Source organism: Aulonocara stuartgranti (assembly GCF_965226115.1).
Source record: "Aulonocara stuartgranti genome assembly, chromosome: 4".
Classification (NCBI taxonomy): Eukaryota; Metazoa; Chordata; class Actinopteri; order Cichliformes; family Cichlidae; genus Aulonocara; species Aulonocara stuartgranti.
The window spans coordinates 10400720-10461667 of record NC_138942.1 but is presented as its reverse complement, the minus strand read 5'-3'; the positions used below and the strand labels follow the sequence as shown (position 1 = coordinate 10461667).

Here is a 60948-nt window from a genome sequence, read left to right as displayed (position 1 = left end):
CCCATCTCCTTCAAGGTTCAAAAATGTGCATTTCTAGATGTATTGAGTTGCTGCCATGTGATTGGCTTATTAGATATTTGGGTAGCACTTTCTATCACAGCACAGTAATAAAGTGGTAATAGTAGATTAACAAGGAAGAAACACAATTTGATAATGTGGTATATTCTAAATTGTTACCATGCATTTATCAAAGTAGTAACCAAGTAATATCATGGTAACAGTGGTTACAGTTGATTTTATGTAATTGGATAATGAGGGCCCAAGAACTGGGGGTTATAATGTGGAAATACAGCTCGGTAATAAAGTGGTAATAGTAGGGTAACAAGGCCGAAACAATATTGTAATAATGTGGTAATTTCGAAGTTATTGCCACTCAATTAACTGTGGTAGTTTCTGTGTAATAAGCAGGAAACAGACCAGCAAAATGCAGACCTGCCTGTTTCTATTTAATAACATACTAATAACCTAGCAAACTGTAAATGTGTGTGATTATTACCTGGAAGCACAGGCATTCCTGATAAAGTAGCTGGTGAATGTAAATTCAGCACTGAACTAGTACCTATATGCATTTTTGTCTTATTTTTCCAGTAAAAATATCATCCAGAAGAACACTTCTGCAATGCTGTTGGCTGGAATGCAGTAGAGGTAGTTTCTTTTTGGTTGTTTGTTTTTTTCTCTTTCTTTTTAAGGAACATTTCCTTTCAATGATAAAGCCATTGATGGATAAAAATAAATGACCAAATCTTTTAATCAAATAAGCATTTTGCATTTACATTCTCATACTATCACAATTAAGATAATATATATATATATATACTTGCATTTGTTTTATGGTATTTAATAATAAGTAATGTTTTAATGATTTGCATTAAAAAATGGGAATAGCTGAGTGATTCAGACATTGGTTTTTGGGTTTTTTCTCAATGTTACCATAAAGTTGATTTCTGTCCTGATATATAATAGTAGTGGTCTTTCATATTTCACAAGAGCAGTGTAATGCAAATCCCTTCTGTGCTTGCATTCGAAACAATATATTCGGTAGCCTCGAGGGTGGCTACCGACTGCAGCGGTCTCCTAGGAGCTGGTACGCATCTTCCACCACTACTGCTTAATTAGTTGAGTGTGTGCCTGGAGACCAGTTCTGCACTTGACCTTTCTGAAGGTAAGGCAAGCAGCACATGTTCAACAGACCAGAGGAAATGAGGTGAGGGGAAAGGTTTTTACATTGGTTAGTGGTGTGTGCATGTACATATAGCAGTTGTGCGTGTGTGGCTATGTTACTCCTCTTTCTCCCAAGAATGTGTAGTGCTCTTAATGGGAAGAATTTCATTAGTGCGGCACAAAAATTTGTCAGTCGCATCAACCATGGTGAAATTGCAGAGACATTTGAAACGTCCTCAGAAAATCCTAACATGCATCTGCAGTGGAAATAAATCAGTTTTGTACATCCTTTAATTTAGAGGAAAAGCTTGAAGTACTTGAAGATGCACAGTGATAGAACATATTCTAGGAAATACCTTGGGGAATGATGACATATTCAAACAGCGCATCGATGCAGGTAGAGGTTACCGCGTATGCCATTTTAGTATTTAATGAGATTTCATCTAGAGGGGTTTCTGGCTGCCAAGTTTCAAATCATCTAAAAGAAAGTCTGCTCTTCTCATTGTCCATCGAGAAAAGGGACATCCTCATTATCCTCCATGGCTTTGGCTCATTAAAGGGGACAAGGAGATGTATCCATATAAATACTGTCACACTATACCCCAAATGAAAAAAAAGACTTTTTGGGAGAAATTATACATTCCACCAAGAAACAAGGTGGAGATCAGTTTCCACTGCATGTGGAAATGTCAAGAAATTGAATATAAAACAAGGCACACTAGAGAGAACAAGTCTACAAATATTCTAACATTTTTTAATCATTTTATTGTTATTTATTTATTTATTTTTAGACAGGGTATATGAGCTAGAGAATATAAATAGCTGTTTTTCTTTAGATGTCTTACCTAAAATACAGTGGCACACACGCACAGATGATTGTGAAGTGTGTGAGAAGTTTCGAGGTTGAAATACAAGCTCAATAGACTTTTATAATGGCAGTTTCAAAAGCACTCTGCAGCTTTAGAGTCCACAAGAGGTGACTGTAAAAGACATATTTGAATTCTGCTTCGTTATTTATTTTTATTTAATAAAAAGGAAAATAAATGGACTCCATGGTAATGGATTTCAGTGTGTACGGCCAGACATTTCTGATGAGTAGCAGAGGTGTATTTTACCTGGGAGTCTTTCAAAGTTCATGACATTTACAAGAGCTTCTTTGGTATTTACTTTGAAGGTTAGAAAGGTTAGTCAGACAGCTTGTGAACCTTTGTTTCTTCATAATGAGGAGTTAATACAATATATACATCAATGAACTGTGTGCTTTGATCGCCGCAGCTACATCTGTGACATTGAAGGCGTAGGTTGTCTTAAAAAAAAAAAAAAGAAGCAACAACAACAAAAATATAAATGTGGAAAAGCTATGTGGCCCAGTGCAATTTGTTGCATTTGGTTAAGGAAGCATGAATATTTCCAAAAAAGTTTATTATCTTTTAATAGAAGTCACACGGGGAAAAAAGTCATATTTAGGACTGATAACACATGAGAGTATTCATTGGGTATCATATGGTGGCAATGATGTGGGAGCTTTTCCTCAGCGCCATGTCATCAAGCTCTAAGCATTCTTGGGGAAAAGTTATAATTAACTGAGCAGAGATAAAGTTGAGCTTGTTGCTAAACTGGTGTGTCTGCTGATGGCTCACTAAGTAGCAGGCAGCTGAAGACAGCATTGGCAGGTTAATCAAAAATTAATGGGGAATATCACAAATGACAGTTTAAATACTGCCGTTGGCCGACGGACATGTACTGGTGGAGCACAGTCGGAATGCAAGTGAATATCTAATTTCCTTAATATGGAAGGTCACATTGTCACATTTGCACATTAGTCTAAGTGTGACTAGATAGAACTCCTGAATTTAAAGCCCTGTATCAGGAGATTAAACAATGAAAGTGAAACACCTATAGAAGAATTTATTGCTTTTCATATGCTAAATATGCAAGAACTAGTTTGAAAATTAGTACAGCAAATTGGTTCAGCCAGGATGTTTTCCTTGTATATATATATATATATATATTCTATATTCTATATTCTAATATAGAATATTCTAATATGATCTACACTTTCAAGATGAAGCTATCCCGTGTCATTACTGTGAAACATCACTGAAAATGACACTGTGAGGCATTTTCATTTGTAGTTTCTATTAAGTTTAGCTGATGTCATGAAAAGTGTGTGTAATTTTTATTTGTAAAGTTTTAGATTCAGATATTTTCTGATTACATACAGCTGTGTGATAACACAATGCCCTAATCTTGCCCCTAGGAGTGGACATCCCACCAAATTCAGCCCAGGCCCAGAGTGTGCAGTACTTAGAGAAACTGCAAAAAAACAAACAAACCCAAGAGCTATCTCAGACTCTACAGTCAGACTCTTTAAGCTCATCAGTACTTTTGAAGATTGACTTTTGTTTTCATTCATTTTCTCCTTTTTTTCCTGAGAATTTTGGAGTCATCAGTGGAAATCATTAATGACCACTCTGATTGGCTTCAGAGTGAAATTTATGTGGTTAATGTGGCCCTTGCATGGTATGTACCACCGGCAGATAGAGGAAGAGGCTGACATCCAGAAGTCCCACCAGTGGAACGGCATAACTAAGTGGCCGGCATAGTGTACAGGAACATCTGTGCCGGAGACGCCTCATAGGGTGGTTGAGAATGATCGATCTAAGATCCTGCGGGACTTCCATATACAGACGAACAAAATGGTGGTGGCTAACCAACCAGACGAAGACGGCTGTAGTGATAGATGCAGCGATACTGAATGACAGCAATATCTGGAAGAAGGAACACAAAAAGCTGAAGAAGTACCAAGGGCTCAGAGAAGAGCTCGAGAAGATGTGGAGGGTGAAGATATCAGTGGCCCACTGGTAATCAGAGTACCTGGTATGGTGACTTCCATGCTAGGTGAGTGGCTCCAGCAGATCCCAGGAACAACATCGGAGATCTCTGTCCAGAAGAGTGCAGTCCTGGGAACAGCTAAGATACTGCGCAGGACCATCAAGCTCCCAGGCCTCTGGTAGAGGACCCGAGGTTGAAGGCAATACCACCCGCAGGGGTGAGAGGAGAATTTTTTTAGTTTTTTTTTTATCTCAATAGATAAGATGGTTGTGTATAAGTGATCTTGTGCTTTCTAACTGGGAAAAATGTCTTTATTATATCTCTATTATAAGATTATTCACACCAAGAATTTAAAAAAGATAAAACCTTGAATGCAGTCTTTTATTTTGATGATCACAACAAAAATGTAAACACAGCAAGAGCTGAATGAGTTCAGCAAATTCTAACCTTTATCAGTAATACAGAAGCCATTTTAATAAAGATGATGATTTTTATTCACATTTTATTTTTTTTATTCACACATTCTTAATTTTCCTTGCAAGCTTTTGTCAACAGTAAGGCAATAAAATGCATTGCAGAATAACTGACAGGCTGGTTTTATTATCGGTTTGGCGGTTTGCTGCGACATCATGTTGAGTGCTTTTTGACAGTAAAGACAGTGGTTCAGTTCCAGCAGAAATACTGAATAAATAAGCAATCTTGTTAATGAATATTCAAGCAATTCAATCTTTTTATGTCTGGTGTGACTAAATGACTAAGCCTTCTAATTCATTAAGAAGGTGTTGGCTACTTCTTAATGAATTAGTTAATGGAGAACTATTTGCATGTTAATGAATTCCTAATGCCATGTATGACAAGAAAACCGTGTTTGTATATATTAAGTGTTTTCTTAAAGAAATTTTTGTCCCCAGAATGATCGGGAATGTTGTGAAATCATTTCTATATTTAAGCTTTGAAGTCAGAGTTCTATATCATTTCTTTTAGATCTTTTCTTTAATCTACATATCTCAATAAACTTTTCTTTCAAATATTTTGTTAAAGATACATTTCTCCAGTGGTACAGACATTTTAATAAACAACACTCTCTCAATAAGGTACATTCAATCCCACTTGAAGTCTTGTCCTACAGTTTCATAGAATTTGATGTTAAATGGTCTATAAAACTCCTGCAGCTGTTCTATGACCTCCTCCTCAATCTGTACATGAGTCCTACCCTTGGATTTACCGAGGCATCGTGGCTGGCTGCTGCTCTCTGGTTTCTTCAGGCAGGGGAAACCTTTGGTTCGATTAAAGTAGAAGTGTTTGTCCGTAATAATTCGTTTCAGTCCCAAAAAGTCCTGGACACGTCCCATTTCCCCTGCTGGATCTGTTATCAGTCGCTCACCGCTCACAAAGTGCATTTGCGACAAGCGAAAGTATTGCAGCCAGTTCTCCAGGTGCACAATATACATCCCAATCCGAATGGCATTCCAGGAAGTATCAACAAGACCTAAGCTTCTGTTCTTAAAGGCCAGCTCTTCAAACGTGGGAATGTCAGGCTTCTTGGAAAGCGTCTGTGTGTAGTCAGAAATGGCTCTTGTGACTGGGTTACGCACCACAACGATCAGCTTGGTCTCATGGGACATGCTGGAAATGCGTCTGGGAGCCTCTCTGGTAACAAAGTAGCTGGGAGTCTTCTCTAATGTGATCTGGCTGTCTAGTGTACGTGGCATTAGTCCCCTGGGAAGAAAGACAAAAAATAAAATTCACATGAATGAGTCACCAGGAGTTGTTATTTTCATGTCCAGGAATATTTCCACATGCTTTTATGTTTTATGACTGAACCCCCCCCCTCCCCACACACACACACACACACACACACACACACACACACATCTATCTTAGGTGGAAGTTTAAAGGCTGTCAGTTGGATCACAGAGCTAAAAAAAAAGTGGGTGTTCAAATATTTTTAGGCAAGCAGCAATTCCACAATGAGGAAGATCCAAAATCTTTAGTTAAGCATATTGTCATTAATAACAACCAAAATCAAAAGCACAAATTATGCATAATGGCAAATTGAAATTTAAACTTAGTGTGTCTCTAATTCTTTTTATTATAGTTATAAAGTTATTACTCACAAATATGTCTATTTTGGTCTTGCATTGAAAATATTAATTAATAATATAAGGAAAGAAGAAACAAAAAAAGCATTAATTAAATGTCAATGTCAAATCTTACTGACTTTTGTATAACAGCAAGAGAAAAATACAAAATATTTAAGAGCTAACAAAGAAAGTTGTCCGTCTTTTGCACTGCATTGTTAAAACAAACACCCAAATAAACACGGTGTGGATGTATTTGTTAGGCATTCGGTGCTGACAGGACAGCTTGTACAACCAAAACATGCATCATAATTATCATCATCATGCTGCCAAGATAATGGCTTTGCACATCCACAGGCAAATGATTTTATCCATCCTATTTGTCACAAGAGTTTCCCTTCGCAGTGTAATATGTCATTCTGCTTTGGCACTTTGGTTCAATAAAAGTTGATTAATAACCATCTGGTGTTGGCTGTTGAGACAATGGATCCCCTGTTCACGATTCAGAGATCATCCATACTTCTCTATAGTTATGTCTTTGCTCTACATATTCAAGTGACTGCTGTAGCTTTGGCAAAATAACTCACCAATTTGATAGGAACAGCTCCGAGACAGTTCTTTTAAAATAGCCTTTTATGTTTATTATTACAGATTACAGAGTACCTGAAAACATAACATTAATATTTTGTGTCTGCAATATGTTTGATATTTGGTGGTTAGGACAAATGCTGGGTTGATGGCATGTTAAAAAGAATGCTTAAATGTCTGTACTGTAAATGTCTGTGAAGGGTCTCAGTCATCCAGGTCATCGTAGTCTAAGGAGCTTGGGGAAAAAAAGCGTTTGGGCTTATCTAAGTTTCTTGAAGACATTTCACCTCTCATCTGAGAAGCTTCTTCAGTTCTAAGAGCAATTGGTGGAGAGTCCCAGATGAAAGAAGCCATCTACGTCCACTGTGAACGACCCTGCTTGAACAGAGGGGGTGGCTCACGACACCAACTGTCTGCCATCTATGTGGAGATAAAGTATCGAATTTCAGGGGTGGGACCACGCCTCCAAACATGTTTCTTCCGGTTCTTATCTATATATGTTCCCCCAGTTCTACAAGCTGTTCATTCTCGTTTATGTGCCAATTCTTTAACTTCTTCGCTTCTATTTAGTACATGGGGATCTGCTAGGCCCGGGAGCCACCAGCAGTCCCCTTCGAGGCCTTCCCCAAACCGCTGCTCAATTCACGTCCAAGCCATTCACCTTCATCTACTAAAATGCTGTCTAACCTAAACGGAGGACGTGGGCCCAGCTAGTGAAAATCCAGCTTTGAGATCCCTTCCCAGACACCTTAACAGTCACTCACACATTGGGTCATTTGTTCTCAGTAATTCACATGATAGGGTGGGGCAAGGTCTCACAATCACCTGAAACCTTGGCTGATTGTGACCAACACCCGTTTTTACACCTTGGCTGTGATTAGGCAGAGGGACAACAGGGAGTCCAAGACCCTCTTAGTGACACTCCCAATAGGGCTTAAAATCTGGGACTCGGCACCAATTGCTCTTAGAACTGAAGAAGCTTCTCAGGTGAGAGGTGAAACTTCTTCAAGAAGCTTAAAGAAGTCCAGACACTTTTCTTTCCAGCTCCTTAGACTCTGTACTGTACATGAAATCTCAAAACAACATACACCCAGATATAGTGTATGCTGTAGTAGACTGCACCGGGACACCTAAACCTCCAGGAGCTGCTCGTCTATAGAAACCCATGCTGTGAAGTTCCTGGCATGCATTTTTTTTTAATCACAGATGTTAATGCAAGAGGAGGTTTCAAACTCTGCAGTTGCTGGGCCAACAGAGTACTATGTAACTTTATGCTGTCTCTTACTTTGTTGCTGAGTTACTGTGCTTCCTTACACCTCCCAGTTTGCAATAATACCACTTACAGCTGATTGTGGAACAGCTAGGATGGAGAACATTTGATGGACTCACTGATCACAATGATGGCATCCTATTCCAGTATCACGGTCAAATTCAGTGAGCTCTTTAGAATGATCTATTCCTCCACAGGGCAGACTGCATGGTTACTGGCTTGATTTTTGTACACTTGCTGCAATAGGACTGAAAACACCTGAATTCAAAGATTAGGGATTCTGGCCCAGTACTCTTTTATCCACATAGTTTATCTAAAGTTGGGGTTGACACAAAGTTCACACTGAAACAATGCTGAAACATCAGTAAAAAGTTTAAAGATTGTAAAGTGTCAAACCCCAACTCCCTTGTGTAGCGCTAATTAAAACAAACGACAGGTAGTGAGAGATGTTCAAAAAACACTGACATTAACTTCGGATGTTGGCGTGTCAGATGAGCCTTGAAGCCTTGGAGAATGCTTTCTGTTTGCTAGTCTTCAACATTCATTTGCATGAGTACTTAGAACACACACATAACATACTGATATGCTTCATGACTGGATCATATGCATCTGTGGAAAAAATACTATCTATGGTATTGTGGTTAGTAATTAGCCACATTTAGTGTCCATATAACCTCAGTAATTAGGTTCTGGACATGGCAAAAATAAACATTATACTTTTGATCTGCAAGTCCAGCACAGTGCTGGGTGACTTTAAACCATGTTACATAGCTACATTCTCAGCATGTGAATTGGTTTCTGGATATCAGATACATTACTACACAGTTCTGATGATAAATATCAAACTTTCTTTATTATTACCGGAGGAAGGCTTCGATTAAAACCTAACCTTTCTGAAAGCCTTTTCTTTCAAGGTAGGGGTAGCCATAGGTTACCTCTACAGTCTTGGAATTATTGATCCATTTAGTTTTATTTATGAATCCTTAGTTGTTGGCTCGGGTGCCTCGGGGCCACCAGGGAACTATTAATCTTTTATAAGAACAGCACCTTCCAAGCAAACAGCTTTGCTACACACTGGAAAAATAAATAAATAAAAATAAAAAAAGGCGGTGCAGAACCTAAAGAGATCTTCAGTTGTCTTCTCGAATAAGTGTTTTTGTTATCTGATTTGTCAATTCCTTACGTTTTTACCACCCTCAGAGATGAAGATTGTGTAGTTGCAAAGTAAATTCAATATGCACTGGTTAAAAACTGCAATTTAATATTACACAAAGCTTAACATTAACACATACAGAGAAAGGGCACATAGTGTTTACTGTGCAAGCATATACAACTCTTTTTCTGTAGAGAACATGTTAACACCTTTGCAGTGCAGGGAGAAGAGGCTGGGACTGTGACATTTATGAAAACGATAAGGATGTCAAATTTAGAAGATATTTGACAGGGATTCCTAACTCCCACTGGTAGTGAGCCTGTCTTTTAAGCTTGTTTATTCCCAGTGAGGCGCAGGACTAGACATGGATATTGTATTGACAAGATCTCCTTAAAGAAAAAGAACAAAAAAACCCCACAAATCTCAAATACATTTCTATTTTTAAGTTAAGGGAGGAAAGGATGTTATAAGCTACTGTGTTAATAAAGCCCAGTTGTGAAGCCATCATCATCATCATCATCATCAAAAACATCTTGGTGTTCTGAAGCCCGATGAGGCACGGCTGAGAAACTGAGGCGCACTGTGCTTTAATACCATAGCAACATGTCAATCACAGTCTAAAGCATACCTCCCGTATCTGCTGTTGAATCGTATGTGAGGCTGGACCAGGAAGTTGTTTTTTGTGAAACTGATCAAGTGTGGCTTGGAGTAATTGTCCTGTTTCCATCCTGATGGTATTCTACAAAGCACAATTAAATCATGTTATGTTGAACTTAAAGTTTTCAGTGTCACAAAGTTGGCTCCCTTTGTCCCTGATGCCAAACACATGAAGTCATCTGAAAATGTCACATTGTCTTTTATTTACAGTTTGCTTTGAGTTTCTTCTGAAGGAATACATTTATACACACAATTTTTAAACTGTCTTAAAAACACTACTTGTAATATTACCAAATGAAAACTAAGTTGCAGTATTTTATTTTAATAATTAGTCCTTATGTGCTGCACTAGTGTCTTTTACACAAGTGGAATGGCAGCTCAAAGCACAGAAAATTGATCAGTTATTTTTGTAGGCTATTTATCACTCAGAATACTCAATCAATAACAGTAATTTCACATTGATCTGCCATTTTCTTTATTAGTCAGGAGGGTGTCAGAACTCAATGGTCTAAAAATCTTGCTGTTTTAAAATTATCAGAAAAAAACAAAAAAACAAAAACTCTGATATGTTCTAAATGTTTTAGAGACAGGTGTGGGTTATATATGTGTGTGTGAGTGTGTGTGCTACAGCCTTGCCTTTTTTACGTGTCTGCTTACATCTTCAACACATTCATTGTTATGTGTTCATGGTGGAAAAAGAAACTGTGGCAACAGAACCAAAGCATAGCTATCTGCTGCCAAGGAGAGAGTGTAAATTAAGATTTTTTTAAAAGTGCTATATCATTTAAAGTTTTAAACTTAACACTGATCTATGACTCACTGTCACTAATATGTACGGAGGAGGTCAGGAGAGCAGTGCGTGTCTCCAGCCATGTGTAAAACATCAGAGGCTCTGTCATGGTTTGGGGCTGGATTTCATCCAGTGGAGCTGCGACTCTTGTAGAAATTGAGAGAATTATAAACACAAAAAAACCCTGTCAGATTTTGATCCACCATGCAGTACTTCCTGGATATCATCTGACTGCCAAATGCTTAATTTTTCAGAAGGGTGATGATCCCAACATCCAAAAAAGAGCTTTGAATGTGCTTGAAGAAGCCTGGAGAACTATTCCTGGAGACTACGTAAAAAATTACAAGAAAGCTCGCCTAAGAGAGCTCAGGCTGTGTTGAAGAATAAAATTGGACAGAGCAAATATTGACTGTTAAGCTTGTTAGAATTATACAAACTCTGTTTTCACCTTATATGCCTTATGTCATTCTATTTTTGCAGATGTTTAAGTGTTTTCTGATATTTTTTCATATTTCTCAGACTTTAACAGTGTTGGAAATCAGCCATAGAGCTATACTTATCTACTTATAGCTTGTAGACCAGGTTGACTAAATCCACAAAGAGCGCAGAGTACTGGAGTACAGCATAGGCCAGCTGATCACAGTGTGCTCACAAAGAAAAATCTACTGGAGCTCACAAAACAAATTATCATGTGTCTTATAAGTCATTTTTTTCATATATGCACTGTTACACCCAATCTTAGATGCTCGATTCCACTTTAACCTCTCGTGATGCTCAAAAGAGTGAAATGGTATGTCACATTTTATGCGAACCTGAAGCAGGAAGACCAGGTAACGAGAGAAACATGCTAAATACTTTTTATACTGTCATTACCTCTAAATGGAGTTTGAGGTTTTTGCCAAGAACGCCCAACTACATTAAACCTGCTTTGTAGTACACCGCTATGCTTTTTGTTTCTAATAGGAGTAATCCACCAACCAGATTAAACCACATGGTCTACTGGCTTTTTTCATTTGTGACCTGCTTCTCCTGTTCTGGTCTTTTGTTCAAGACAAAAGGTTTTTACTTGAAAATGCACGTAGTTTTTTAAATAAACATGTCCACAGAGAAAACAATGCAGTCAGCCGCATGTTAAAATCACATTAACATTTGAAAGGTGCTAATGCATGCAGCATACATTTGAAATCAAATGCATCTAAAACACATCTGAAGGTGGTCTGACTCACAGTGATAGGAAGGTGTAAGTGTAATCAGTGTAGGTTTAATAGATTCTTCAGATATCACATCCAACATTATGAAAGAATTAAAGTAATGGATTATTTCCTTCCAGTATTAGAAAGTAATGACCAGTGAGCACAAAATAGCAATGTATGATTTCTTTACGTTACATACACTTGAACAAAATGCATTTTCTGCAAATGCAATCATTGGAAAACTTTGAAATAATGAATACATGTTTAGAATTTTAGGTTTTAATCTATTTAGTCCAGAAAGATTTATAAAATCTAGATTGAGTGGTAATAGTTCTATAAATTTTTCCCATCAATGTGTGCTGGGAGGTGTTCAGTTGGTTTAGTTAATCTCAGACATGGATGCTTTCTACCTCAGCTTTTGTGTACATGTTCTATGAGCCCAAAACCAGGAAAATGAGACGAGGCCATTTAAAATATATCTTCAGGGAACATCTAGAAATCTATTTCAGAATTGAATAGGGCTGATTTCCCAGCCTGTACAGGATATCTCCACCAACTTTTCTCAGGCCTGAGTGGAAAGCATTACACCAGCAGTGAGTGTGATTCCTACTAAAACTATTCAGGTGTTTACAGTAATTGTCATTAATGGATGAATAAATCTTATATGAGTTAATTATTGTTTTCTGAGGGAATTTCTTGAATGAAGCACAATTTGTTACCAATTATGAAACAAATTGTGTTTTTTCTTCATTATCTGTTTACACATAAATTATTTTTACATTTATCTTCGGCTTTGCATCCTCCGACTCTCACGTTCTTTTTATGATTCTTTAAATAATTACCTGATGTTTCATCATATTGTTTAACTAGCTATAACTTCAGCCAGGGAGCAAAAAGTAAAATCCAATAATCAAACAATGATGGTCCTCTTTTATATATTAAAATCATAACCATTTAACAGGGACACTTTTATATTAGTGAGATATTTAGAGAGATGTTAATCGTGAACACTGGAGCAAAGGTTTATGTCCAAGTTTATTTGTCTGGTTATCACACAATTCGGTCGGGTATGGCTGATTTTTAGCTGAAACAGACTGAATATTTTATTTTAATAAAGCATACACCTTTGCTCACTTAAACACACAGTAGTAGCAGCCTCATTTGTGTGTCTCTTCATTACCGAGATAGCAGGAATCAAGCCCGAAGGAGAATATGCAATACCTGAGGCAGGTGTCTGAACCCATCATCAAAAATTGTGCTTTTCAGCGTTTTTGTTTCCCCCCCCCCCTCACCATACCAAGAAACTATCAGCACTGCAGACGGCATCTGAAATAAAAAGATAAAACTGAGGGTTCCTGCAGCAGCAGGTACGCAAAAGCTGCTCACGAACTCTGTGGATAATAATTATTTGTTACAACAAAATATATAGATTTTAATTCCCCTAGACTTGTTTGGGGGGCAGTCACTGTTTCTGAAAGTTTGAATCAAAATGCTTCGAATTAAAATACACTCCCATTTGAACACTTTGCTTTTTGGACCTGCGAACACAAACACATGCACAAAAACCCAGACACACACCTTGATTAACTGACATTTGAGTGAAGTGCCTTGATTGATTACCACCTTCTCACTCAGAATAAGTAGTAAATTCTTTGGGGGTAATTTGCAATCTACTTCACAATTCTTGGTCAAACTTTAAGTCAGGATGCATTACAGTCTTGGCTCTGACATTTTAATCACTTCAAGAAAATGAACTCATGGGTGGAAGATCTGCTCAATACAGTAAATGAGGCCGGCTCCTGGAGAACATGGATGAAAGCTAATTTGTTCTGGATGCTTCAGCACTGCATTTGAATCTGCAATTGCACTTTTTTTTTTAATTAATTAAAACATTCAACAGCTGATTTAATGTAATAATGTCACAGTGACACGTTTTCACTTCTTACCAACACACTTATAATTTTAAAAACACTGACTTAAATGATTGAAGTGGTGACATTTAGAATTTGTGCTGGAGTTAGTCTTAGAATAACTACTCTGACCATTCTGGTAATAATTACAATGTCGGTATGAGCGTCATATAAAAATGAATTTTGAAAACATTACACTGTGGTAGAATATTAATGAGAAAAGGAAGAAAACACAGAAATGAACATCCTTTTGCATCTCTTATCTACAGCTTTGTTGGGGTCAACTGCAGAAAGCACGTCAGTCCTTGCCTCTCATTAATGAAGTGTAGTATGCTGAAAGATAGTCTAAATATTAAAGTGAACCTGAAAAAGCTTGCTGGCTAGTTTGCTCAATGATTTTCTCTGTTGGCAATGTGGAAGCAGGGGGTTTGGACTCCATGCTGAGTTCCCCCCAGATGCTGCTATATCATTACAAAATTAATAACCTACAAATATGAACATCTTCATTTGAAGTACCAAGGATTCCCTATTAAACCCGGGTACAGCATTTTGCTTGTTATTATCTGTTTTATATATATATATATATATATATATATATATATATATATTTATTTATTGGTCAACTGCAGTAGGCCGGTGGTGCAGTATAGGTAAGCACTGCCCTGTGCAATATGCAGCTTTGTTGTTAAAGTTTATTATGTTACAGTTATTAACGTATCTATTAAAAATGTTATTACCCTCAACCTTATGACTATACTATGCACTGATAACATAAAGATTTAAATTAGGTGATGGCGCCGGTGAGGTCGGCTGCCGTCACGACTGCTCCGACCACTTTTTCTTTGTCTTTGTTTTTTAAGTTAGTTTTCAGCGTTTCTAAATCGGCAAAATCACCACCATTGGGTACATTAGGTATGACAGTGACACTCTTGTTTCTATTGGTTTACAATGTACTCACAATTCGAAGTTTTTAACTCCGGATCCGAGCTGGCCGAGTGAGATCTTGAGGGAGAACAAAGGGAAGCGGCGGCGGCCTAGAGGGAAGCGAGCCGGCGTCAGGAACAGGCTGAGAGCTCGTGCACACCGCACACCTCTGCCTAGCATCCTGCTCGCCAACGTCCAGTCACTGGAGAACAAGCTTGACGACCTCAGGGCCAGGGTAAAGTTCCAGAGAGACATTCGGGACTGCAATCTCCTCTGCTTCACCGAGACATGGCTGAACCCAGCGGTGCCGGACCACGCCATCCAGCCGGCCGAGTTCTTCTCGGTTCACCGCATGGACAGGACACGGGACTCGGGGAAGTCAAGGGGAGGCGGCGTGTGTTTAATGGTGAACAACAACTGGTGCAACAGTGCGAACGTTGTTCCTCTCACACGCTCCTGCACACCAAATCTGGAACTACTGTCCATCATGTGTCGTCCTTTTTATCTACCTCGGGAATTTACATCGGTCATTATAAGTGCCGTTTATATTCCACCACAAGCGGACACGGTCACCGCCTTATGCGAGCTGCATGAGGCACTCACACAGCACCAGACACAACACCGGGACGCTGCGCTTATTGTGACGGGGGACTTTAATAGCGCCAACCTCAAACGCGCAGCGCCGAACTTTTATCAACACATCTCCTGCCCCACCAGAGGTGAAAGGACACTGGACCACTGCTACACTACGGTCAAGGACGGCTACAAGGCACAATCCCGCCCTCCTTTTGGCAAATCTGATCACGCCGCCATCTTCCTCATCCCAAAATACAAACAAAGGCTGAAACAGGAAGTTCCGGTTCAGAGGAAGGTCGCGCGCTGGACGGATCAATCGGTGGCCGCGTTACAGGACGCACTCGATGACGCAGACTGGGGCATGTTCAGAAACAGCTCCGATGATGATGTCAACGTGTTTACGGAAGCGGTTGTGGGATTCATCGGGAAACTAGCGGATGATACCGTGGAGACAAAGACTATCACAACGTTTCCCAACCAGAAGCCGTGGGTGGATAAAACCATCCGCGACGCTCTGAGATCCCGCACCCCTGCCTACAACACGGGACTCATGACGGGGGACATGGACCCGTACAAAGCCGCGTCATATAACGTGCGGAGGGCGGTGAAAGAGGCGAAGCAGCGCTACGGGAGGAAACTAGAGTCACAACTCCAACAGAGTGACTCTAGGAGCCTGTGGCGGGGACTAAGGACAATAACGGACTATAAAGCACCAACAACTGGTATGACGAACGCGGCCGTGACTCTGGCAGACGAGCTGAACACTTTCTATGCTCGCTTCGAGGCTGCAGCTAAGGACTCCAACAATGCTAGTGTTAACGGCGCTAACGGCTGCAGACAGGAAGATACTGCCAGCACCGGAAACGTGCTCGTCATCTCCGAGCATGAAGTAAGGAGAGCCTTCAAGAGAGTGAACACCAGGAAAGCAGCAGGACCAGACGGCATCCCAGGTCGTATCCTAAGAGACTGCGCATACCAGCTAGCTCCTGTGTTCACTGAGATATTCAACATCTCTCTATCTCAGTCGGTGATCCCCACATGCTTCAAAGAGTCCATCATTGTTCCTGTCCCGAAGAAACCCCACCCTGCTTCTCTCAATGACTATCGCCCTGTAGCCCTCACCTCAGTAGTGATGAAGTGCTTTGAACGCCTGGTCAGAGACTTCATCATTTCCTCACTACCAGACACACTGGACCCACTACAGTTTGCTTACCGTCCAAATCGTTCCACAGACGATGCCATCTCTCATCTCCTCCACACATCACTCACTCACTTGGACACTAGAAGGGGGAATTATGTTAAAATGCTCTTCATAGACTACAGCTCTGCATTTAACACCATAATTCCCTCCACACTCACCACCAAGCTGGAGCATCTGGGACTCAGCTCATCTATGTGTCTGTGGATCTCCAACTTCCTAACTGGCAGACCACAGGCAGTAAGGATGGGCGGACATGTCTCAGCCTCCACCACTCTCGGCACTGGAGCCCCCCAGGGGTGTGTTCTGAGCCCCCTGCTGTACTCTTTGTACACATATGACTGTGTGGCCACTACCAGCTCCACCACCATCATCAAGTTTGCTGACGACACCGTCGTGGTGGGCCTGATCTCTGATAACAATGAGACGGCCTACCTGAAGGAGATTAGGAATCTGGAGAACTGGTGCCAGAGGAACAACCTCCTTCTAAACGTCAGTAAGACAAAGGAGCTGATAGTGGACTTCAGCACTAAGCAGGAGAGGAACTACCAGACCCCTGTCATCAACGAGTGCCCAGTGGAGAGAGTGGACAGCTTCAAATACCTCGGAGTTCACATCACGCAGGACCTGTCATGGTCCTGTCACATCAACACCGTGGTGAAAAAGGCCCGTCAGTGTCTCTACCACCTCAGACGCTTGAGAGACTTCCAACTGCCCTCCAAGGTGCTCAGGAACTTTTACTCCTGCACCATAGAGAGCATCCTGAAGGGAAACATCTTAACCTGGTTCGGGAACAGCACCATGCAGGACAGACGAGCTCTACAGAGGGTTGTGCGGTCAGCTGAGCGCACCATCCGCTCCGAGCTCCCTGACCTGCACTCAATCTACAGCAGGCGGTGCTGGACCAAGGCCAGGAAGATCGTGAAGGACCTCAGCCATCCCAACAACAGACTGTTCTCTCTGTTGAGGTCAGGAAAGCGATTCCGCTCCCTGAAGACCAACACAGAGAGACTGAGGAGGAGCTTCTTCCCGCAGGCGATACGGTCTCTCAATCACACCACCACACAGTACTGACCCACACATACAGTTCTTACACACACTGGACATTCTGGACATTGTTTTCACTTCATTACTTAAATCACGTTGCTGTTATTGTGTATATATTTATTTGTATTTCTTCATACATTTTTATATAGTTCTATATTGTGTATTTTGTTGTACAGTTATTTTATTTTCAACTTTAATTTATATATTTTATCTTATTCTCCCAGTTAAATTTACCCTTCATTCTAATTTGTGTTGTACAGTTATTTCATTTTTAACCTTAATTTATATTTTATTCCTTCCTAGTTAAATTTACCCTTTTTAATTTTTCATATTTATTTCCTATCTTATTCATAGCCTTTTCCTTTTTTGTTTTCTTTAGGTCACGAGCAGTTGTCCAAGCATTTCACTACATATCGTACTGTGTATGACTGTGTACGTGACAAATAAAATTTGAATTTGAATTTGAATTAGGTTATCCCAGACTGCTTTCTATCAATACTGCATAATTCGGCACCAAACGATTACAAACATAACCTCTCTGAAGTCTTTAATTGGAAGTTCAATTTTTCAACACTACTTGGATTTTGTCCCAGTATTGTAAGTTCTGAATTTTCTTAGTGTTTTTGGTTTCATTATTATTCATAATTTCTGATTAATATAAACATATATAAATATAAACATTTCGATTTCCTGTTGGTCCTCTTTCTCATCTAGTATTTTCAATTTCATTCTTGTTATTTTAGAAATATGTTAAATTGTTATTAAAATATTATATTTCTTTGCTCAGTTTCACTGTGATTCTATGTGCTTTTTTCCCAATTGTGAGCCTTTAGTTCTTGTTGTAGTTGAGTCCCAGTTACTGTTACATGGAGTTTGTTATTTGTGTTTAGTTTCCTCAGTATTCCTTCCTTCCTTCCATTAGTTTTTTCCTGTGTCATTGTCTTGATTGTCTACACCTGTGTTTAGTTTGCCACAGCTGTCGCCACTTCCCTGATTGCCCTTGCGTGTAAACAGGCCTGCCTTTCCTGAGGCTTTGTCACAATATCTGTTGTTATTTCTGTGTGCCACCTGAGGGGTATATATTAAAGATGATTTCATTCTGTTAGCTGCTTTGAGAAAACCGAAGATCCCAGTGAGAGATAATGGGTATAACAACAGTGGTTATCAGCTTTCTCACTTAAACTGTGTTTTCTGTTTCAGGCCCTGAGCATGCTCACACAGAATAGGGGGTTTTCCACATTATTATATGACTCTGACGTTATATGACTCTGGTTTCTATGAGTGCCACCTACTTCAATCAGAGATATTATCACATGATGATAAAATGGTAATAAAATTCTTTAGAGGACACATAAAAAATAACAGTAAAATGCAAAAGTGTTGACAGGAAATTAATGCCGGAGGAAGTCTTTAATCTTGGGCTTTAAAACACAGTGCAATTTAAAAGAAAGGAAAAACAAAAACATGTTAATACTAGATAACCATTTTAATCCTGACTGTTTTCTCTGTGCTGCTGTTTCTTTCTAAAGTTATGCTTGCACATTCAAGCTCTGAAACTATAAACTAGATACTCTTAAACATTAAAGGTGATTGAGTGTGCTCAGCTCTGACTTTGTCCAATAGCATAATAAAGATATGGAAACTGCTTCACTTTTTTTTGACAGATCAAAGTACAATGAATGCTACTGACGGAATAGGAGTTCTTGGTGTGTTTTGTGTTCTAGCAGCTGCAATGTGAGACTTATCACAAGATTAGAATCAAGTATACAAACCTTTACACATTCCCTGCATCGTTGGCTAAATATGTACAAATCTCACTAATAATGTGACACAGTTTTTGCAGGTGTAACTTTACAGGTAGGCTTCATCCCTGATGTTGATGGTTCAGCTTAGCAAATTAACTATATATTAAATCTATATTTCGCTTTAAACACACTGTAAATTAAAAAATTAATGAGAACATGGCGCATCTAGCCACATGTAGTTTTAAACTGAAACCCTGAACACACAATCTCCTCTCGACCATATTATGTGTATAGTATAGGATACCCTAGTCATTTAGCTAGGAAATAAAGAACACATATGAGACAGAAAAGTCACACTAGCAAGCTATATCAAGCTTTAAGCCATTCAGTCTTCCATCTTAGTACCTCCCTCTGCCAAGTCATGTTTCTTTTTTGTATTGTTGTATGTTTTGTACTTTAACCAATACTATCACCAATAATACCTATTCAGATAGTAAAAATTAATTCCAATATTGTCTCCATTTTATCATCATCATCATCATCATCATCATCATCATCATCATCATCATGTAACCTCTCTGATTGGAGCAGGTGACATTAGGGATCATTTTGTGAAGAGTATGAGTCATGTAAAGAAAAACATCCCTTGTGAAGCAGAAAGCCTAGGTTAACAAATGGTTAGATAGCGCTGATAAAATTCAGCAGAATTTAATTTAAAACTGTTAATGAGGAAGCAGGCCTTTATGTGTGATCCTGCATGTGTGCTATACTGTTAATAGGCTACAAAGTGTATAGCTGCAAATTGCTGTGTCACTTCCAGCACAGAAAGACTGAGGCGAAGAAAGAACTGATCTTCTCCAGATGCGCTTTGCTGAACAACTTAAACTTCCAAAGAGCAATGCAGGTTCATCAGGGATGCAGACCATCAGAACAAGTAAAGGTCAGCTTTGAATCATCTCCTTGTGAACAATCAATGAACTCAGAATGTATTACTGTCATTTTACCGTGGCTTGGACTTAAAAAACACTACTGCATTTTGCCAGTTCAACATAAGTTCTCTGTTCATTCTCTCAGTGAAAATAAAAGTGCATCTGTAACTTGTGCATTACTCATATATACCGTAGTCAGCATACCAGATGGGAAATTCAGAAAAATGAAGCCAATGCAGAAGTTTCTTTAGTTTATCTCCGACTTAATTAAGATAGCAATAGTTGTGCTGTACCTACTCAGTCCATATTTCTCTTCTGCTAATGGAGTTGACTTGGATTGTACTTAACAAGCCAACCTTCTTTTCTGGCTAAAAGCACACCCCTTTGAAGTGGGTGGAAGGAGCACTACAGCCACAAAAATCGCAACAATCAGTTGGGCATGACAACCTGGGAAATTGCTGCAATTGCTGCTGTCTTGGATGCAGTTTTCAGTAAAATACAGTTACTTTTGAACCGGTTTGGTTTGGTTGAACTATTCTGTATTCTAGAGTTGACCTTAAAGATTTTTTTTCTTCTTTAAAACTCATACCAAACTGTTGTTCCTGGCTGGCAGCTTCATTTTCAATCCTTTCAATCCCACTGAGTGTGGAGATCTTTGTCCAACATATCCACTACCCCTCCTCTGCACATTTCAAAACCATCTCACTCTTGCCTCTCTAACTCTGTCTCCAAAACACTCAACCCAAGCTATTCCTCTGAAACTCATTTATATTCAAATCTCGTCGCTCCCAGTGCTCCCAGTGCTCCCAGTGAAAACTTTAACATCTTCAACTCTCTCAGCTCCAACTCTGCCTCTTGTCCTTTTGTCACTGACACCATCTCCAAACCACACATCACTTGTAAACCTTCCCTTTCACTCTTGCTGCTATTCTTCTGTAACAAATCACCCTGACACTTGTCTTCATCCAGTCCACCTTGCTTATATTCTCCTCTTCACCTCTCTTGTACACTGTCCATTGCTTTGGATGGTTGACTCAAGGTATTTAAACTCATCTGCCTTCACTGCCTCTACTCATTACAAATTCACTGTTACAGCTCTCTCCCTCACGTATTGCATTCACACATATATTCTGTCATGCTTCTACAGACTTTCATTCCTCTTCCCTCCAGAGCATGCCTCCACCTCTCCGGGTTCTCTTCTACCTGGTATCTTATTACTCTCACTACAGATCACAATATCATCTGTGAACATTATAGTTTGAGAACTTCTGTCTGACCTCAACTGTCAACCTGTTCATCAATATTCCAAATTAAAGGCTCAGAGCTTATCACTGTTGTAATCCAATCCTCACCTTGAGCCCACCTGTCACTCCTACCACACACTTCACCACAGTTTGGTTATTCTTATACAGTACTTGACATACTTCTGTCGTTCTTGACTTCCTCATACAGTACCTGTTACGGCCCTGGGCCTTGGAGAAAGTGAGACCGCCTTTTCCCTTCAAGCAAAGCCAAGAGTGCCAGGACTCTCTGACGATTGGCTAGCTGGAGACTCATGCCAGCCCCTGTGCATGCAGATTGCACTATGGCAACCTACATAGACGATTGGCTGCCTGGGGATCCTGTGGCACTCCGTGAAGCAATCAGTGGCTGATCGTGCTCACCTGCCGCTACAAAACACTGGAAAACCTTCACTCGGGGCATCTGTTTTGGAGAGTGTGCAATTTGCCCTTCCTGCCTCCCTCTGTGAACTGTGCTCGCTCAACTCTATTCAAAGTGGTGAACTTTGTGGGTTAACCCCGGTGTATGGTTGAGCTTAGCCTGTTTAGACTTGTCATTTGTTATTCTCACCTGTGTTTGCCTTATGTGTTAATTGGTTGCCCAGTGGCGTGTTGAACACAGCCCTGTCAGTTTTCTGTTTAAAGTTTGCAATAAACCTTTTTTTTTTAAACTGATTCCCCTCAGGGTGGCCTTGTTTGTGTTCGTCTCCTTAGTTATGTTGCGGCTTTTTATGTTGTGGCAGTTCTTACTTGGCACCCTATCTTACACTTTGTCTAGATCCGCAAAGAAATGATGCTCCATCTGACCATCTGTAGTACTCTTTCTTGACAGGAACTGATCATCAGTTCTCTTCTTAACCTAACTTCAACTCTTTCTCATAGCTTGACATGGCTCATCAACTTTATCCCTCTGCAGTTACCACTGTTCTGCACATCACTCGTCTTCTTGAAAATTTGTACCAGTACACTTCTTCTCCATTTCTCGGGTATCCTCCCCTAGACCCCATCCCTAGACATCTCCATATATGCACAGGTATGTCATCTAGACCACTTCTCTTCCTCTTCGTAGCTACCAACACTGCCTCCTTAAAATCGAAGACTCAATGTGAGATCTTTGCTACATTTCTGTGCTTTGTAGTGTTGCCCTATTAATGTGAGATATGTGCCATGTTTGTGGGGTATTAATGGCTGCTCATTAATGATTTTTGTATCACAGTTGAGCTTATGGAGCGTGAACATTTTGCTTCACTATTTAGATGTACCCATTAAAACAATGATTCCAGTGGGGCTTTTTCTCCTTTTTAAAAAAAATTTAATCTAAATGATCATTATTATATTCCATTAACAACTATTGTTTTCGACCTTATTTTTTATAATTAGCAAGAAAACACATTTGACTGTGAGAGCTAAGGAACTAACCAGTGTTTTCTGCACACCATTCTTCCTATATCTTTTAATCAATCAAGGTGTTGCAACAGAGTATGACTAATAAATCAGTTTAATGAGTTGGCAAATCTGTTTGGGATTTAGCTTAGAAACCATTAATCACATTGTGAAGTGTTTCTGCAGGGGCAAAGAAATTTAGTGAATGTCTTTACCTCCCATCGGACAACCAGTGTTTGCCATTAGAAGGAGTAATAATGAACCCTGCCCATTAAACAATATGCAAGCTCACAGACTGACCGCAGAGACGCCCAAACTAAAGTATCCATTACATGCCGTGTTTATCCAGTCTCAGGAGTAATTTAACAATGAAACAGTTACCCAATAAATTACAAGAAAAAGTCACTTGGGCTCTCATTGCCAGTGTGTTATCAGAATAAGCAGCATGCAGAGTAATGATAGTCATACGCCTTAGCAATGAACAAAAAGTTGGGTGTAAAAGCAAAAACATGGCATTTTCTAGAATGAACTTAAACTTGTATGGCAGTAGTGCATGGAGAAAAATGTTTATTACTGAGTCGAATCATTTACCTAATGTTAAAATCTGTTTAGTGTAAACTCTTATATAATTATGGCTGAACAATGTACTGTTTCAGTGCCCTGTTATATAAGGATTGGTGTAATTTTTTTTAATGTCTTTGGATACAATGTTTTTAAACAGTCTTCATCTACATTACTGTTTAATTTAAGATCCAGCAAGTTAGATATGATGAATTTACTTGCATCATTTAATCACTTTTTAGATTGTGAAGTCCGAGCTAGTTCAGATAAGCAGCTCAAGATGCTGTGTGCCATACATACTTTAAATTCTTCACTTTCCTCATAATGGATTGTATTTATATAGCGCTTTTCGGGGCCCTCAAAGCACTTTACAATTCCACTATTCATTCACTCTCGCATTCACACACTGGTGGAGGCCCTGGGGCAGACTGACAGAAGCAAGGCTGCCATATCGTGCCATCAGCCCCTCTGGCCATCACCAGTAGGCGGTAGGTGAAGTGTCTTGCCCAAGGATACAGCGACCGAGACTGTCCGAGCCGGGGCTCGAACCGTCAACCTTCCGGTTACAAGACGAACTGCCAAGTCTTGAGCCACGATCGCCCTCATGTCATATATTGAATGCAAGTATCCAGTTTCGCAGATTGTTTAAGTTTCTTCTTCATACAACCCCTCCACCACCACGTCATCTACCCATAGGCTACTCTCTTCAGTTTTCTATGCAACATATTTATGGAACATGAACACCAAACTAACAATGTTCTGCTACTGATGTAAATTAATCAGTTCAAACTTGAGTTGTCCAATTGGAAATAATAAAAAAAACAGGTTCCAGTGTTTTCAGATGTTTTTGTTTGCATGATTTCTTTGAACTGTACAAACCATTTGTCCTGAAATGTCCTGAAAAGCCAATACCACAGATGCACAGACCTGCTCCATGGCGTCTAAATCCATTAGCACTTTGTATTATGCAGGTAGACTGTGCAGAGAAAATGTTCTTATGCTGCGTGATTCTCATAATGTCTGTGACAATGCGCTTCCTAAAAATGGCATCTTCCTTTTTCCTGATATGACAGCACAGATCCAGTCTCCACTGGTGAGGCGGCTCTATTATTAAACTATCACTCACTTCGATTACAGCTGTGATGACATCTGATCATTAATCACCAGCAACAGAAGCCTGCCACCTCAAAAGTCTATTAAGAGTTAACAAAGGGCAGTCAAGGCGATTACAGCAAACCTGCGGCCAGCTCCGGCTACGTGAGGCAAAGAGGTGAATAACAATTCAGTGTCCTGAGAATCAAGCATCTACTTCTCTAATTTAATTGGCTGAAAACAGCAGACTAACTGAGTCAGATGTGTTGCAGCAGGGGTTCATTGTGACACCAGGCATGTCGTCAGCTACATTATAAAATCAAAACATATCTAATGCTGTACAATGCAGTACTGCAGCACTGGAAAAAATGCATGAAATTTTTAGCCTTAAACAAAATCCCATTGAACTGCTGTCATTTCAACTCAAGACCCCTGTTTTCCTTGAAATAACAATTATTCATGGTTTGGCCTGCAGAGGGAAATGACTGACACTTGCTCTCCTTGAGCAATAACACGTTCAATTGAACTGAGTTACGAGCTGTCACATTAACATGTGGCAAGGCAAAGTATCCATGGACACTGAAAGACACTGAGACAGACAGGAAAGCCTCTGAAATCCTAAACTGCATATTCTCACCGGAGGATTACAGCTCATTCCATATATTTTTTAAACTCTTTAAAATGAATTTAAAGCAGTTGGGCTGTTGCTGAAGTTCCAGCTGATGAACTGCTATATTCATATTTTTGCGTTATTTGTATATCTGCATTTACATGAAACCCACATTATGACATTGTGAATGTCTTATTCACTGATAAGCAGATTACATTTGTCCCTTCACACTTCCCCTCAGCTTCTCACCCAGTTGTTCATCTTTACAGCACCATCTTAACTGACATGAATCAAGATGCCATGAATTTACATCAACACAGAAGCCCTTAGCAGTTCTCTCTAGCAATGTGACAGTCAAGGATATTTATAAATGACGAGAAGCACATTCCACACCTTTAGAGCTTTTCGATGTTTACTTAGATGATGGGAAACTACAAAAGGAGAGAGCAAAGGCAGAAGAGGAAGCTCAGACAGGATTTGATCCCTGCTCAGCAGGGACACGCTGGGTTAGCCAAGAGGAGAAAGTTAACAAGCTGACAATTACTAAAAGTGAGCTAAAGATTGCTGACAGCAAAATATTTCCACAATCATAATGTCAAATGATAGTAATTTGAATCTTACTATTTAGTAGAGGGATGACTGAAACGAAAAATTAGAATATATATGTATTGTTTTCTATGCATCTAACGGCACAGTCACTGTCAGACATGTGCTGCTTGACAAACAATATATTTACAATATCACTACTTGTTTCTTAGAACAATTAATGGTTTTGCTGAAGTTTATGTTCAAATTGTCTAAAAAAAAGTAGTGTGTACCAGTAAACAACAAGCTTACCTGATTATTGATGGGTAAATGGTGGGTGCACAATATATAGGACGTTGACTCTGGTGACAAGGATTCACATCCAGGGTCATGCCTTCAGATTAAGCCTAAGAAAACTGCTTACATTATCGAAATGACAGCATGAACTATATGAACAACATTGTTCACCATGTTTAGCAAATTTTTTGGCTGGTTTGCTTGACCTGTGTTGAGTCTTCCCTTCCCCTACTGGTTTATCTGTTACTTATGATCATCCCACAGGTGTATCTGGTCTGATGAACTGCAAACCTATAAATGATGAGCAGGAAGTTGTCTTTGTCTCTCTCTCTCTCTCTGGATTAAATTAGAGCGGACACCAAATCCCACAACAATTCTCAGGTTGTTTTGAGTCATTAATTTTGGTCATTTCTTTTGTTTCTTAACAAATGTGGTGATATTTCCAAGAAATCCTAGACTCTTTCTAGTTATGTTAAATTTCGTTTGTAGTGATACATTCTGGAAGCTTCTGCCACAAAGATAGCCAAAGGAAGTTATTAGAATTCTTCTTGAGGATCATGTGAATGAATTTCACAACAGTCTATCTTACAGGAAAGCCGGGGTTTAACTAAAGTTACAATACATTATCTGGGACTGAATCTGCAGAAAATGTCATGGTAACAGATATTTCTGTCTGGACCAAAAGCTAACCGGTCTGGGGCTTGATGTATGACTGAAGTATGTGCACAAAAAATATGCTTTTAATTCTTCCAGTTTCCTCATGAACTAGGAATATTGAAAAATGAAGAATGTGTGGACCTTGGATGTCTAAGACCATGCCCCCCCCCCCATCATTTTCTTTACCTCTGCCAGCATCCTTCGCTCAAAACTTAGAGAACTGATATCCTCCATTATTTTTTTTTTATCCTTCAGTAGTTTTCGTCTGTCAGGGAAGCAGCCTGTTTTAATTGCAGTAACTGTGCAACAAATTATATAGTTATTTGCAAATAGTATAGGAGTTTCTGCAGGCATTTCCGACTAAAGACAGGAGTGAAAATCACCTTTGGGCACTTGTGTAAAATTTCACAACAGCTGATATTATAAAAATTATTATTATTTTATAAAACTGATGACACAAATAACACACATCTGATTCTAACTAGTGAATCTTCACATAGTTTTATGCATCTTGCTGCAGGTTGAACTGATTTACTCGTTACTAATCAATAATTAATAAAGTTGTGGTGGAAAATGTGATTTTTCAGCACAATACCTTGATCTATGCTGAGTTTATGCGTGATCAGATTATATCCTGAACTTTTCTATAAGGATAAAAGTGCACTCTCTTGGTTCAGGCTGTCTACGCAAAAAAAGTAGTTTGGTAATTAATGATAACCACTGCATGTCTCTGAGCTGCGCTACAATAAAGACAGCTTATTAATAATGCAGAGTTAGACTTGACCATCCCTCAGTCTATAATGCGTAGTTTTCTGTGTTAAATGAGAACCATCTAACTTTCTGTCCTCATCAACCTTTCTGATGATACTGTTCCAGAGTTCCCTGCCTCCCCGAGCCAATTAATGTGGACCAGGAGAATATTTGTAGATGCAGCCTCTTGTACAATTTCAACACTTTTCAGAGAAGCAACTGGAAGTGCTTCTGACTCCTGTGAAATCAATAGAGCTGAGATGCCCTTTTAAGTCTTGATGGTGTATGGCAAGGTTTTTTTGTTTGATCTTTATGATTCTGCGAGAATGGAGAAAGTGGTGAGAAACGTGTGAGGAAATTGGTGGCAGAGAAATGTCTGTTTCATCAGGTCCTGTATGGTTATGCGAGTACCCTCACACAAAATAAATGAGGCCATGTGTGTGTTCTGTTCAGGAAGCACAGTAATGAACACTGAACCATTTTTCTTCTGAGCCTAAATGGTCTGTCACACGCTTAATGTAACAAGACAGACTGTGCAAAACAACTGGCCACTCTACTGAAACTTAGGGGAGTTAATTTCGTCTCACATGTTCTATGTTTTTGACTGTTTCTCAGTTATAAGCTGCTGAGAATGAATGTAAATAGAAGAAACAAAAGAAAACGAGCTATGATTTTCTTTTGAAGGATCTTCAAAAAAGGATGTTCCCAATTTTAAAGGCATTTTTACATATACATGTACTGGCTATTTTACTAGGTACACCTCTTTGCTAATTTGTACAACTGCTTATTAATGCAAATAGCTAATCATCCAATTAAAAGCAGCAACTCAACGTCTTTAGACATGTAGACATCGTCAAAATTACCAACTGAAATTCAAACCAAGAATCAGAATTTGGAAGAAAGGTTCAAGTGACTTTGAACATGGCAGAGTTGTTGATGCCAGATGGGCTGAGTATTTCAGAAAATGATCTACTGGGATTTTTCTCATACAACGATCTCTAGGGTTTACAGAGACTGGTCTGAAAAACAGAAAATATCTAGTAAGCAGCAGTTATCTGGGTGAAAATAACTTGTTGATGCCAAAGGTCAGAGCCTGGCCAGATTACTTTAGGCTGAGAGGATGGCGACAATAAATCAAATAGCCACTTGTTAGAACAATGTTATGAAGATGGGGATCACACCAAAAAACAGGAAACTGAGACTAAAATTTGCACTGGCTCACCAAAACTGGAAAATAAAAGGAAAAATGTTGCCCCGTCTGATTAGTGTCAATTTCTGCTGCAACCTTTGGAAGGAAGGATAACACTCAACACATAACAGCTGATCTGTACCAATATCAAACCAAGTTTTTTGTTTTTATTTGGTATTAAAAAAATAAGTGGTTTAAACGCCACAGCATACCTCAGTGTTGTTGCTGAGCATGTCCATCAGTTCATGATTACCGTGTATTTATCTTCTGATGACTGCTACCAGAAGCATCTTTGTCACAAAGCTCAAATCATCTCAAACCGGTTTCTTTAACATGGCAGTGAGTTCACAGCACTCCAGATCACCAGATCAATACTTGGTTGAGATCTTTTAGGATATGGCAGAACGGATTACTCACATCTAGGGCTGCCACGATTAGTCAACTAGTCACGATTACGTCGACTATCAAAATCGTCGACGACTGATTTAATAGTCGACGCGTCGTTTGAAGCTTTGTAAGATCACAAAAGATGCAGGAATGAGTAGTAGGATTTAAGAGTGTAATAACGGACTGAAACAGAAGATGGCAGCACTGCATGTACAAGGATGCCAGCTGCCGTTAAACCCCGAAGAAGAAGAAGCTGTGTCCCAGAATTCATAGCGCAGCCCAGCTCAGTTTCCAACAATGGCGGCAGCTAGTTAGTTTTAATGTTACTCTTATTATTCTTTCTGGGTCACACAATAAACGTTTAACATATTTTCAGGCGAGAATGTAGCTGTGTAAACCTCAAATATCTGCTCAGTTTATCAAGACACCACATATTTTCAAAAGCGCTCTGACGTTTTCGGAGACGTCTGTTACCCACTAGCTCGATAGCTAGCCGGGGGCTAGGCTCACTAGCGCCGTGAGAGCACCGGACTCCCAGCAAATCGTTTTCAAACTCACCGCCGTCTTTCGCTACTCAGGTTAAACATGATATATAAGTCACTTAGATAACTTAAAAATGTTATTGTTTGGCTTTTTTCAGTATTTTATTTGTTCCTGAGTGAATCGGTTTGGCTGAGATTAAAGTTATAGTTTCTACACAACTGAATAAATGTCAAGCAGACAGCTGATTATCAGAAGTGTGAGATGCTCGAGAATTTACTCCGGTGTCCTGTTATATTTTAGATAGCAAGGAGTTTATTAAACTTCACCGAAACAATCTGCAAATTTCATTAAAATTTAATAAACTATCATCTTGTCTTTATTTTTAGTTAGCACAGACCTTAAACACTTAAAGCTGTAAGCTAATGATAGTTATATAAGAGCAGATGCTGCTGGTGCAATAAGCTGTAGTTTTACGTCCAATGGATGATGATCTGATTAGTCGACTAATCGCAAAAATAATCGGTGACTAGTCGACTATCAAAATAATCGTTTGTGGCAGCCCTACTCACATCATAGATGAGTCCAACCGCAACTGTGTGATGCTATCATGTTACATTACGGTCAGGTACAGGTACAGGTACATTACGGTCCCTGACAGGACCATGATGGAAACCTGACCATAATGGGAAACCTGACTGTAATGACGAGGACGACATGAGTAGTAACGCCCCTAAGCAGTATTCTGGAAAAACTGAGGCACATTCATTTACAGGCTTGCTACACGAGCACTACTTGCGCAATAATATGTAGCACATGTGTGTATTTCTGGCAGAAAGATGTGGCGCTTTGTTCTAAACATTTCGATAGATTAATAAGGTCAGTGAAATGCTGCTGTAGGAGAGAACCACAAAACTCTGGCACTCTGCTTACGAGTCCCACATTAGTGGTCACAGTCCTGCCTGCATAGTCAAGTTGTCTGTTTCTTAACATATCACTTTGGTGATTTAGTTTAATACTCTACTCCAAACATTTTGCGCTGTGAAAGAGACACTCCAAATGCAACAATGGGTACATGTCCTGCCAATAAGTGTCCAACCTGCAGTCATTAATTATTTTTTTAGCTAGTTAGTTTTAAGTGAAATCTTCATGTGCTGAAAGGTAGGAGAGCAATAACAGTTATTAGCGATCAACCTGGTCTTAATGAGCGACTAAGCAAACAGCGCTCTCTGCCCCCAGAGAATATTATTATATTATTAACAGTTTGTCTTAAAGAGTGGATTGTGTTATCTTAACCGCCTGTTTTTGTTTTTAACTCGCCTTCCAAGTTCTGCACATCTCTGATAAATCACTGAGTGAATTTTAAGGCCAAAACTAACTTTTACACACAGGTAAGAGAGCGCAGACTGTCATTAGCATCTCAGTGGATTCCTTCATCACACATTACATTCAAACAGCTCTCCAACCCCTGATTTTAACACATGTAAATGGTATTCCAGGAATCTTTGACAGAAAGTATTATGACTGTTATGAAAACAATGATCTTCTTTGTATTTTGAATTTGAATTTTATTACAAGCTCAAATGAGGGATTTTTGCGTTTCTCATTTCATCTGCTGAGCTTCATTTCACCTGTTAATGATGTGAATAAGAGCCTTCTGCAGACAAGCAAACAGGAATGCACCATGAGGTCGCTTCTGTTTGGTCAGTGTTGTCCCACAATTCCAAAGACAGCTCCCACAAAACCCCAAAGTCCAAACAGCTGACAAGAGTTACACACCCACACACATATGTCAAGTTAACACTGGTCTAATACACTTTCATTTTTGTGGTTGCAAGTAAAAGTAGAGCTTGGAAAGACACCACCCTCTAAGGTACAGGACTGAAAATGACTTATAAAGTAGGAACTGTCCAAAGAACAGCTTTGAAATACATTCATAAAGTCTGGAGAGCAAGTAAAAAAGAAACTAGGTGAAAGTCGCTCCTCTCTATATGCAAAATATAGAGAAATTATGGGTCACTGAAGACTTTTGTACAATTTAAGGTTTTAAGAAACCTTAAAAGAAAAAAGAAAGAATACATCAAAATAATCATTTGCAACCTAACAGAAAAAAATGCTCCTAATCATAACAGAGGTCTGAAGAAGTAATAACCCAGCAAACAATAAGCTAAATGGAAAATTAAGTTTACCAGTCTCAGAAATGACCTCCACATCTGGCTTGGGATCTACGAGGAAGCTTGTATGCAAGAATAATATTTTTCTGTATTTCATTTTCCAGGAAATAGTTTTAGTGGTTTGCAGTATAAAATGTATAAATAGGCAAACTGACTGGAAAGTTTTATTATTTAATAAAACTTATTATTTCAAAACATAACTTTTTGTATTATTGGGTGGGTTACAATGAAAGCTATCAAAATAATGTGAAATTCAATTTAGTTTTTTTATATACATCACCAAATCAGAACAGTGGCTTCAATGCACTTTCTTATAGAAGGTAAAAACCATACAATAATACTGAGAAAATCATCTATAGCGAACGATTCAAGTCAACGTTTAAGAAAGAGAAATGACATATAGTGAAATGTAGATCCCTCCCAAGGGAAGGAGGGGTGACTCCTAGCTGCCAGCTGACCTCTGGCTATTTTGAATGGCTGTATCTGTATTTCTTAATCTTTAAATTCAGGTGTTTTTCAGTCCTATTTGCCACAGATAAAAACATTCAACAAGTTCTGCAGTCTGCCTTTGTAAACATTTGTAAAAATAAATACATAAATAAGTAAATACAACAAAAAATAGAGTGGTGGTTCTAAGGAGATCAGTGAATTTGAGTACCATAATAGGGAGTCATGATTACAAGTCACTTTGTCTTCCCTTTTTAGCTAGTCTACAATCAACTGTAAGCAGCGTTACTGCAAAGTGGAAGTGTTTAGGAACCACAGCAACTCATTGGCAGACCATGTACAGTGTGTGGGTGTAACCAACGGCACATCTTTCACGTTAGAAAAATCACACGGCACACCACCAAACAAAAAGCATAATTTTTCCCTGCATATCTGGTATAGTGGAACTGGTTCAGCTTGTCCCCAGTATACCCTTTTTTCTTTTCTTCTGACCACTACTCATGCTAGGGCCTTCATCTGGGTCGGAATTTTCTCCAGGACCCAGGTCAGATTGACTACTTTTTCTTTTCAAATACTAATCTATTGCCTGTTGCATCTCACAGCGTGTAATTTCTTCTTCATCTTCTTCTGTTTTACTGGCAGTTGGTAACCCATTTAATTAGAGCAGGTAGTTGTACTGCCCTCCAGTGGAAGAGAAAGTAATCATTCTGCCCGTTACTCACGCCAATTGCTTAGAGTACTAATCAGGTGGAAGCAGATAATCTTCCACGGCACACCTGATCATTTCTTGCAGCACACAGTGATTGGGAAACACTGGTGTAACGTATACGTGGCTCAGTACTCTTGCCCAAATAGAGAACATTTGTAATGGAAAGTCAAGCAATAGCTTTCAAAATCCTTTACTTTAAATTAGCAATGGAGAGCCACATGACTAATGTGGGTAAAATATGTTCATTTACAACTTCTCAAATATTAATGATGGTTTATTTTCGCTTTTCATTTCAAACATGTCTGACACTTAAATTTTTTTCATCAAAATTTAATATTTTTTGAGTGAATCATTTGATTTCTAAGCAAACAGTGAAAATGGCTGTGAAATGTCCTAACGCCAAGAATGACATCATAAAATGTATTTTTAAAATAATTTTCACCAAAGTGCAAAATCCCAAACTAATTCATGACTATAAGAATTGAGCTACTTATTAAAGCAACTGATTATTATTATTATATATATTTTTATTATAAAAAAATCAAATGAGGTATGATCTATTCAATAAAACTGTCCAATATATTAATATATATTTAAATTAAACTGCAATGACTTATTAATATTCACTTGGATAGGCTAGAGTGGGCAGCTTGCTCTTGAATAAAGGGGATACCACAAGCTGTGGCATTTTCAGTTTGTCTCATTGTCTACTCTGAATTTGAGTGCTTTTATTATTACTGTGGATTTATAAACACTACTCTTAAAATTTTATTTTATGGATATTTAATTACATCTCACCTCAGTTTTTTTTATTATTGCAAATTAGTTTGCTTGTTGAATTAATCATTGCAGGTATTAAACACGCAGATGTTTTGTATTGTATTTATTGCTTAACGAACAAAAGTCAGTTTAAACTTGTGCAGAGTTTATTTTGTTTAACGTCCTGGCTAAAGCCGGAGATACGATGACTCAGTACAACCTGTGATCGCTTGCAAAATTTTGCTAGATGTTGTGAACGTCTGGTGTAACATTTTGATTAGTTGGGACCAGATTGTTTTATTGTTTATGATAATTACAAATTAATTATAATGTATTGTTTACTATAATTAAAAAAAACAGCTGTTTTTGACACACAGTGATAAACAAATATGCCAGTTGATACGTTGTGTTACTGGAGAGCGCTCTGTTCTTTTCAAGGAAAATGCATACAGCCTATATAAATGCATTATCTTCTTTGCCTTTGGAGAGAAATGACACAATTAAATGAAATTTGATGTGCTGCCAAAAACCTAAACATTGTGACACATAATCACCGAGGGCCAGTCTTACACAATGAACATCCCTCAGTAACTCAGTAAAATCCAGTTGAATAATAGTTGTTTTAGCCTTAAACAGTACCTTGGACACAAAGTTTCAATTAATTAAGTTGTTATCTCGTGTATATGAACTGTCAGTTTGCCACAAGTGTGCAACATTTTAGCTTTGTAATTTTTCTACAAGTGCTTTATATCACTGAGAGACCTCGGTTTATTTATGTGTAAATTTGGAGTGACTCAGTGACTCAGAAGCAGAACTTCTAGTATGGCAGTTTGCGTACTAATGATGTGAACAGTTACTGTTGTGTATCATTAAGCTGTATTAAATGCCATATTTAGACAATGGGAGGTTGCTGTAGTAAGCAATGGACTAGCAGAGGGTCAGAAGCGTCATTGTTTTGTATTGAAATTCAGATGTTTGGTTCTTCTGTAATTGTATTGTTGTTGTTGCTGTGTGGATGCTCGTTATTGTAAGGTCTGTGTATGAATATACTATGTGCGACTGGCTCAGTTGCATTATGTCTACACTGTGTTGTGTGCAAGTGTTTTCATAAATTAGCCACCAGTTTCAGCAATGAAAAGATGCAATCCTCTGGGCCTTTCTGAAAGTTTACTGGGTGCTTGCTGAAGTGTTTTGCCATCTTATCACCTCATGCTGTTTAACTGCTTCCAAGATTTTGCTCCTTTGTTTGTGAATGCATTGTTTCTAAATCAATTTGATTTGCAAAACACATAACAATAAAGACTCCATGTCCATAAAGAAACTGGTTAGAAAGTTCGACCCCACTGTTTCAAAATTAAGTTCCTTATTGTGCATGCAAACACAATTAAGTCACAATATAAGGTTCATAACAAATGAAAGCAAAAATAAGATCAATCTCAAAAAGTGGTAAAGTCTTTAGTAACGTGAAAATATTGTTAAAAATTAAAGTTTTACTATTTTAACATTGCTGGGGGTTTCTGTGTTACCTTTTATGTCTTTCTGTGATAAGTTTTTTAATATTAGCCTCTGGTTCACTAGATTGGGATGAAAAGGATTTTCAGTTCTCTTTGCATCAGTAGGAATCTGCTTTTGTGATAATTCCATTGTATTAGAAGTCTTTAGGCCATCATTGTGTGCGCGCGCGCGTGTGTGTGTGTGTGTGTAGGTGTGTGTATGTGTGTGTATGTGTGTGTGTTGGCGGTTCTCTTATGTTTGCATCAGTACAATTTGTTCATACAGTATTCAAGAAAAACACATGTATTATAAATATGGAGTTCCAACATATTCTATGTGGAATCCACAGATGATGAATATTTTCATCAAAAATCATTTTTGGTAAGGGCTATATTTTTTTATTTTGCAACTTTATACACAACTTTAATTTTAGGAAGGGAAAAAAATCTGGTGTGAAATGATGACCTAATAGTAAATTGGATGTACTGTAAAAAATAAAAAATAAAAATGTTGGTGTAGTAGTAATAGTAGTTGTAGTAGCATTAAAATTACAAGTTAATTCCAGAGATGTGAAAATTTCAAGTTAAAAGATGTTAACATGAGTTATTTTAAGAATTAGCTGCCAATCAATCAATCTTACAGCTTTTAGCAGCTCAAATTCAAGTTAAACAAGAGATTTTATTGTCCAAAACTTTAGCATGCAGATTTTCTGAATGTGCTTTAATCTTGCTGCTAAAAGCCAAAAAATGTCTCAAACTGCATGTCTGAAGACATCTGAGAAAACATGAACTGAGCCGTGATGGACAGATACTCATATACATGATAATTTGCTGCAGTCCGTGGTGTTCATTCCTGCAGTGCAGCCTGAGAACAGACTTCCTCCCTGTTTTGCAAGCAATGGCATGCACAGTGCTGATGCCATAGTAGGTACGTTTTTGGGAAGATGAGCTTCAACAGTGTGATGTGATGTGAGACAACAACCATCAAGCTGTTTTGGGGAAACACTTGCAGACTTCACGCTTTCATGGCAATTAGTGTGCTTTTGGTTTTGAGGATACTTTTTACTTTCTGCTATATAATCAATTTGTTTCTTAGAGTTTAAGATTTGGAAATGCTCTGTGGGTTAAAAACAAGTCAGAAAGGTGTCGTGTCAGACTTATAAAAGGCCATGCAGATGGGAATCTAGTGAACACAACACACCTGTAGGCAGAGATGAGCCCTGGGCTTGTTGCGCTTGTGGGTCCTTTCACCTGCCAATGCAAGAACATTCTGTGCTCTGGTGCAGCCTGTTTGAAAGGAGCTGCGGGCTGCCTTTGTCAACTGTGGTGTTGACTGTGATGTGTGTGTATGTGTGTGAACTGCATCAGTCTACATCAGCCTCATGGCGCTGTCTGCTCAGCACCATGGAGCTGTGACAGCTAACATGTGCATGGCTGAAAAAACACAACATTACACCTTGTAAAAAAGTAGAGCCAGTGTATGTCCTTAGAAGCTGTGTTTGTAATACCCAACATGTGTATGTGTTTGTGTGTGTTGTAGTCCCATCAACTAAGCTCATTCAAATACATTTTAGCTTATTTAACAGAGAGTAAATGATAAGTGCTTTAATTACGCAATTTTGCTTTCCAGAAATCCACTTTAATGGACCTGGAAGAGCTCCCGTATCATAAACCAAGTCATAAAGACAAAATGAAAGATGTGCGATATTTAGCCATATCGATGACAACAATGTAAACGTGCTTATCTTAGTGAAAGAACAATTAGTTTTCAGTGTTTGCTTCGTTTTTCTCACCTGTACCAATCTAATCCTCTGTCATAGTTTCTGTCGAAAAAGTGCGGCTCTGTTCCAAGTGCGCGCACATCTGGATGTATCCGGATGAACTCCAACACCGCCCTGGTTCCTCCTTTCTTTACACCGACTATTAGCGCGTTGGGCAGCTTCTTGTTCCCATATTTTTGCGCAACACTCATGTTTTTCAACTTCGCGTCAGTCCAGTGACTGTCAGAAGAGGGGGCTTTACTTTGTTCGCGGAGATCGCTTGCTCCTCGCTGGGCAGCAGACTCATCCAGTGTGGACCTGGCTTTCAGCAAAGCGCAGTGGTCCAATTTTCCAAGAAGTTTCTTCCCTCCTGCGTTCTTGCCTGGCGGACACCGTTTCCCCTCGTAGCCCTGATTTGTCATGATTGTGCCGCGACAAAAAATGATATTATAGCATAAATAGGTGCAAGACAGTGACACGGTGAATATGAAGGCGAATCTGGCGCTGAATCTGTTCGCAGATGAAAGGAACCTATGTGCCATGTCTCCATGGGTTCAAAGTCCTGCATGATTTTCCATGGAGCTTGCCTCCTCTGTTGGTCTGCGGTCGGAGTCCGGTAGTAATGTGGGTTCCAAAGTCAGACAGGCTGGCATATGAGGATAGGGGTGGTTTCTTGGAGGCATCAGCTGCGCACAAGTCGTGTTATTTCTTTTCATAGGCTGCTCAGCCGAATATGATCACAGCAGAGAGAGAAAAAAATGGGTCACTCCTTTAAACAACTTGTTCTTAAGTAGTTTGAAGAGAGTCATTTGGATCAATTACTGATGGCACTGTCTCGAAACGTATACCGAAGGAATTCGACGCCCATCATTACCCTCCTTCTCTTTTTCTCTTGTGTCAATTGTGTGAGAGAAGAAAAAGTCCAAGGCGTCCTCGGTGTCTCTGAAACTCTTTGTAGCGCGAGCGTTCTGCTTGCCTTCGTGGGGATTGTGATGCCTCTCCCTTTCATAATGAAGTTGTGAAGATATATGCACTTAGACTACCAGGTATAAATATTTAATCAACCCTCTGACGTCATGCACAAGATCATAATTCTATATACGTTTATCTTTTAAAGGAACATCCCAAATATTTCAGGCAGGGGAACATTTCAACGTGGGTTTCATTATAAGTGCGTGCAAAAGGTAAACTGTGGTTGAGCCTATTGAAACTTGAGCCCATGATGACGTGTAGCTTCATAATATCTTGCAAATCTGCCCTAAAAGTTTGACACTAAGCAACTTGCGAAAAATATTTTATATAATATGTGGAACATTTAGGCGAGGAAAAAAGAGTTAGAGGAAATTAAAAAGTGATGAAGATGGGTGGGAAAGACTTGTTGCAGCCATGGTGACTCACAAAGTTAATTTCATGAAATTATTTTGTGTGCTGCTTAAATCTGGGTTATATTTTTGTGCTCTTTCTTTTCACCACCCCATCCTAGGCAGCACACACCACATACTGTGTGGATAGGGTTGCCAACTCCCTGAAAAATAAATAAGGGACACCTCGTGGCCAGGGCCGGGCGACCCAGTTGTCTTCACCCTTCCCAGTGTGGTGAATTTTCTAGCTCTTTTTTTGTGTGTGAAATTATTTTTTTAACCATTTGACTTGAATTTGATTTAAGTAGATGTGTATTCTTTGTGATATGAACACATGTGAAACAAATGATCATTTAGCCATTTATTTTTAGCTCAAAATGACAACATTAACACGATAAAACAGGTCTCCTTCTTAAACAGAAGCCTGTCATGCTTAACTTTTGAGAATATAAGTAAATCTTTCTTTAAAAGAACTCTGTCCTGCTTAACTTAAAATAATAGAAAACAATAGAAAGAAAAACATTCTTGTAACAGTGCACATTTAGTGCATTTAGTACAATTGGCTTCAGTTGAGGTATTATTTCAGCTTTTCTAATGCTAATCAGCTGCTCCTGTTTGTAAACCCACTTGCTCCCATGATTACGCATCTTAACTCATCATCATTATTCATCTATGTATTACTTTTATGTATTAGTCATCTATTTGTTGTAATCATCTATTCTTGCAGTTGTTTATTACACAAAATAAATTATATTATCACACTTCTGGCCACATAGCGCTGATATTCACTGCACATGCCCATATTAACTTTTTCCAGCCAGGTGTTTTCCTTTTCCCATTCTTCCCTTTCTCTGAGGGGAACAAACATTGCTGCTCTAATGCTGGGCTTACACTGTGCAGTTTTAGGCCCATTTTGAGCCGATTTTTTGAGTGATCGGACCGATTTTGGCCTTCATCGTGCATCGTGTAGTATACGTGGGGTAACGAGAAGTGATTAACACCTCACGACCAGCTCCCGATCATCAATCGCTCGTGAGGGTCTCACCACAGCCGCTCACACTGCTCGCGCGCAAACACGTAAACGTTGGTGTAAAAGATGGAGCAGCACGGCTGTGCAGCGTGTGATCTGGACACAAGCGATGGAGGCACAACTTGTAGAACTTTGGAAAGCTCATCCGAGCCTTTTCGATGTGGCATCACAAAATTATCACGACCACAACAACCGTGAAAACAGTTGGATTTACACTGCTGCTCAGTCACAGCTGCCCGATCAATGTTTTTCATTAGCAATTTAGCAAAGTTGATGGTGGTGGTGTGTGTGTCTGTGTGAGTGTAAGACGGAGAGAGAGAGCGCGACAGATTTTCTGTTATAACCTTCATTTTTATGGAGGCACAGTGTGAGCACTCAGGTCGCATCAGAGCATCGGGCGGTATAGTGTGAGACCTGCATCGTGACCTACCAACTGCGAGTCAATCGTGCAGTTTGAGCAGGAGCTGAATAACGTGACTGAAAAAAATTGCACAGTGTCTGCCCAGCTTTAGGTGTACTGTCGTCCGAGACTTGCACCGCAGTGTCTGCGTTTGTTTCCCTGTTGGCCATGCTTCTTGTTGTGGTCATTTGTTGTCTTCCGGTATTTTCTCCGTAAGCGACCTTTCCTCGACCAATGAGATGAGTGGTAATCTGAATTGTCATACTCGTAAGTGTGCTGTCAGCTCATTGGTCACAAAGCAGGAGAGGGGCTGGGAATTATGTTTTCAAACAAAGCGTTAATTCCATTAAAAGTTATAGACTACTTTTGATTCTCACTGTATTACGGGACAAAGTGCGTCCCTTATTAGCTCAATACGGGACGTGTACTTTTGTTTCGAAATACGGGACGATTCCGTATTTTAAGGGACGGTTGGCAACCCTATGTGTGGAATAATGCAGCCATAGCCCCCTTCCATTTGCCAGATCTGGATGACAAACAAGCTGTAGCAATTTTCTTGTTACCCAAAAATGAACCAAATAAACCGAAACTTAATCTATTCTGGGCCCGAATTAATGTGTATGGTGGCTCAGATCTCTTAGAGCCAGCACTTTGACTTTAAAGCTGTTCTCAGCTGCTTCTAAAGCCATAAAGTAAATTTCCTGTTGTGCGTTACAAATTTAACTTCTACTTTAAGCAAAATGACTAATCAAGGTTGAGTGGAATTCTCTACATGTCGAGTGTTTTTTGTACGCACACCTGAACATTAGATCACGTTTCCTCAGTGTCGCTACAATAAAAAACTGGATGTGGGGTGGAATGCAAAGATATTTGTCTCTTTCAGTGTCATGGTCAAAGTTTGTTTAAATATGTAGGAGTGGATAGATTTCTAAAGCAAAAATATCAATGTAATATATTACTATTCTGTTTGCGTCTCCAGCCTTGTGCAGATGCATCCCTGCCTTTTTCATGAAGTTTGGGATCCATTTGTAGCAGCTGTGTGTTGTATCGGTGTCCTCTGAAGCACAGTCTAAGCAACAGAAAGGGTGTGAAATGGTTGGAAGGGGAGATATTCAGAGCTGAGTTATGTAGCAACATAGAGCTGCTGCTTCAAGGCACAGAGTCTACAAAAGAGTGAAGCACGAAAGTGAAAAAGTTAGTTTTATAAAGGATTTTAATGATAAAAGTGTACTCAAACCGTAATACATAAAACTAAATAGCAGCTAGGTGCATGGAGGTGAAGGTGAAATTCCTCATAAACAGAATGAGGCAGAAGCTTAATATTGAGTATATGCATTTTCTAACTCTTAAACTGCACACAGAACTAAAAGGTCACATTTAGTATCTATATGTGCATATAGTATATTTTCCCTTACTTAATCATTAACTTGCTGCTTTAATTTAAAATAAATATGTAAATAGGGATCATGTTGCACAGAAAAACAGCCAGTTTTTATTAATTAAAACACAAAGTGGTTGAATATACCTCCTGCTCACATTGCTTACAGCTAATAGATTTAGTCAATGTGGGATTGCCATTGGGTTTATATTGTTTGTTGCTACCTTTGACCTATGCAGAAAAAAGGCTATGTGTATTTATGATTAGCATTGTTAAACTGATGTTTTCGTCTGATTAATGGTGTATAAATGTATTAATCAACCAGTATGGCTTGATTGGGTGTGTGTGAATATATGGACACGGTCTTTGTACGGTACCTTTTTAAATACACGTATCAGCAGTAAGTGAGAGAGTGTGTTGGAATTATATTTGTTCTTTGGAGCTTTTCTTCCAGTGCACCTGTTGCCCATTCAGAGATTTTTGCAGAGATTTTGAACAACTTGCTTATTAATTAATTCAGAAAACATCCACATACATTTTGGAAATATTGACACACAGCAGACTCAGTGCTGTTTTATAAACAGACTGCATTCAGGGCTCCTTGGGGTTTTCCACCATGCTGCTTTGCTGTGTTTTTGGAAACAAACAAGTGGCAAGTTTTTACTTCTACTGCAGCTGAACAGTTTTAATGAAATAATCTGTCAGCCCCCCTGTGCTGCTTACCAGACAGAATCAGTTCACCTGAAGCTGATGTTGGATGGTGTCCAGGGATGTAACCAGCTCCAAAACATTTGCAACTCAGAAATGCATTTGCTTTTGCCTTTTTTCCACATTTGTCTTTCTGATTTCAGCTCAAATACGGAAAAATAGTTAATGTTGTTCTTGGAAAACAGGCAGTAAGATAGAAGTTTAAATTTTTTTCCCCCTGTAAATTCCTAACTCCTGACACATACCTGAATGTTTGACCGGACCAGTCTTTCATGTTTGTCTTCACCAAACATATGCATCACTTCTATAGAGACACTAATAACTAAAGAACAAAATTGACAGACTGAGTCAAAAACAGTTCAGTTACTGTCACTCAAAAATAAAACATGAAAGAATGGCTCTAGTATGCAAGGACATTCATACTTGTAGCTGCTTTGAATGTGTACTTGGAATTAAAATTCAAGAGCAAAAGGAGGAAAAAATTTAAATATATTCATGCTTCAATTTTGAAACACTATTGACTTTTTACTCAATGCAGGTAAAGCTTCAACTTCACTCCACAAACGCAAATAAATACACACCTTCTTTAGGAAACCTCCTTCTCACACTTACACAGACATAAGGTATTAAAAGGATCTTTATATAACACTTGAGCTCCTGTTTATCTCCGACAGTGGAGTATAAACTGATATAATAGAGTTTTCCAATAATGCTCATGATATATAACCATACACAGATCCATAACAGGAAATAAAAACAGACACAAACACATTTATTTACAGGGCTATGTAAAACAACACAACACTTTAGGAATCATGATGGTTATTTTTTTGTTTTCTGATCACATAACTGCAATCCCATTGAGTAATGAAGCAGAATATTATAAAGCTGTTGCCTGATATGTGCTCGTATCCCACAGATTGCTTCTAAATACAAGTTTCTACAATATCTGATACTTTGTTACACAGATTTCAGAAAATGACATTTGCAGGGCAGCATGCTGACTTTCATGCTGTGCCTAGTTTTGCTCATACTGATCCTGCAGCAGAGCAAAAGTAACACACTATTTCCCTGTTGAATTAATCTGAGTTGACCACTTGCCACTATGGCCCAATTAACCTCAAATAGTATCTCTTTGCTGCTATACCATTTCTGCTAAACTGCCAGCTGGATCCTGGGTGAAACTTCTGTTTCAAACAGAGAATACTATTCCAGGGGATTCAAATAATCTTCTTTTTTAAAAGTTGATATAAACCACTGAGAATAAGCAACCTTGCCAAGAGCACCCTGTGGTAATGAAACACCTTCCCTTTCTTCTTTCCATCATTCTATAATGCCAGGGATATCAGGATATCTCACTTCTTCATTTAGTTTCTTGCTTTTCAGAGATTATAGGATCAGAAGTATCTGTGTGATATCAGGACTTGACAGCATTAAGTTATTCCACCCACTCTATGTGAAAACCTGACATTATGTGGCAAATTATGTGGCTTCCTGTAGACTGCAGGTTTGTAGATAAACTGAAAAAACAAAACAAAACAGTGGTGTAAGGACAATAGCTGTTGTTCCCTTAGGGGTGGGGGTGACAATGACAGTGATGATGGATTTCAGACCTCAGGTTATACAGCAAAATATGCCATGTTTATTTCTGGTTAACTCTCACCCAGCAGTCCCCACTCCAGATCAAGAGTCTTTACTTAATATCTTCACAAAAAAAAAAAAAAAGAAAAAGAAAAGTTTGTGACTCCATGGTGTAGTGGTTAACACATTCTCCTTATACATAAAAAATCTCCTGTTTGAGAGTGGGAGGAGACAGATCCAGACTCAGGGGGCCACAAGCTAGCGCACTTCTCGGGCTAGTCCCAATCTCAGAGAAATAGGAAGGTTGCATCAGGAAGGGTATCCAGTGTAAAAAAAATTCAAACATACTGATCCATCTACTGTAGTTACCCCTTGGGGAAATAAGGGAGCAGCCAAAAGTATTAAGAGAAGATATTTTGACAAATAAAGAAGAGTTTGCAGAACCCGAGCAGTTACAGCAATGTCTTGTGTCACTTCGACTGCGCTAATGTTTCAAACATTAAAAACAAAGATGCATTTCTCTCTGTCTTCTTTTTTTCCCTCTCACTGAATCCATAACATGTTATTATATAACTACCGAACAACCCTCATCATAATGTTCTGGCAGTGATGCAAGTGCGAGCTGCTGTAAATCATTGGTGTGATAAGACTGGAAGAAGCGACAGTTTGCTTCTTCCTTCTATTTTAGCTAAGACCTTTCTTTTTCTGCCGCCTGCACAATTTAACTAAGGCATTTCTACCCCAATTAGCCTTTTCTACCACCATTATGGTGCCATCAAAATTCATTTAAAGATGCTTAATAAATTTAGTGGCACTCTATGGGGTTTTTTTGTGGTCCTTTCGGAGGATTGTATATGTAGTTTAATTATCTACATGTTGGTGTTTTAAGGTCAGAGAATTACGCTTGAATTACCAACTGGTGGTCATTTAATGGTCTATTGAATGTATTAATAGTTTTATATTCATTACTTAATTAACAAATGTGCTGGAGCTCTTTCTGTGCTGGGCAAAAAGGGAGGTGTGTGTGTATGTGTGTGTGTGATTAACAACATAAAATTTCCTGACTGACTTGAACCTCTAAAGATATGTAATTAAATTGTGTCACTTCTACTAGACTGCTGGGTGTACAAGTGCAGACCATGTTATCTCGTGCATGAGTCTGAGCACTATACACATGCACTGCCTAATAAACATATTGTATTAAAATGCAGAGGGTAGAAGAAGCTATGTGTTTTGTTTAATAATTAGGGGGGAAAGTCTTCTTTTTTTCTCCAATAGCCACCCAAAAGCTTTTGCAATAAAGACGCCTTGACTATGAAACCTGTTATGTGCTGAACTTCTGGAAGCAAAATCATCACTTTTCAGCTTTCTCATAATTGAGTTTTGGTAACTTGTTTTTAAACGTGTATTCCTTGTATCTGCAGTTCAAACCAGTTTCTATTGCCACTATAACCATGATTATAACAACTCCTGTTTTTTTTCCCTAAAAGTTCTTCTTCCTCTGAATTTGCCATGGATTTATCAAGAAAAGACAACAAGAACAAAAGCCAAGCATCGACTAAAGGCCGTTGAACAGCAGGTTACCTCTCTCTTTGTCAGCTGCGGTGTCTGTTAATTGCTGCTGACATTTTGCCCACGTTGTTTAAATCCAAACTATTCTGATGCACCGCTTTCTTTTGTTTCTTCCCGAACGGGGGACATAGTTTAGAAATGCCACCTTCTCTGCTGTCTGCTGAGAATCTCAATATTTGACAAAATCTTCTAATTATCACACCGTTTGTTTTGACAGTACTCAGCAATTTTCCTAGATGCAGCAAACATTTTTGATCCTCTTGCATGCAGAGTGAAGTTAACACCCACAGATTTTACCCCCTAGCAGGTGAAAAAGACTTAACTGTCGAGAGGAATCCTGAAATTCCAATTAGTTACAAATTTAGCAACAAAAAAAAAAAAAGAAAAATCAGATTTCTTTTATCTTTAACACTGCAGAAATCTGATACACATTTATTTGATAAAGTAAGAGACACTGATTCTAAGCAGTCGATGCTCTTTTTAATTGCACTGGGGAATAGTTTCCAACACTGACTTTTTTTAGAAATGGAAATCTTGCCATCGCTTCTTTTCTTAACCATTTGTCAGTTCATAAAGTTGTTTGGGTTATGGAGAAGCTACTCAGTCATGCTTTTGATCAAGTGTATCTGCATCATTTTCTAGCACCGACCACTCCAGTTTGATGTAGCAGCTGTCTGACGGACAGCTGCCTCCAAAGAAGGACATCGGTGTGGTTAAATATGAAGCAGTCGCTTTGCTGCAAGCACTTCTGAACACAGTTGCTTATTGATTTAGACAGACCACATGGCTGATGGATTTTGTGCACTTTATTTGTGTCTCAATGACAGAGACAAAGGGTAGCTTTGCTGAATGATTGATCACTGTGCAGAGGAGGCTACACTCCTGTTTCTGTTACCTAAATGCGACAAGAGTCAATTGATGGCTGTGAAGAGGATTTCGATGTCCTTTCAGTATCTCTCAGATTTGTATTCTCTGATTGCATCACAGCCTCTTTATTCTGGATGACCAGCATCCTGTGAAAAAACACACAAATGGGGAGTACCTAATCCCCTCTGTTATTCTGGGGCTCAGCAATTCTGAATCCAGACAAAATGAGAACTGTCTTTCACTGGGCCGTTGTATCACAGAACAGAATCAAACTGGGGGAACAGTGAGAAAGTCCGATAATGACACAGACCACCACGAGTCTTTCTGTGAAAATTAACTGGCTGCTATTGCTTGGTTAAGAGAAGTTTTTGTTGCACAACTTTACTATCCAGTAAAGTCATTGTACCTTTTTTTTTTTTTTTAAATTAAAACATTGGTTCTGCAAAGTTAAGAATGAATGCTTTAGATGTTATTTCTTAAGACCCTACATTTCGGTTTTAGCTGTTCCACCTGAGGAGAGAATTAACAATGACAAATATTGGTTGGGAAGTCCAGCAGAATTTCATGTCCAGCGGAGATGAGAATGTTTAATTGGCTCATATTGTGCTCCGAGCAAAACTGTAGATTGTTTAATTTACACACACGCTGAAATGGCTGCATGATTAGAATATTATATGAAGCGTTTCTACATTTCCCACTCAAACAGTCTCTACATGAACATGAAGAGCAAAAATTAGGAATATGATCACATGCTACATGCATATTTAACAGCAAAAAACCCACACATACACACATACAGATGGATAGATCAGTTGATATGTAGGCCTGAACCCCCTCAGTGAGATCATTAACAAGACTGGCTACAGATACCGACTACTACAGGATGAAGCAATTTTCAGCCACCTCTGCTACATGGATGACATCAAGCTGTATGCCAAGAGTAAACAAGACTCTGAATCACTGATCCAAGCCACCAGGATCTACAGCAAGGACACTGGAATGTCATTCCTGTTCGAGAAGTGTAGTCAGACGGTAACAACGAGAGGGAAGGTAGTCAGAGCTGAGGGGATCCATCTACCAGAAGGCAACATTGCAGACATCAAGAACAGCTTCAAGTATCTGGGAATCCCTTAGGCAAATGGGAACCATGAGGCCACTAGGAAAGCTGCAACCACCAATAACCTGCAAAGGGTCAGGCAAGTCCTGAGAAGTCAGATGAACAGTAAGAACAAGATCCAGGCTGTTAACACCTACGCCCTGCCCGTGATCAGGTACCCTGTTGGGATAATAAGTTGGCTAAAGGAGGAGATAGAAGCCACTGACATCAAGATGAGGAAGCTCCTGGCCATGCATGGAGGGTTTCACCCCAAATCCAGCACCCTGAGACTGTGGTACTGACACTCACTAGTCCCCGCCCTCTTTCCTTCTGTTTAGTATACAGTCCAGGATGAGACAACGAACATCCATGATGAAGCACAGGCAGAAGCTGGACCAGGCGTGGATGAAGACACGGAGGCTGGGCCTGGCGAGGCTGAAGACACGGAGGCTGGGCCAGACGAGGCTGAAGGCTCTGATGGAGCTGGACCAGGCGAAGCACAGGCTGAAGCCGGACCAGACGAGGACGAAGACTCGGATGAAGCTGGACCAGACGAGGACGAAGACTCGGATGAAGCTGGACCAGACGAGGACGAGGCGGCCGCAGGTGGCGGCTGGACAGGCTCCTCGGGCCCTCCAGCTGACGCGGCGTGAGGCTGAACGGGCCCCTCGGGCACTCCAGCTGACGCGGCGTGAGGCTGAACGGGCCCCTCGGACCCTCCAGCAGAGACAGGAGGCTGAACGGGCCCCTCGGACCCTCCAGCAGAGACAGGAGGCTGAACGGGCCCCTCGGACCCTCCAGCGGAGACACGAGACGAAGGCTGGACGGGCCCCTTGGACCCTCCAGCAGAAGCCATCACAAAGCCAGCAGGCATGGAGTCCACTGGCAGACATGAAGGAAATGGGTGCTGTGCTGAGCACTGGCCCTGCTCAGACAGCACTGACACGGGGCACTTCCCAGGTGGCTGCTTAAACTCCAGGGGTCCAGCATCAGCTGAGGACTGGGACCTAGCCTCTGGGGAAGCCCTGGAGCGGCAAACAGTGCCAATGGCGGCTGACCCATGAAAAGCACCTTGAGTAGGACTTAGGCTACGTTCACACTGCAGGCGAAAGCGCATCAAATCCGATTTTTTTGACCCTATGCGACCCATATCCGATCATGCTATGACAGTGTGAACGGCGCAAATCCGATATTTTCAAATCCGATCTGGGTCACTTTCGTATGTGGTACTGAATCCGATACATATCCGATGTATTAGAAAGCGACTGCTGTTTGAACGGTCAAGTCGCATTAAATCCGCCTTTTACCGACACAAGACTGAAGCCAATTATCAGCGCCAGAGAAGCGCCCGAGAAGACATCGCGAACGCTTCCTGGCCATCCAGTGTAGATGTCAGTGAAACTGTTGGGAAGACAACGTAAACATTTTATTTGTACTGTATAATCTGCAGATTCTGACAGAAATCTGCAGCTATCCTTTGAAGCACCGCTCCTCTCTTAAACAGCAATAAGGATCATTATTAGGTTATTTACATTATTATGTAAATAACAAAATAACTTAAAGCAAAAATTGGGAAACGTGAAGTCCGAAGTCTTTATATTAAGGGCCATCAGTCAAACAATACTGTTGCTCTGGGTCTAAACAGAGCGCGTTGTGTGTGACGACATCTTTTGCGCATGCGGGCCGCTTTGAGCGTTCACACTAGAGCGCGTTTGCTGTCGCATTTTATTTGTAGTGTGAACGAGCAGACAAAAAAAAAAAATCGGATTTGATCAAAAAATCGGAATTGAGCATTAAGACCTGCAGTGTGAACGTAGCCTTAGGCTTTCTCCCTGCATGGAGTGAACGAGTGGAACCGGTAATGCTGGAGCCAGAGCTACTGGGGCCTGCGCTACAGGCGGCACTGGAGCTACTGGGGCCTGCGCTACAGGCGGCACTGGAGCTACTGGGGCCTGCGCTACAGGCGGCACTGGAGCTACTGGGGCCTGCGCTACAGGCGGCACTGGAGCTACTGGGGCCTGCGCTACAGGCGGCACTGGAGCTACTGGGGCCTGCGCTACAGGCGGCACTGGAGCTACTGGGGCCTGCGCTACAGGCGGCACTGGAGCTACTGGGGCCTGCGCTACAGGCGGCACTGGAGCTACTGGGGCCTGCGCTACAGGCGGCACTGGAGACTGAGCTGAGGGTGGCTGCGGGGGAGCTAACTGAGCTGAGGGTGGCTGCGGGGGAGCTAACTGGGCTGAGGGTGGCTGCGGGGGAGCTAACTGGGCTGAGGGTGGCTGCGGGGGAGCTAACTGGGCTGAGGGTGGCTGCGGGGGAGCTAACTGGGCTGAGGGTGGCTGCGGGGGAGCTAACTGGGCTGAGGGTGGCTGCGGGGGAGCTAACTGGGCTGAGGGTGGCTGCTGAGCAGGCGACACTGGGAGCTGAGCTGCTGGAGACACAGGTGACACTGGTGTACTGGGGTGAAGGCAACGAGGATGCAGTCCCTCTCTTAAGGGAGGATGGAATGATTTAGTGATAAAGCTTGATGGGAACAGATGCTGATGCTGAGAATACCAGGCAGCGAGGGCTTCCAGGAGGGTAGCTGACTCTACCTTGCCTGGACCGCCCATGCCAAACAGTTCGAAGCAAATCCTGGCTCTCAGAGCTGTTATTAATTGTTTTAATCCGTTAACCCTTTAAGACCTACCATAGAACCAAGTCCGCCAGAGCTTATATTATATTTTTACATGCTGTGGAGCCATTTTTGGGAGCATTTCAAGTTGCTATACATCAATACAACCATTATAGCCCAGATTTTAATAATATGTATGCATTAAGTGCATAGTAATTACATAAATTGCAAAAAAGTGCAATAAACTACAAAAAAAATTGAAAATCGTTTGACATATATTTGTAGTTAGAGAAATTTAAGAGTCTTATCCCTCAAAACTCTAAATACAAAAAAGTTGCACAAAATAGTTTCCCACCACAGGAAAATTATTTTGAGTGTCTTCATAGTTTTATTTTTGAAATACACCAATTTTTATACACTGCAGGAAAAACGAAAATAAATATTATACTGCAAATTTGCGAAAAAAAAAGCAGCATATGCATCAAAATAAACTATTTCCAGCAGTGCAATATGAGTCCTAAGCATCCCAGAAACGACACAGAAAGTCATAAAGTCAAAGATAACTTTTAAAAAGAGCAGTATAGGCCCTGAGGCCCTGATCGCAAAAAAGACTACATTTCCGCGAAAATGACGTCACTTCCGGTTTCGGGCAGGTAATGGCGGAAATGCAAAAGTTCGCGCTGACGTCTATTCCAACGTAGGAAGTGTTTTGAACAGCTGATCAGATCGGTAAAGCGTGTTTCTGGAATATTATGTTTTTGTTCCTGCAAGCGCTTTTTATGCAGTTTTTGCAAAGCTTTATGTGGAAGGAAACCGTGACCTAGGACAAGCTGATGGCATCAGATGTAAGTACAACTCCTCCGGTTTCATATGCAAAAAAATTTTTTGCGCTAGCTTACGTGGTTGCAGTGCTACTGGGATTTAAAAATAGTTACGCATAACAGAGCGTTCCCGCTCCGATCGGCTCTAAAGGGTTAATGTCCAAAAAACCAGCTGTGCAGAGGGTGGAAGACAAAAAGTTGTCGAAAAAGACCACCTGAAGGAGTCTCTTGGGGGTGTCCTCAGCGTGGATTACCTCCCGGCAGTAATTCCACAACTGCGCGAGATACTGAGACCGTGAGTCCGCAGGATCCATTTGATGGTTGCGTCGTTCTGTCATGGTTGGCTGTGTGGCAGGCGGGCAAGCAGGAGTGGTGGATCCAAAATGCAGGACTCAGACACAGAAATTCAACTTAAAGCGCAGCTTTAATGCTGGAAAACCTCTTACTAACTAAACTCACCAAAAGACAAACAAAAACGCTGGTGGACTAAAACACTGAACTGGAAACAAAACACTGGCAACACGGAGGCAAAACACACACAGCTTGTTGAGGGTACAACGCAACACTGACTCAGAGAAACACAGGGACTAAATACACTGGGAAGTAACGAGGAGAATGAGACACAGAAGGAGAGCACAGCTGGGGGAAATTAGAACTGACGAGACAAGCAAAGCAGGACACATTCACATAAGACACGGACCTTCAAAGTAAAACAGGAAGGATCACACAGAGACGCGAACTTGACACAGTGGAGACAGCAACTAAGAAACACAGAGACATAAACCATAAGGCAGAGGACTCTAAGAACCGAGAGACACAGAGGGGAAATCAAACATGCAGACACAGACTTACACAGAACAGAGGGGACATAGAGAAACATGAAGGGCAAGGGATCGAAACTAGAAACTCACACCAAGTACAATAATACAAAAATCACAAAGAACTAAAACGCTGGGTCAGGAGACCCAGGACCCTGACACATGAGTAGATTAGAAAGATGGCCACAACCTACCGTGTGCTCAGTGAATACCTCAGGCAGCAGAGACCCAAGAAAGCGGAGCAAGAGGAGGAACCGTTATGGAAGGACAGGCCCCTGTGTGGTATGTACCACTGGCAGATAGAGGAGGTGGCTGACATCCAGAAATTCTACTAGTAGTTGGACAAAGATGGACTGAAAGCACATGTGCATGACTATCAAGAATTTTTGCAGGGCTTTCATCATTAAATGTGGTAAAAACTCTCTGACTTCAATGTCCTTGCTGACCTTTTTGATTTTCCTGTAATAAGCAGACTGTTACATGACAGTAATAACACTTGGGGGAATATTCCTCCAACTCTAAACTTCTCCCTCTCTGCTGAAAGACTGAGCAGACTATTTTTTTTAATCATTCACTCATTATTATTTTCATTCCCCATCCTCAGTCACGGAAGCCCTTTCCATATTGCTGCCCATTCCTCAAGTTTGTGTTTTGCTAAAACCTTTTACATGTTTAATGTTTTCTTTCTTGCTATGGCCCACAAGCTATTTTTCAAACCTTCAATTTGGCCATAAGAAAGAAAATTGCTACTTTTTAATGGCATGAAAGAAACCCATACTTTGTAGAAACTCAAAGGGGTTTGGCTACGTTGCAGAGAAGTTGTTTGATATGTAGGCCTGTGAAGAGCAGAGATGAGATAATTCCTAAATTGGTGATTGACCAGAAACAATTTGAAAACCCTTCCATCTAAAAAAAACAGAAGAGGAAAAAAAAACATAAAGTTGGTCTTGTGGTCCCTTTTTTTCCTTCAGCCTTATTTGAGGTCCACTTTGTCAGCTGATGTTTTCTGTAGATGGTGGATCATTGCTGTTTTTCTGCAATTGTATTCCACATTATTTTTTCCTACCTGGTATCTTGTTAGAATGCACAGCTTATTGGGCCCTCAGCTCCTTAATTATCTGGGGTGATCGTGGCTCAAGAGTTGGGAGTTTGCCTTGTAATTGGAAGGTTGCCGGTTCGAGCCCCGGCTTGGACAGTCTCGGTCGTTGTGTCCTTGGGCAAGACACTTCACCCGTTGCCTACTGGTGGTGGTCAGAGGGCCCGGTGGCGCCAGTGTCCGGCAACCTCGCCTCTGTCAGTGCGCCCCAGGGTGGCTGTGGCTACAATGTAGCTTGCCATCACCAGTGTGTGAGTCCTTAGGGACTAGCAAAGCGCTATACAAATACAGGCCATTTACCATCTCCCAGTGGGCCTGAACATGAAATAAACATGTATATACCTTGCAGTTTGCCTGAAATTATCCTGGTAAGATGCCTCAAGAAGTAGTTTTTGCTTTTCTGCACAGGCATACCAATATCCTCCCATCCAAAATGCAGGTCACATTACGTGTTATGACTGAGGTGACTGAGATGGGCAGAGAACCTATCTGCCTCTATCCATGCATACATTTTTAAAGATACCTGGTACTGACTCCCCTAAAGCATGTTATTCCTTGAACAGAATTTTTTGATTTTCCCAAGAAGTCTTGCAGTTCATCAGACATCTCCGCATATGAAAGGTGTCAGTGCAGGAAAGAGCAGATCTGCTCTTACAGAGCATCCCGCTGTGAAAACAGAAGTGAGAACAGAAGGTGTTTGTAAAAAGTATCTTTTTATGATAGTGTATATGAAAAATGTGTAAATCTAGCACAAGTAACATGCAGCGCAGTGCAAAGATCTGGGACTTGTTAAAATTTAAAAACAGCTCATTTGTCTCAGGTAAGACACCTCTTTTTTTCCTCTCCAATAATGTGAAAGTTAAGAGCTTAAAGCTTATTTCATTTCTTCACAAAGAAAAACAAACAAGCCTGAAGTAAATGCAATAATTCAAATTTATAATATCGAATCCGATAAGTAAGGCTGTGCCTGAAAAGAACACACTGATTTCTGAGTTCATGTTTACTAAACAGGAAATGTCTAAACAATACTGGAAATCTCAGTCATCTAACGTAAAAAGGAACAACTGCTGTCATCAGTCCTGCAAACACTGGTGTATAAAACAGGATTGGCAAAGCACTAAACCATGTCTATTATTAAAGTGCGAAGGAGAATTTTTAGAGCACTCTGAAATTCTGCTGTATTCATAATTTATTTTTAAATCCTTCTTGGTCCCCACTACATATTCAGATCTCATTTACTGTCATCCGTGCAGACTCACCTCTTTTATCCTGCAGGAATCTAGTCTCAATTAATGTTCTTATTGGGATTTCAGGGAGGATTTGAAAGGAAAGGTGCTCAGCAGTGACCATGGAAACAGGTAGCAGAAACAATCTGTGTGTTCAGACACAGACGGTGGAATAATGGAATTATTTTTGCCTTTTTTCTTCTTTACCAAGTTCCTGGAAAATCCTTGTAAGTTTATCATAAGTTGGTAGATATAACCCTACACAATCTGAAGAGGGACTTTTAGAATCGCTACATAAATATTTTATCAACTTTTATATAAATTGGTTGTTGCAAATAGTGATGGAGGTGTTCAATTTTCTGCCTAGTTTGTCTTTTCACAGAGGGCTGACTCTGTATCCATACCATTCCTGCACTGCTCAGGGGAAACTCCACTCACAGACGGTGTCTGTCAAAGGAGATAGTGTAGCCACCACGCAGAAGAATGTGGAAAAAATGGTTGGGTGAGGGGGTAGGGGAATTCAATCATTTATCACCTTTTGCTGCACCAGTGTCATAGGGGTGGAGATTCAGAAAACAAAGAACAAGGGTGAGGGATGATAAAACTGCAGAAACAGAAGGTGGTTTAGTGATTTGTCATGTTTTGCATGGTAGACAGAAATGAAATGCTACATATTTAACTCTGAGGAAGAACTTGCAAGGCCACACGATCACAAGGGTCACATTTGTTTGCTTCTCTTCAGAATTATTTTTCCAGCTTTAAAGCCATAAGAATATGTGGAAATGTAACAGATAATCAAAACACAAACAACCAATTTTATGAGCCAAACATAAAAGCTCATAAAAATGATTAAAGTTTTTTTTTTCTTCCTTTGTAGCTGTAGTTGGTTGTGGAAATGAGTTTTCTATTCACTTGCTTGCCATTTGCTACTTGTTAGCTGATGGAGAACACATCAGTGAGTGATTTGAATTATTTATCACGGGCAAATGTTAAACACTAAATTTAATTATGAATAAAAAGGCCCCACATTTCACTTAAAAATTTTTTTTTGCACCTTTAGGTTCTTAGGACGTGAAAGCTGTGCTGCAGGAAGTGATTTGTCGTGATAAAAGTTTCCTGTCATACACCAAATTGTTGTGACATGCACAGCCTAAATATTATTTTTCCCCTAAAAGTGACACCTTTCAAAGGTGAGGCTACCTGCTGGCACATATGTGTTACAGCTGCAGCCAATGTGCAACAACACAGCTTCCCAAAGTGTGGGGCCCGCCCCCTGGGGGGGGGGGGGGGGGGGGGGGGTATGAAAAGGGAAAAAAAAAAAAGAACACTTGGACACTGCTAACAGAATGGACAGGTCTTTGACGGGGCTCCCACACAAACGCAAAGCAGGAGATGAAGCATCGCTGAATATGTTTCCAAATAAGCCAAAGACTAGAAAATATGGTTGAAGCATGTCTTCCCTTTGGCTTCACCTGCACAAGTGCCAAGGTAGGTCTCCCCTGCAGAATTAGTTTTCCTAGCACATGCTGGGCTCTCCAAATCACGGGCAAACAGTGTCCCACATTCTTGATTTTTATTTCACAAACACTTGTTGTAATGACTAACTACTCCTGACATTTTGGAGATGTTAGCTCTTTATACAGTAAAGTTACAGCAGGATACAAATAATCCTGCCACGATTTGTTCCCTCGGTTCAGATCACGGACAAACAGTATCCCGCAGCTATTTATGTTTTTAAACCCATTTTGCACAGAGAGGCATTTTTTGAAAAATGTATTGATAGCAATGTTGAATATCATTACACAGGAAAAAAAAACAACTACACGTAACATAATTGCACCGTGACGCCTCTGCCTTTCTAAATGGAGGGACAGTAACTGCGTGTGTATATGTAAGCGTGTACATTTTTTGTGTAAAACAAAGGGGGGCCTAGCAAAAAAAGTTTGGTAACCACTGTGTTATGCTGTCTATTGATAGACAATATAAATGATGCAGCTTCTGGGTTTAAAAAGTAAAGATGAGGCAGGGGTTCTTTCCTGATGAGTTTATGAGCTTTGCTGCTAGTTTGAGGTTTTTCCAAATAGAACATAAAGTCCATTATGTGAAAATATGGTCAGATAGGAGGAAAGGAGGTCTATTACAAATCCCCCCTAAAAACAAAACAAAAACAAAAAATAACATGTTGGCAATGGAGAAAACACTCAGCATGAGGCTTTATAATGAGACTTCATAAAACAGTGGGTGAAGTCCCCATGGCTACGTCCATCTTTAAATCTGTTGATATGTTGATAGTTGATAATCTACAATACTTTCCTCAATATGTTGAACACTTGCATGCAACAGCAAAATGCTATGCAAACACACAAGTGTAACATTTTAAAGATGTAAACTCAGGTCAGAGGCATAGCACTGACTAGTTTTCATTAACACGCTATAAATTGGCAACTAAAGTTAAGGTTAACCCATTAAGAGTCTGCAGGGATATCCTCTGAGAGAGATGTATGAGAGCTTTGCATACACTGTACGCTATGCGAAGGTTAACTTGAGGATATTTATCAGCAGAAGGTTAATGTGATTTGCGACTACTGAAATTACCATATGTGCTCTGGAGGCACTGAAATAATTCGTATAGCCGGCGGTATGGTGATATTTACTTTGAAATGTGCACAATTAATTACTTATACCTGTTCAGGATTCAACTGCTGAGGATGCTAAGAATAATCTTCTATTTTCCATTTAAACTTTCACTTGAGGTTTCAGAGATAAAAGCAGGCAGAGTAGGGATTATTGCTAAGTGGATTCATCATTTCAACCCATAGTTTATAGTTTAATATGAAGAGATTGTGAATCACACTGTAGATATAAAGGCTTACATATGTTCTTTCAGCCTGGCTTCAAAAGAATCAGAGCCATTACCATCAAGAAGTGATGAGTGCACTGCTGTTCCATAAAGCCCCCATAATCAGTATTTTTATAATGACAAAATGAAATCACAGCATGAAAGGGGTTGCTTTTATTGATTGCCATCATGTGAATATGCACTAATATTCAGTGCTTTGTATAGCTTTAATTTCAGTGCTTTGGTACATTCATTGCTCTAAACAACCTGGTGCTGAATGCCCAGAAGACAGTGGAGATTTTTGTGGACTTCAGGAAGCACACAGCCCCACTCCCCCCCATCATCCTGACAGACACCCCCATCACCTCTGTGGACTCATTCCGCTTCCTGGGTACCACCATCACCCAGGACCTGAAGTGGGAGCCCACCATCACCTCCGTCATAAAGAAAGCCCAGCAGAAGATGTACTTCCTGAGGCAGCTGAAGAAATTCAACCTGCCAACACGGACGATGATGCAATTCTACACTGCAATCATCGAGTCCATCCTCACCTCCTCCATCACCGTGTGGTACGCTGGAGCCACTATCAGGGACAAACAGAGACTGCAGCGTGTTGTGCGCTCTGCTGAGAAGGTGATTGGCTGCAGACTCCCATCTCTGCAGGACCTGTACACCTCCAGGACACTGGGGCGTGCAGCTCGGATCACAGCTGACCCTTCTCACCCTGGACACAGTCTGTTTGACCTGCTCCCCTCAGGCAGGAGGCTCCGGTCCACTCGCACCAGAACCTCTCGCCATAAGAACAGTTTCTTCCCCTCTGCTGTTGGACACATGAACAATAACCATATGACTGTTCCACCACTAACACATGACCCTACGCTGTGTTCACTGCATCATTCCATGTTTGGCACTGATCACCACCTGCACTCATGTATATATCTATCTACCTAGCACTTTAAATTCTTATTTTAATGTCTATTTAAGCGTTATATGACACTAAGTACCGAAGCAATTTCCTAATGTTGCAAACCTGCTCAACATTTGGCAATAAAACCCTTTCTGATTCTGATTCTGATTCTTTTAGGGTACAGCAGACAAAAAAGTTGTAAAATCCAACTGTACACATCTTGCTCATCACCAAATAGCTGGCAGACGCAAGAAGAAAGAGAAAAATAATTCCCAGCTCAAAATGATTTCCTGTTAATTTTAGTGCAGCATGCTTAAATAACTAAGCCTTTGGTTACAGGTCAAGTATATAAACTTAAAGTGTTAAGACTTGTCAGTGTTGTGTTTGTAGTTTGTTTAAAATCCCAGAACTATATCAATCAAATGCCCAAATTACACCACCGAACTATTAAATATGCTATATTGTATTAGTTTATTAACTTTATTTTGCCCTACATTATAGTGTTTTAAATTCTGGAACAAATGCTGCTCACCTTGATACACATTTAACTGTTCATACTTCTATATGCTGTTGTTTTCTCTTTAAAAGAGAAAGAGCACTAGTGAAGTGCACAAGTGAAGTTCCATGATCCCCAGGCTGAACAAACTTGATGTCCTAATGCATAGACTGAAATATAGTTCCCTAGTCCCTATCTCAGTCAAGCTGAACGCATCCTTTTTGAAGAAGATGGCAACTAAGAGGATCCAGATGATGGAGCTGACACATCCAGAGTGCAGGCTGTGATGTGACTGTACTGAAGCTTGAATTTTTGCCACACTATCAGCGTAAGACTGCTTTTGAAGTGAGTTGAAAGAACTTAAATCCAATGACGACCGGGTGCACTTTCGCTGCGGAGTGTGAGCGTAGGTACACAGCAAACCTAATGAGGATGCTAACGTATCACTTTTCCTCCAAAACAACCTTCAGAAATATTGATTATGTTTTCATCATATGTTTAGTATTTCAAGATTATTCAGTTGCAAAGGGTTCTATTAAAATGCAACTCTCACTGAAACAAAAAACAGAGAAAATACTGAATATAAACTGGTCCAATAATCTAAGAGGTTATTTTTGTTCATCACCCTTGGTTAAGTTTCTTTGTTTGGATCACAGATTTTATTCACGCTTCTTCTTTTAGAGGAGTTTTTTTTTTTTGTGCAAATTTCCATGCATCATTCATGCATGATTTAGGAAAAGAAGTTATAATTAAAGACACAAAGTATAGTACGTAGATGAAGGATGATCACTTTCCAAGTATCTGAGACAAAGGGGCATATAGTCAACTATGAGTCAGTGAACAAAGATGGAAGAAGGTGGTCGAGTTCAGAGTGAACAACAGAGCAATTACTCTGGCCCGAGGAGACAAAGAAAGCTAATCACACACTTGTTATAGTCTTCTAATGAGGAAATGAAAGTTAGCTTGACATTCATCAAAGCACACCATCTTGATATTTTAAGGTTCTTCAGGATATTTGCGCATTATCCTGAAGAGGCTTTTTAATTTTTACATTCAAACAATATTTTAACTAATAAGAATGCAACGGGCCTTCTAGCTTTTGTTCTTCCTTGACTCTTATCTTACATTCCTGCACCTCTTTCTGTGACCTCCTTTTTTATTCTTTTTATTTATTTTTGAAAGTGCTTCCACTAATATTAACCAGTCTGTCTATGACTTGAGGAAGGCCAGAAAGCCTGTTTCATATTTAAACAGTCTGGTTTCAGCAAACAAAGATGGACAAACACTCATGCCATAGTTTTTGTTTAACCTTAACTTTTAAAGAATGATATTTTGGATGGATTTATTTTGGATGGCTAGACACACACTGACTGATTGCTTGGCTCCAGAGGTCTTTGTTTTAAACAGAAAAAAACTGGCATTGCAATTTCATGGTTTTACATTAAATATTGAAAATGAATTGTGTGGAAAAAAGGTGCTCCTTGTCTGTTCAGTTTCACTGTTGACAGAACCCTGAAATTAAACCTGCCAGTCTACATGTTTCCCTCCTATTTTGCAATTTCATATTTGCACTAACGCATCTTATATGACTTAGATATTTAGGACATTGAAACCACGAATGCCTAATTTTTCCAAATTTCTCTCAAGTAAATGACATGTTGCTTTAGATTTTTGAATGCTGAGGATGGGAGCAGATGAAGGGCAAAGGTGCAAAGAAGAATTTCGGAAGGCGGAGTGCAGGAGCACAACCACAGACAGCTGAGAGTCAGTGGTGCTAATGTTGGGTCTGAATGTGTAACCTCACTCTCAGCGTGCTCTGATTAAAGAATGATTTATAGGCCTGCTGGAGAGCCCCTCAGCAATCCGTCTCCTCAATGAGATTTTTTTCCCCTTTCAAGGGGTTTGGTAAATCAAGCCATCTTTGAGAGGATCTCGGGTAGACAATGTCAATGTGTTACTGAGAGGGAGCCATTAAATGCTATAATCACGAAAGCATGGAGGGGGTTCACAGGTGCATATAGACACTTGTCGCATACAGTGTTAGATCTGACACCTTCACTGGAATACATCAACCCATAGAGACAGCCGCACATTTATCATTTCCACAGACAGATTATCAGACTAATTTTAGTGTCTCGGCTTTAGGGTTCATTTGCATCTGAAGATTTAAGATATTCTGTAACGAGAGGGTGGAAATATAATATAATTCACCCTCCTTCATACTCATGCTACACTGAGTTTTTAATATTGATTGTTCAGATGTAAATATATGACCCGTGAGTCGACAGCTGCGCAACAGGACTAAACCTCACTGAACTCCATTGTGTAATGTGAGTGTCCCCCCTGACATTAGTGAACCCTAAATGTCATGTGTATCTATAATAGCTGACGGCCATGCAAGCAGCTAAATGCTAGATGTCGATTCCACTCAAAAACAAAAAAAGGAAAATCTTGGTAACAACAAGAAAGTAGTATCACCTTTTGGTGATTGAGGGATTATTCAGGGACCCTGAATGTTCCCTAATTACCACGAGCCAAATGTCACAGAATTCCAACCAATGCAAAATAGCAATTTACATTGAAATCAAGTTCAGACCCTTTCAATGCTCTGCTCACAGACATAAGGGACAAGGACACAATAATCATCAAAAATAGAGCATAAGATTGAAATGTCCCTTCTGGTATAAAGACTTTGCACAGTTAAAAAAAAAAAAAGATGACAAGAGTCACCATGTGAAGTCAGTGAGTCCTCTGACATTCCCATCAGTCATTAAGATATCATCCACAGGCTGAATGCTATCTATCAGATGTTGTCATGATGCCATTTGTTCAGTGTGTCCAGTAGGAAACTGGTCTGCATTAGAAATGCAACAGTTATTGCAACAATGAATAGCTTTTCATTTCCATATCATCTCCAAAGAATACAGTATGTCTGAACCGGGTCACAATATTAAATTTCACGTAGTTCGCTTATGATTATGTTGCATTAAAGTTTGTATTCAATGACCGTGACTCTTTTATTAACTAAAGCACACAACAGCTCTGTGTGATGCTTCCCAATTATCTCTTCCTGTTTACCCCATTACATTAATTAGAATGCATAGTATTTACATAACCCAGAACAAACAAGCCATTGAGCTAAACCTATTTAGCTTGAGTGAAAATAATTACTCCACCTACTGTTGCCATTGTCATACTGTAGCTACATTTGGAAACTACATTCGGAAACTGTTACCGCATTATTTACCAAGATGTAAAATCAGTCTATTCAGTGATGACAGGATGTTGATGATGGGGATCATAGCCTGTGATTTTGCCATTTTGAGCTCTTAGTTACTTTTACTTTTTATATTAGAGTTTATTAGTCCTTTCAGTTATTTCCCCTGCTTTTATTCTTTTCTCTGTATCAAGTATATTTTCATGTTTGAGTTTTCCAGTTTAGTTATTGTTACTTACTTCCTGTTTTACTTTGCTAATTAGTTGTCTTTAGTATTACTTCCACCCTTGTGATTGTGTTGATTGTGTGCA

At 39.9% G+C, this 60948-nt stretch overlaps 1 protein-coding gene across 1 annotated transcript; it reads right to left on the bottom strand.

Annotated features, from left to right (window-relative positions):
* Positions 1–4947: 4947 nt before the first annotated feature.
* Positions 4948–37341, bottom strand: hs3st2 (heparan sulfate (glucosamine) 3-O-sulfotransferase 2). The gene is made up of 2 exons (XM_082529456.1): positions 36644–37341; positions 4948–5715 (listed from the first exon to the last, which is right to left on the bottom strand). Exons 1-2 carry the CDS (start codon positions 37150–37152, stop codon positions 5097–5099), a joined length of 1128 nt encoding a protein of 375 aa, XP_082385582.1. The 5' UTR covers positions 37153–37341; the 3' UTR covers positions 4948–5096.
* Between the last annotated feature and the right edge of the window lie 23607 nt (positions 37342–60948).

What these genes read in the sequence shown, in the direction of transcription:
- hs3st2 (XM_082529456.1), bottom strand. Translation starts at nt 37,152, where the DNA reads ATGGCACATAGGTTCCTTTCATCTGCGAACAGATTCAGCGCCAGATTC. An exon ending in AGAGGATTAGATTGGTACAG is followed by an intron (nt 5,716 to 36,643) that starts GTGAGAAAAACG and finishes CTTTCTTCCCAG; the next exon opens with GGGACTAATGCCACGTACAC.